Raw genomic sequence first — 72089 nt, 5'->3', positions numbered from 1 at the left:
AGTTCCTTGAAGTGTGACCTTAGAATGTCAGTTTGACCTCTTCCAGTCTTTTTGATGTAGGCATTTAGGGCTATGAACTTTCCTCCTAGCACCACCTTAGCTGTATCCCAGAGATTTTGATAGGTTGTGTCATCATTGTTATTCAGTTTGAATAATTTTTTAACTTCCATCTTGATTTCGTTTTTGACACAATGATCATTCAGGAGCAGGTTATTTAATTTTCATGTATTTGCATGGTTTTGAAGGTTTTTTTTTTTTTTTAGTGGATTTCCAGTTTTATTCCACTGTGGTCTGAGAGAGTGCTTGATATAATTTCAATTTCCTTAAATTTATTGAGGCTCATTTTGTGGCCTATCATATGGTCTATCTTGGAGAAAGTTCCATGTGCTGTTGAATAGAATGTGTATTCCACAGTGGTTGGATGAAATGTTCTGTATATACGTGTTAAGTCCATTTGTTCCAAGGTATAGTTTAAATTCATTGTTTCTTTGTTGACTTTCTGTCTTGATGACCTGTCTAGTGCTGTCAGCGGAGTATTGAAGTTCCCCACTATTATTGTGTTGCTGTCTATCTCATTTCTTAGGCCTATTAGTAATTGTTTTATAAATTTGGGAGCTTCAGTATTAGGTGCATATATGTTCAGAATTGTGATATTTTTTTGTTTGGCAAGGCCTTTTACCATTATATAATGTCCCTCTGTCTCTTTTTACTGCTGTTGTTTTAAAGTTTGTTTTGTCTGATATTGAAATACCTACTCCTGCTCACTTTTGATGTCCATTTGCATGAAATGCCTTTTTCCATCCCTTTACTTTATGTGAGTCTTTATGTGTTAGTTGGGTCTCCTGAAGGCAGAAGATAGTTGGTTGGTGAGATTTTATCCATTCTGCAGTTCTGTATCTTTTAAGTGGAGTATTTAGGCCACTTACATTCAATGTTAGTATTGAGATGTGAGGTACCATTCTGTTCATCCTGCTATCTGTTGCCTGTGTACCTTGGTTTTTTGGGGTTTTGTTTTTGCTTTTTAAATTGTACTTTTGTCTTACAGGTCCTGTGCAATTTATTCTTTAAAGAGGTTCTGTTTTGATGTGCTTCCAGGATTTCTTTCAAGATTTAGAGCTCCTTTTAGCAGTTCTTGTAGTGGTGGCTTGGTAGTAGCAAATTCTCTCAGCCATTGTTTGTCTGAAAAAGACTCTATGTTTCCTTCATATATGATGCTTAGTTTCACTGGATACAAAATTCTTGGCTGATAATTGTTTTGTTTGAGGAGGCTGAAGATAGGGTCCCTATTCCTTCTAGCTTGTAGGGTCTCTGCTGAGAAATCTGCTGTTAATCTGATAGGTTTTTCTTTACAGGTTACCTGGTGCTTTTGTCTCACAGCTCTTAAGATTCTGCCCTTTGTCTTGCCTTTAGATAACCTGATGACAATGTGCCTAGAGGTGTTCTTTGTGTTTTGTGTATTTGGATGTCTAGGTCTTTAGCAAGGCTAGGGAAGTTTTCCTCAATTATTCCCCCAAATATGTTTTCCAAACTTTTAAATTTCTATTCTTCCTCAGGAACACCGATTATTCTTAGGTTTGGTCGTTTAACACAATCCCAGACTTCTTGGATGCTTTGTTTGTATTTTCTTATTCTTTTTTCTTTGTCTTTATTGGATTGGGTTAATTCAAAGACCTTGTCTTATAGTTCTGAATTTCTTTCTTCTACTTGTTCACTTCTATTGCTGAGACTTTCCAGAGCATTTTGCATTTCTATAAGTGTGTCCGATGTTTCCTGAAGTTTGATTATTTTCTTTATGCTCTCTATTTCCTTGAATATTTCTCCCTTCACTTCTTGTATTGTTTTTTGGATTTCCTTGCATTGGGCTTTGCCTTTCTTTGGTGCCTCCCTGATTAGCTTAATAACTAACCTCCTGAATTCTTTTTCAGGTAAATCAGGGATTTCTTCTTGGTTTGGATCCATTGCTGGTGAGCTAGTGTGATTTTGGGGGTTTGTTAAAGAGCGTTGCCTTGTCATATTACCAGAGTTGATTTTCTGGTTCCTTCTCATTTGGGTAGGCTCTGTCAGAGGGAAGGTCTGGGGCTGAAGGCTGTTGTTCAGATTCTTTTTTCCCATGGGCTGTTCCCTTGATGCAGTACTCTCCTCCTTTGCCTATGGATGTGACTTCCTGAGAGCCATGCTGTGGTTATTGTTACCTCTCTTCTGGGTCTAGCCACCCAGCAGGTCTACCAGACTCCAGGCTGGTACTGGGGGTTGTCTGCACAGAGTCCTGTGATGGGAACTGTCTATGGGTCTCTCAGCCGTGGGTACCAGCGCCTGTTCCAGTGGAGGTGGCAATGGGGTGAAATGAACTCTGTGAGGGTCCTTAGCTTTGATGGTTTAATGTTCTATTTTTGTGCTGGTTGACCTCCTGCTGGGGGGTGTCGCTTTCCAGAGAGCATCAGCTATGGCAGTATGGAGTGGAACCAGTGTTGAGTGGAGCCCTAGAACTCCCAAGAGTATATGCCCTTTGTCTTCGGCTACCAGGGTAGGTAGGGAAGGACCATCAGGTGGGTCCAGGGCTAGGCATGTCTGAGCTCTGACTCTCCTTGGGTGTGTCTTGCTGCAGCTGCTGTTGGGGATGAGGGTGAGGTTCCCAGGTCAATGGCATTGTGTAGCTAGGAGGATTATGTCTACCTCTTCTGAGTTATACAGGTTGTCAGGGAAGTGGGGGAAAGCCAGCAGTCACAGGCCTCACCCAGCTCCCGTGCAATCTGAAGGGCCTGTCTCACTCCCACCGTGCCCCACCTAACAGCACCGAGTCTGTTTCCAGGCAGTGGGTGAGCAGGGCTTAAGGACTTGCCCCAGGATACCCGCCTACCAGCTATGAAAGAAAGGGGCTTTGGTTCTTCCCCTGCCTGTGGGGTCTGCACATGAGATTCACTCCCTCCCCCGAGTTCTGGCCAGGAGGCTTCTCGCTCAGTTCAAATTGTTGCAAATTTCAGCTGGAGACTTCCTTCTCCCTGTGGCATTTCTCCGTGCCTCTGGCCACCCTCCTGAAGGATCCCTGTGATTCCAGGCAGGAATGGTCTGCTTGGAGACCCAGCAAGCTTTCAGGGCCTTTCCCACTGCTTCCTCTACCCCCGTATTTCACTTGGCTCTCTAAATTGACTCAGCTCCAGGTAAGGTCAGAAGCTTCTCCCACAAACTAGACCTTCAGTTTCTCCAGTAGGGATGTATGTTCTGGAGCGGATGATCTCCCATTCCCGTTTCTGCAGTTTGGGCACTCATAGTATTTAGGGTGTCTCCCAGGTCCTGCAGGAGAAGTCTGCTTTTTTCATAGGGTCTGTGGGTCCTCTTGGGATTCCTGGTTTGTTCTTGGAGTCATTCTAGAGCTAAAATTCACGATTCCCCACAGTGCTCTGTCCATCCAAGTTGGAGCTGCAATCTAGTCCTGCCTCCTGTCTGCCATGATGATCCCTGATTCTCTCATTTTGTACTTCTGATTTCCAGAAGTGTAAAATAATTTTTTTTTTTTTTTGAGACGGAGTCTCGCTCTGTCGCCCAGGCTGGAGTGCAGTGGCACAATCTCGGCTCACTGCAAGCTCCGCCTCCAGGGTTCACGCCATTCTCCTGCCTCAGCCTCCTGATTAGCTAGGACTACAGGCGCCAGCCACAACGCCCAGCTAATTTTTTGTATTTTTTTTAGTAGAGACAAGGTCTCACCGTATTAGCCAGGATGGTCTCGATCTCCTGACCTCATGATCCGCTCGCCTCGGCCTCCCAAAGTGCTGGGATTACAGGCGTGAGCTACCGCGCCCAGCCCCAATAAATTTTTGTTTTAAGTCACTAATCCCTATACAACAATGGAAAACTAAGACACCATTTTATATCCAATACATAAATAAATAGCTAAAACAAAAAATGATCATATTAAGTGCTGGTAAGGATGTGGAACATCTAGAACTCTTACATGCTGCTAGTGGAAATGTGAACTGGTATAATCATTTTGGAAAACAGTTTGGTAGTTTCTTAGAAAGGTAAAACATATATCTACCATATGATCCAACCATTTCACTCCTAGATATTTACCTAATGGAACAGGAAGCATATGTTTATATAAAGACATATACATAAAGGTTTATAGCAGCATTATTAATAATAACCAGAAAGTAAAAACAATCCAAATGTCTGTTAACATATTCATGGATTAACAAAATGTGATATATGTATATAATGGAATACTACTTATGAATAAAAAGGAACAGACTATTTTTACACACTGAAACATAGATGAATCTCAAAGTAATTATGCTGAGCAAAACAAGCCAGGAAAACAGTACATAATGTTTGATTCCATTTATATAAAACTCTCAAAAATGTAAAATAATCTAAAATTTTGACAGTAGTTGCCTATGGACAGGGGATGTGGAGATGGGGATTGGAAATTAAAGAGGGTTGTGAGGTAGGAATTAAACAACAGTATGAGGAAACTTTGGAGTGATGGATATATTCCTTACCTTGATTTAGAGATTTTATGGAAGTATACTTATGTCAAAACTTTTTTTTCCAAAAAGCTCAACCTCAAGCATATGTCAAAACTTATCAAACTTTATATATATGTGTGTACATATATATAAAATATGTATTATTTATACCTGCTCATGGGTATATAGCAGCTTAATTAATGCATATAAAATTGATTTGTACAATATGAAGAAAACAAAATTGACAAGGGATTAATAACGAATATACAAGAAGCTCAAACAACTCTATAGCCAAAAATAATAATAATAATACAATCTGAAATGCTCAAAAGATCTGAATAGCCATTTCTCAAAAGAAGACGTGCAAATGGCCAACAGATATATGAAAAAATGCTTAATGTCTCTAATAATCAGGGAAATACAAGTCAAAACCACAGTGAGATATCATCTCACCACAGTTAAAAATGGCTTTTATCAAAAAGATATGCGGTAGCAGATGCAGGTAAGGATGTGGAGGAAGGGAAACACTGGTACACTGTTGCTGGGAATATAAATTAGTACAGCCACTATGAAGAACAGTATGGGTGTTCCTCAAAAAAACTAAAAATAGAACTGCCATATGATCTAGCAATTCCACTACTGGGTATATATCCAAAAGAAAGGAAATCAATATATTGAGGAGACATCTGCACTTCCCTCTTTATTGCAGCACTATTCACAAGAGCTAAAATATGGAATCAAACTAAGTGCCCATAAACAGATGAATGGATAAAGAAAATGAGGTATACGTACACAATGGGATATCATTTAGCCATAAAAAGATGAAATCCTGTCACTTGCAGCAACATAGATGGAACTGGAAGTCATTATATTAAGTGAAATAAGCCAAGCACAGAAAGACAAATATTGCATGCTCTTATTCATACTTGGGGGGTAAAAAAGTGGATCTCGTGAAGATAGAGAGTAGACTGGTGGTTACCAGAAGTGGTTCCAGGTTCCTGGTTAACCTTGTGGTTCCTGGTAACCACAGAGGTAAAGAGAAGTTGATTAATGGATACAAATATACAGTTAGATAGAAGGAATAAGATCTAGTGTTCAATAGATCAGTAGAGTGACTATAGTTTACAATAATCTATTGTACATTTCAAAATAGCTAGAAGAGAATAATTCAGATGTTTTTAACATAAAGGAAAGACAAATGTTTAAGGTAATGGCTCTCCCAAGTACACTGATTTTATGTTTACAAATTATATGAATATATTAAATTATCAAGTGTACCCTGTACTATTACACATGAATAAAAATATTTTAAAATAAAAGCTAAGTTCCTAAGAAAAAATTACATACAAACATGGACAACAGATGGATTAGAAAACTAAAAGTGAAAGGTAACTGCTTTGTGCTGCTGTAACAGAATACCCAAAACTGGGTAATTTATAAAGCACAGAGAATTCTTTCTTACATTTCTGGAGGCTATGAAGTCCAAGGTCAATGGGCCCCCATCTGGTGAGGGCCTTCTTGCTGCATCATCCCATGGCAGAAGGTGGAAGAGAAAGAGAGCACGCTTATGCAAGAGAGAAGAGAGAGAACAAGCAGAAGAGGAGGACAAACTCGCTTTTTTAACAAACTCACTCTTGCAATATGAACTCACTCTCATGATAACATGAATCCATTCACAAGGATAGAGCCTTCATGTCCTAATCACTTCTAAACGGTCCCACCTACCAACACTGCTGCACTGGGAATTAAGTTTCCAACACATGAACTTTGGGGACACATTTAAACCATAACGGTAATACTATAACTTTAATAAGAGATGGAGAAAAAAAAATTTGTGAGCTGGGAGTGGAGAGTGAATTGGGGGAAGAACTTTTTAAACAAGATCGCAAAAGTGAAATCATAAGGCAAATCTTTGATTCATTTGAATATGTTAAAATTAAGGATTTCTATTCAACAGAGAACATTACTACGAAGATGATAAAATTGAAGAAAATGTGCGCGGTGGCTCATGCCTGTAATCCCAGCACTTTGGGAGGCCGAGGCAGGCTGATCACGAGATCAGAAGTTTGAGACTAGCCTGGCAAACATGGTGAAACTCCGTCTCTACTAAAGATACAAAAAAAAAAAAAAAAAAAAAAGAAAAGAAAAGAAAAGAAAGAAAGAAAAATTAGCCGGGTGCGGTAGCGTGTGCCTGTAATCCCAGCTACTTGGGAGGCTGAGGCAGGAGAATCGTGTGAACCCAGGAGGCAGAGGTTGCAGTGAGCTGAGATTGTGCCATTGCACTCCAGCCTGGGTGACAGGGCAAAACTCTGTCTCAAAAAAAAAAAATTGAAGAAAATATTTTCAACGTCTAAAACTGACAAAGAATTGATACCTAAAATATATAAGAACTCTGGCAAATTAACAATAGCAAAAACTCAGCAACTTCAGTAGGAAAAATGGGCAAATTATATCGATAGGCAAATTACATAAAAGCAAACCCAAAAGACTGGTAAGCATATGTAGAGATGTTCAACTCATCCCTAATCACAGAAATGTAAATTTTTAAGAAACAATGAAATATAACTTTGTATCTATTAAGCTGACAAAATTTATTTTTTTATTTTTACAGAACCAAGGTCAGAAGAGATAAATTGACAAAATTTAGAAAGCAGGGGCCAAGTGCTGGTGGAGACTGGAAATATAGGAACTCTCATGCAGGTGAAAGTGTAGATTTGTACTATTATTCCAGAGAACTAACTGAAAGCAGTCCGTTAAACTTGAGTCATGCCCCATGCCCCAGCAATTTTGTTCCTGAGTTGGTATCCCAGAGAAATTCTCCCATGAATTCAGGTACGGGTATGTTCACTGCAGCATGGTTTGTGGTGGTGGAAAGTTGGAGATGCTGGGAGAGTGGATGCATATTGTGGAGTACCATGCAGCAGAAGAAAGCAATGAGCTAGATTGGACATATGAACATAGCAACATGGATGAAGCTTTTAAACACAGTACTGAGGGAGAAATGAGAAATACAACACAATGCCATTTACATACACTGAAAAATATTTATCCAAGATACTTAGTTTGCAAGAGTACCTAAAAATTAAAAGATATACATTAAACACATTAGAATAGCTGTATATGGAGTGAGAAAAGGAAATAGCTATTGAACATGGGGATGGAAAGGAATAACTAAACAAGGGATGGGCATAGCTCAGACCAGTAATAATGCAAAAATAAAATACCAGAATATAAAATAATTCATCCAGCCAGGCGCGGTGGTTCATGCCTGTAATCCCAGCACTTTGGGAGGCTGAGGCGGGTGAATCACAAGGTCAGGAGTTCAGAACTGCTTGAACCCAGGAGGCAGAGGTTGCAGTAAGCCAATATCGTGCCACTGCACTCCAGCCTGGGCGACAAAGTGAGACTTCGTCTCAAAAAAAAAAAAAAAATTCATCCAGAAGGCAATAAAAGTAGCCAATGTAAAGATTTCAAGAACTACAAAAGCCAAATTTCTAACTCTTCAAAAATTCGTAGGATAAGGAACAAAGAATGGCTATGTTAGTGGCTTAGCCTAGAAGCTGAGCTGCTAAAGAAAATATCTAGAACTAATATCCTAGAAAGAGCTAACACTGCCAAATTTCAGAGTGAAGATTCCTTTCTTTTTCATGATTTATCTATCTTTGCCACTTCTGTGTTTAGATATAGAAACTATTTTGAATCTAGAGTCATATATTTGTGGAGCTGGGACTACAGTCCCTGCCTCTTGAGCCCATGAGTTTTGGAACTTAGATGTAAGAAAGAATTTTACACTGGGCCAAATAATTGAGGGAGTTTGCATCTCTGAAATCTTAAAAAGCAGAAAACACTGTAAATTTTCCAGGTCAATTTAAAAGCTCTGGTCCATATGACATTTCCATGTCTCTAGCAATCCTGACCATCATTTACCTGACTTATCCCTTAAATGATCATTTTGTGTCTACTCCACTAAGTGCAATATGCAGAATGAGAAATAATGTAATTCCTTTTACTTTGAAGTTTTATGTAGATCAGAAAATAAAAGTAAGGAAGTATTCTTCCTTCATGGGTAATTTATCATTTTTATTTACAAGTAAGGAACAATAATAAACATGGCAAGCTGCTTGGGTAGATGATCAGATGCTCAGTGGTCATTTCTAGACAATCCCTTATTCAAGGATCTAGTCTCTATAGTTGGCCACACGTTTTAAGATGGACTACATTTGGAAAACTCACTTATATAGTACTCAGCTTAACACTAGCAGGCACTGAAAAAGACCATCTTTCTAGATTCAATTATTCATTCATCTAACAAATGAATATATATTTAGTGCCTAATATGCAAGGGTGAGACAGAGGATAAAGTCAATAGATTAGAGGCTCTGAGTATATTCCATAAGGGCACAGTCTTCACCAATAGCATAGGAAATTCACAGGACAAGGGTATAAGTGGAGCCACCAGCTTTTGGACCAGGAAAGTTATTTTTTAGTAACTGTATTGCTTAGAAATCCTATAATTCTCACTTACTCTTGTGCTTGTCCCCACATTTCCTTCATAATAGGGTAGCCCCTGCATCTCCCTAGAAAATGCAAAGTATAGGATTTTTAGCAGATAGCATTCCCAGTGTAAGATCTGATGTGGTTGAGAGGCCTCAAAGTAGGTTAGAGTTTTTAAGAGTTTTAATTATTTACAAACAACACTTTCTGGTTAATTTGATAAAGGAATAAATTTGAGTCACAAAAGACCTCACTAGTGCTCTATGCCATTAAATCTTTGCTGATATTGGGGATCTTGCTGCCAGGATTTTGGTGTGGAAGACTAACAGGGTTTGCTGATGAGCAAAGGGAATAGTAAGCCAAGGTTTGCTGCACAGCACTTTGGATTTTAATGGTGACATTTTATACCTCAACAGCTCAATAAATATGTAAGAAGACAGTGGCATTAGTGTGTCCCCAGATACAGCCTCCAATGGGTTAACATAATGAGGCAGTATAAATTCACAGTTGGTCAATCTGCCCAGATTTCTAAACTCCCCACTTTATTGTGTGAAAATTTCCTACAGGAGATTTCAGAATCAATAATTCTCTATCAGAGGCTTTAAGGAAGCAAAAGAAGCCCTAGCCAGTTACCTGCTGTGTCTCTGAGGGGAGTCATGATTAGGCCCCAACCCAACTCCTCAGCTCAGCTGCAGCTATAATTAAGGATAAGCCATAATCTGCCTTTAAAATATGTTCCACTTTTCATGCCTTCCTTTCACAACCATAACTATTTTAAAAAATCAAATCATCAAGGACTCAAATTGAGTCTTTAACCTGTCCTCCTATTTCAGTTATCAAATGTGTAAATCCTTGAGCTCTGCTGTCTGATTCTGAAGAGCCTGTTCAAGTGCTTTTTAATAATTTAGTGATTTGAGGGATTTTAACACTCATTCTCCCTTGGGCACCTGCTGATATTCTGAAGTGCAAACTTTGTACCCCAATCTCAGTTTTGATCAGAGTATAGAGTTCTGGAGTTGACAAATGAAATGTGACTAAAGACCTGCTAACCTGTCCTGCTTGCCAGACTCCCAACGGAACAAGGTTCTTGTTACTTCAGCTGATTTGACACTGACTGTGACAAGGAGCCCAGAGTAGGCAGAGACAGCACGTAGCCCAGTTGCAGTGGTATGGGACTTTTTATTTAAACACTTTCAGTACAGTGCCCAGACAGGCTAATCAGTAGAACCACAAAAAAGGTGGACCCAATCTCACCCAAAGGAGACAATCCAAGAAAATAATTGCTTGGGCTGAAATGGACAAACTTGACTGGTATGACCCCAAATATTTAATGATTACTCTGTACCCTTAGCCTTGGCAAGTACAGAGCACTGTTCCTTTCCCAACATATGGCAAAAGGCCCATGGCACTTTTCAAAACCCTGCCTTTCATTTTTTTTCTCATTACTGATGAGAAAGCCATTGGTATATTTAAATATGCATGCCCACATAGGTACATAGGCTTATATGTATGCATATGCACGAATGCAGTTAGTCAACATTTATTGAATGCAGAACACTATGTGGCAGGAAGTACCAGGGGAAATTAAAAAAAAAAAACACCTAATCTCTGCCCACATGATAGTTATGGTCTGATGGACAATTTGTGATGCATAGGAAGATGAACAAAAATTGATTACTCTAGAGATAAAAGCCGCTCTGTCTTTTGTAACACTTTTTTTTTCTTGTGAGTACAAAAGTAATGCATGTTTCTTACAAAAACTTTGGAAAATAATCACCTGCAATGCCAGTGCCCAGAAATATATACTGTATTAACGTTTAAATATACATCCTTCAGACTTGTTTTTTCTATGTTCATAAAACGTCTTTAAAACAAAATTGGACTCATACTATGCATACTATTTTACAAACTGACTTTTTCATTTGACAATGTGTCATAAACATTTTCCATGTCATTAAACTTATAAAGTACTTAATGATACTATAATATTTAATCATAAAATATGTGATAATTTATTAACAAATTCTCTAATACACAACAATGTGAATATACTTAATACTACCGAACTGTTCACTTAAAAATAGTTAAGGTGGTTTTTAAAAACTTTGGAAAACAGGGCTGGGTGCATTGTGGCTCATACCTGTAATCCCAGCACTTTGGGAAGCCGAGGAGGGAGGATAGCTTGAGCCCAGGAATTCCAGACCAGCCTGAGCAACAGAGAGAGACTGTCTCCACAAAAAAATTTAAAAATTAGCAGGGCATGGTTGTGGGTGCCTGTTGTCCCAGCTACTTGGGAGGCTGAGGTGGGAGGACTGCTTGAGCCAGGAAGGTCGAGGCTGCAATGAGCCATGTTAGCACCACTGCACTCCAGCCTGGGCAACAGAAGAAGACTCCATTACACACACACACACACACACACACACACACACACACACACACATAAAAACACATAATTATTGAAGAATGTTAGGGTGTTGTAGCTTTTTGCTATTATAAATAGTTCCACAATGAAAAATCCTTTAGTGTTATTTTTGTGCATGTGCGTATCCCTGATTCTTTCTTTAGGAAAAATTCCTAAAATTGGAACTGCTAAGCTAAAGGTATGAACAAAACTAGAAATGGCTTTTTAAATTTTTATTGACCTCTGTACAAACACAAAAAAATAAATGTTTTTATTGCTTATGATTATAAGAATAATTCATGCTTGTAATTTTTTCAGAAAACGGCAAAAAAATTTAGAAAAATGAATGTTACCTTTAAACCCACGTTTCAGAGATAAACACTATCAATATTTTGGTGAATATCTGTTCAGACTTTTTTCTCTTCATATGTATTATTATACATACTTAAAATAGGAGCGTACTATATTTGGTAATCTATATTTTCATATTACAACATATCATAAATATCTTTCCATATCAATAAATAATCAATAAATATAGGCAGATTTAGTCATATTTCATTCCTGTAATACATTTCACTGTACAATTGTGCCATAAATTATGTCAACAATACTGAACTTTTGAATATTTAGATTGTTTCTGGTTTTGCATTATTATTAACAACAATGTTTTGATGAGCAGTCTTATTACACAGCTTTGTGCATTTATGTGATTATTTTTCTTTTTTTATTTATGTGATTATTTTTCAAGATAAGTTCCCAAACGTAGAATTCCTAAGTAAAAGGGCATACACATTTATTTTATTTTATTTGTATTGATATATAATATTTGTACATTTTGACATGCACATTTTTAAGGTTTTTGGAATATGATGCCAAATTTTACTTCAAAATGGGTGAACCACTGTACATTTTCACAAATTGGAGGAGTTTTTTTTTTTATATATATACTTTAAGTTCTAGGGTACATGTGCACAATGTGCAGGTTTGTTACATAGGTATACATGTGCCATGTTGGTTGGCTGCACCCATTAACTGGTCATTAACATTAGGTATTTTTCCTAATGCTATCCCTCCCCCAGCCCCCCATCCCACGACAGACCCCAGTGTGTGATGTTCCCTGCCCTGTGTCCAAATGTTCTCATTGTTCGATTCCCACCTATGAGTGAGAACATGCGGTGTTTAGTTTTCTGTCCTTGTGATAGTTTGCTCAGAAGGATGGTTTCCAGCTTCATCCATGTCCCTGCAAAGGACATGAACTCATCCTTTTTTATGGCTGCATAGTATTCCATGGTGTATATGTGCCACATTTTCTTAATCCAGTCTATCATTGATGGACATTTCAGTTGGTTCCAAGTCTTTGCTATTGTGAATAGTGCCACAATAGACACATGTGTGCATGTGTCTTTATAGTAGCATGATTTATAATCCTTTGGGTATATATCCAGTAATGGGATCGCTAGGTAAAAAAATGGTATTTCTAGTTCTAGATCCCTGAGGAATTGCCACACTGTCTTCCACAATGGTTGAACTAGTTTATACTCCCACCAACAGTGTAAAAGCATTCCTATTTCTCCACATCCTCTCCAGCATCTGTTGTTTCCTGACTTTTTAATGATCGCCATTCTAACTGGTGTGATATGGTATCTCATTGTGGTTTTGATTTACATTTCTCTGATGACCAGTGATGAGCATTTTTTCATGTGTCTGTTGGCTGCATAAATGTCTTCTCTTGAGAAGTGTCTGTTCATATCCTGTGCCCACTTTTTGATGGGGTTGTTTGTTTTTTTCTTCTAAATTTGTTTCAGTTCTTCGTGGATTCTGGATATTAGCCCTTTGTCAGATGAGTAGATTGCAAAACTTTTCTCCCATTCTGTAGGTTGCCTGTTCACTCTGATGGTAGTTTCTTTTGCTGTGCAGAAGCTCTTTAGTTTAATTAGATCCCACTTGTCTATTTTGCCTTTTGTTGCCATTGCTTTTGCTGTTTTAGTCATGAAGTCCTTGCCCATGCCTATGTCCTGAACGGTATTGCCTAGGTTTTCTTCTAGGGTTTTTATGGTTTTAGGTCTAACATTTAAGTCTTTAGACCATCTTGAATTAATTGTTGTATAAGTCGCAAGGAAGGGATCCAGTTTCGGCTTTCTACATATGGCTAGCCAGTTTTCCCAGCACCATTTATTAACTAGGGACTCCTTTCCCCATTTCTTGTTTTTGTCAGGTTTGTCAAAGATCAGATGGTTGTAGATGTGTGGTGTTATTTCTGAGGTCTCTGTTCTGTTCCATTGATCTATATCTCTGTTTTGGGACCAGTACCATGCTGTTTTGGTTACTGTAGCCTTGTAGTATAGTTTGAAGTCAGGTAGTGTGATGCCTCCAGCTTTGTTCTTTTTGCTTAGGATTGACTTGGCGATGTGGGCTCTTTTTGGGTTCCATATGAAGTTTAAAGTAGTTTTTTCCAATTCTGTGAAGAAAGTCATTGGTAGCTTGATGGGGATGGCATTGAATCTATAAATTACCTTGGGCAGTATGGCCATTTTCACGATATTGATTCTTCCTATCCATGAGCATGGAATTTTCTTCCATTTGTTTGTGTCAGGAGGAGGTTTTTTAAAAGAGACATGGTCTGGCTCTGTCACTCAGGCTGGAGTGCAGTGGCATGATCATAGCTCACTGCAGCCTTGAACTCCTGGGCTCAAGCAATCCTCCTGCCTCAGCCTCTGAAATAGCTAAGACTACAGGCATACACCATCACGACCAACAAAGTTGTTTTAAAAAAAAAAAATTGTAGAGACAGAGGGTCTCGCCTTTTTGCCTAGGCTGGTCTGTAACTCCCAGGCTCAAGTGATCCTCCTACCTAGGCTCCCCAGAGTGCTGAAATTATAGGTATCAGCCACTGCACCCAGGACATTTTTTATATAACATGGCTTTATCCGTATGGATACTATTTTTGGACTTTTGTTGTTCAACGTTAATTAATTGCCTCAACATCACTGATTAAAAAGTAATCTATTATTCAGTTGATTTGAAATGCCATCTTTATCAGATATGTACTTGGAATATTTGTGTATGATTTGAGTTTCTATCCCCGCCCCACTATCTATTCATTCCTGTATCTAGAGCTACTTCTTTGACATTCTCTTAAAATAATAATAGTATATCATGTTTGCTCCCAATTAAGTTCTTCTTTATGCACTCAAGTTCACAGAACTAACCTTGCCTACAGTGTGTAACTGCCTAGAGTGTGATTTGATATCAAGCACTCCCACCAAAAAATGTCTTCCCTGCCAAACTGCTATGGCTCCCAGAAGGCCTCCCTTTAGGTTATACCGAAGTTCCCAAACAGGTTGCACATTCAAATTACTATTTTTTTTAAATACAGATATCTTGACTCCACCCCAGACCTACTGAATCAGACTTGCTGTGGTACCAGTGATTTGGAGCTTTGGAGGTCATTGGTTTCAAGAACAAAAGGCAGCAAGTATCTCAAGCATGCAAGAGTTAAAACCCATATGTATTACCTGCAGTCTCCTCCAATCTTCTCTCCTAAACTGGAAATTGGTTTATCCAATCTGTGCTAATGAACACTTTCGACTAGGCCACTAATGAGGCTTAAACCCTAAGAGGAAAAACTGTAGAACTAGCTTACTTTGGAAGGGAGGGAAGAAACATAATGTAGTAACTTCTGGACAGGAATGAGTTCCAGGCCAGGAAAGTCAATCCGAAAGGGTTTTCCTTGCTTGTTATTCAGCACGTCTTCGGTAATATTCAGATGAACATTCTGTAATTTTCCTCTGTTGCCCAGGCTGGAGTGCAATGGTGCGATCTTGGCTCACTGCAAGCTCCACCTCCTGGGTTCACACCATTCTCCTGTCTCAGGCTCCCAAGTAGCTGGGACTACAGGCGCCCACCACCACGCCTGGCTAATTTTTTGTATTTTTAGTAGAGACAGGGTTTCACCGTGTTAGTCAGGATGGTCTCAATCTCCTGCCGTGTGATCCATCCACCTCGGCCTCACAAAGTGCTGGGATTACAGGCGAAAGCCACCGCGCCCGGCCCAAACATTCTGTATTTTAATAATTATCTATTGATTTTTTGACTATCATCCACTTATGGCAAGTGATACTGGTTTTCCATTTGTAATAGTGATATAAAATATCACTTTAATTAATATATTTACATTTTAATAGGTAAGTCCTTTTCTAAAAATCAAGAACAGGATATAACAAAAGTCTTCAACGTAGCTAAGAATAATTAAAGTTGGGTAAACACTGACAATGAGATTCCTGGGGTAGATGCTTGAAAGTCTAGTTGGGGGAGGGATGCTGAAAAGACAACCAAAATAGGTTTTGTCTATCTGACAAATTTGTTTAGGGTCAGAGCTAATATTAACTATATTGGTGTCTCTTAGGTCCCCCACCTCGTTTTGTATTGGTTTATAATGCATTTGTTCAGTGGGCAGTGTGTCAAGCAGTACAATTTCAATTCCACATGAATGGAAAATGACCAATCTATCTATGCTGCTGCCTAAGTCTGATGTTCTATTTATGACTCTAGGCTTCTTGGTGAATCAAGTTCTAGAACAAAGAAAAGAGTAGGAGATTTAGTTATGTGCCTTACTATGATGATATTTTTATTACTGTGTATCTTTTTGTAGAAGATTTTGTTTAAAAAAATTGAACAGTAATCCAGGACTATGGCATTCTGAGTCAGAGAAACTCCTCACTCTTTGCTCTTTGAAAAATAGACCGAATTCTATCTAAAAAGAAGACTTTTTAGGTGTTCAAAGTCAGGCAGATTCAAGCAATAATCCTTCCTTCAAAAGTGCAAGTGTGCCTTCCAGTATGGGAGTAACTGAGAGACCATGATGGAGAAGATAGTGCATTGAGTGAAAAGGAGCATGAAGTATTTCTTTTTCTCTGTTCAGTGATCAGACCAATGCAGGTTAGCCACTATAAATATGAAAGGGCTATAAGGGAGATAGGCACTTAACATTTGAGAAACAAATGCATCTATTGGCCCAGTGCTCTGTGGGGAATACAAAAGCATCTAAAATAAAAATACTCAATTCCACTGCCTATTCTGGGTCATGTGGGTGGGTCTCTTTAATAAGCCACTTGAAGTTCTTTTTCTGACTAAGGTATGCTATTTTCCTGAGAGGCTGGTTTGTGGAAGTAGATAAAGTACTTAAACACATGGGCTGAACTCTAAAGTCAGACAGACTCAGTTTGAATCCCTGGGTCTTCCACTTACTAGCTGTATTACATTGCTAAAGTTACTTTAAACTTTAATTTTCCCAGCTGTAATATGGGTATAATAATACTTGTGCCACAGGTTTATCGTGAGCCTTAAGTAAGATACTTAGTACAGAGGCTGACACATTTTAAATGTACAATAAATACGATTTTTATTAACTACTTATTACCATTTATGTAGGTAGTAAGGTGTATTTTTAAATAGCATATTTTATCCTTGAACTGAGTTGTAGAAGATTGATAGTCATTTTCTCACAGCTGGATTATCTAGAGTGCTTGAAAATATGTAGTGCAGCACTGCCAGTGCTTTCCTGAAGTCAAACACTGCATCCTTTTTCTAAATATTTCCAAGTGCTCTTGTTTTGCCAAAAAGAAAAAAGTAATGAACCTAGCCAAATAAATAGGTGACTTTGGCCGATTTCTGCCATAAGGAGAGAGGAAGAGGGGGAAGAGGTGGAAGGGAGAAAGGAAGAAGGAGAGAGAACTTATATTTGAAAAGACCATGCCAGCCGGGAGTGGTGGCTCATGCCTGTAATCCCAGCACTTTGGGAGGCCAAGGCGGGTGGATCACCTGAGGTCAGAAGTTCGAGACCAGACTGGCCAACATAGTGAAACCCCATCTCTACTAAAAATAGAAAAATTAGCGGGGCGTGGTGGTGGGCAAGCAAGACTCTGTCTCAAAAAAAAAAAAAAAAAAAAAACCCAAAGCAATCAAACAAACAAAAAACCATGCCCATTCAAGATCATTAGTATAAGGTATACAGATAGAACTTCTGAGGAAAGAAATTGCCAGCAGAGCCAAGTTTTCCATCGATTAAATAATCTTTAAGAAAACATTTTTTAGATTTACAATTCACTTGAGACCTGGTTTAGGAGCTAGGAGACCTGGGTTGTTAGATGCAGCATGCACTTAGAGTCCAAACCTATCTCCTTTATTTACTAGTCGTGTGATCACAGATAAATTTTGTTTTTTCCTGTTTTCTTACTGCTTTAGGCTTCATTTTCCTCACCTATAAAATGTTCATAACATCTTACAAGGTTTATTGGTGAGAAGTAAATGAGATAGTGTGCCTATTTCTGGCACATAGTAGGGCCGTGATAAATGGTAGCTATTATTGATTTAAGTATATCCATCTTCCAAACACTTCTCTGCAGACAGCCTGCATCTGAATTTTCTGGGAAGTTTATTTAAAATGAAGATGCCTGAATTCCACCTGAAAATGTCTAAATCAGAATCCTAGAATAGGCCCTGGAATCCATATTTTAATTAAGCACCAGATGAGTTCTTGGGGGAGAGGAGGTTTTTTGGAAGCTGGCACTTTTCAGTCAAAGTGCTGAGAAGGAGAAGCTCTCTACCAAGGGACTAAGAAAGCTGGAGAATGTATTAGTATTGAATGCACTGTTCCAGAGGGCTCAGTGGAAATTGTTGAGAGGGTAAGGAACAGTGTAAGTGGAGATGAAAGTGGAAGCTAACCTCTATGAAAATGGAAGTTTAGGTGGGTGTGGGACCAGATGGACTTGCGGTTTTTATGGTGACTGAGGAGAATCAAGATAAGAAGCAGGGATGGAGTCATCTTGTCTTTGGCAAAGAGAAACTTGGTATGCAGTTGTTTGGTGTCAGAGGCAGTGCATAATCAACCGAGTCTACTGTAAACCTTTTATTCTTCACAATTTAAATAATTAAATAGCAAGGAACCGATTTATTAAAATGGATTACAAATTGGAGATAAAGTGAGTATTTATTATCTAAATCCAAGCCTTTTGTCTTCTCCCTATTATACTCCTCTTAATTTGTTCTAGAAAGCTTACCTTCTAGTTGCTTTGGCATGAGTTGGAAAACTACCCTGCGCTTTCTAAACCAGCGCATCTGAAACATTTATGTTTGGATATGTAAGGCACTTGATATTGCTTCACTGGGCAGGTTACTTTTATATTCCCGGAAAGCACAGAATGTAAAGAGAAGCCTTTCACTACTGCTTTAATAGCTGGAGGAAAAAAAGACATGACAGTAAATCTGCTCCGAGTTCCCCGATACTAACATAATTAACCAGGTATGGGTACATATTTTATTTCTACTATATTTGAATATTTGCAATAACATTTCCTATTTCTAGAATATACTTTAATGGGAAATAACAACCCCAGTTAATTAAGTTACAGGGCATTTGTGGGAGGAATAATATGCATCGTAATATACCTTTTCAAAGAGATACATTGAGCTCTAGAGAAACTAGAAGGTTTTCAATAGCAATGCCAGTATAAACAAGACATTGTGCTGCTAGAAACAAAGGCAATTGTAATCTTTTCTACTACCATAAAATGAATATATACGATGCTGTTTTAAGGCTTTTGGGTTAAAAATACCTTCTACAGATGTTAAGGAATAAAAGGGCTTTATTCTTAAGATTTGCATGCTATACTCTTTAAACTTTGATTTATTTTTAAGATCTCTGACATTCAACAAGTACAAACCTCCTAAAGTGACTTCCTAAAGTGTGATACGTGGGCCCCTGCAATGAAAGCAACACATCAACTTTAGCTTTCACATACGTTTACAAAATGACTAGATGAAATTACATCCTACTAGGATGCCACTCTTCTCCTGGTTTGTGAGCATGTTCAGGGCAGACATCACAACTCCAGAGCCTAGCACAGAGTATTGGGACAAAATAAGTATCTATTGAATGGGTGACTTAACTGAATGAATAAATTAATAAATCACTGATTATCTTTCACTTGTCTCTTTCCATCTTGCTATTCCCCTCCTCAGGGCAAACTGAAGCAAACGCTTAGAATTCATTCATATCTTGAATTTTATTGTGAACTCCTAAAGGTGCAAACTTTGGCAAAATGGAAGCACTAAGAGAAAGACATTGGTTTTCTTGTTAAATTGTTTTCCCAGTGATTCTTACTCAAAAGATTTAAAAAGCTCCCTAGCCATTAGAGGCAATACTTAAACTAAATAAATATTTTGCGGGTGTCTTTAAAAAAAGCCGAGTTGGCCGGGCGCAGTGGTTCATGCCTGTAATCCCAGAACTTTGGGAGGCCGAGGCAGGTGGATCACCTGAGGTCAGGAGTTTGAGACCAGCCTGGCCAACATGGCGAAACCCCGTCTCTACTCAAAATACAAAGATTAGCCGGGCGTGCTGGCACGCACCTGTAATCCCAGCTACTCAGGAAGCTAAGGCAGGAGAATGGCTTGAACCTGGGAGGCGGAGGTTGTGGTGAGCCGAGATCGTGCCAATGCACTCCAGCCTGGGTGATAGAGCAAGACTCCATCTAAAAAAAAAAAAAAAAAAAAAAAAAACTCGAGTTTCTTAAAGAAGTATTGTAATCTTAAAACAGTGACCATATTGACTACAAAGTAAAACAGTTTCAAACACATAGCAGCCAAGAAGATTTTTTATTTTAAAAACCAATCGAATCAGACATATGGGTTTTCTTTTAAAAACCCTTCAACAACTTCTCATTGCTCTTAGGATAAGATCCAAAATGTCTAATATGAACTACAAGCTAATTCGTTGATTCATTGAAGAAATATTGATTGAGTGCCTTTTAGGTATTTTAGGCTGGGAAAATACTGCTGAGAGGGGGTGGGGCAAAGCTTCAGTTCTCACGGAGCTTACGCTGGCCAGAAGTGGGGGCGGGCCAGCGGAAACACTGACAGACTATAAACATATAAATAAAATCAACAAACAAAATCAACAAATAACAAGACAAATTCCTTTCTGATGAGTGCTATAGAGAAAATAAAATAGAATATTTGCTAGAGAAACTAAGCTATTCTTTCAGTTCCCCAGGTTCCCTTCTCTCATCCCATGGAATCTGTACAAGTTATTCCCTCTCCCAGGGTTCATCTCTCATCTTCCTCTCATCCGGAACCATCATTCCGTCTTCAGGTCTCAGCTAAAAATGGCAGCTTCTTCTGGTTAAATGTTCCTTTTACATACTTGCCATTGTACCCTTATGTCTCCTTTGTAATGTTCATTACATTTAAAAGTATCTGTTCAATGTCTTTCTTGCCATAGGGAAGGGTCTTCTGGTGTATGGTATACTGATGGTGGTATGTCCCCAGCGACCAGAAGGTAGCAGATTATCAATACATTTTGTTAAAATGAACAGAAGGAAGATTGGGAAGATCTTTTCTTTTTTTCCTGTTAAGGGACACTTGACCAAGAATGGGTAAAAATCATTTGAAGGTCACACATACATAAAAAGAACATGGGGTTGGGCGCTGTGGTTCACGCCTGTAATCCCAACACTTTGGGAGGTCGAGGCAGGCAGATCACCTGAGGTCAGGAGTTGGAGACCAGCCTGGCCAACATGGCGAAGCCCCGTATCTACTAAAAACACAAAAATTATCCGGGAGTGGTGGGTGCCTGTAATCCCAGCTACTCAGGAGGCTGAGGCAGGAGAATCGCTTGAACCTGGGAAGCAGAGTTGCAGTTAGCTCAGATTGTGCCATTGCACCTCAGCCTGGGCGACAGAGCGAGACTCCATCTCAAAACAAACAAACAAACAAAACAACATGGGAGGGAAATGCAATTAGGCTAAATAGAAACCAAACGAGTGTTTAGTAGTTGCTTTGGTAGGTTCTAGAGTGGCACTGAATGCCACCATGAGATAAATTGTGTTGAGAAGTACTTTCCTTGATATTGTAAGTAAAGTAGCTCCATGCTTATAAAAGAACACGAATGAATAGTGGAAAAGGAAAAGAAAGAAAGTATATGTGAAGCATGGAAAGAATAAGTAGTAAGGGAGATATGTATTCTTCAAATTCAGGCAGATTTTTCTTTCAAAATAAAAAAGGTTCTACCTCTTTCCAATACCAAGTAATAATGCACAGTGTAAAATGTTGAAGACAATACTGAAACAGGTAAAGAACATAAAAATGGTCCCTCAGCAGTGGCTTATGCCTGTAATCCCAGCACTTTGGGAGACCGAGGCAGGTGGATCACCTGAGGTCAGGAGATCGAGACCAGCCTGGCCAACATGGTGAAACCCCCATCTCTACTAAAAATACAAAAATTAGTCGGGCATGGTGGCGGGCGCCTGTAATCCCAGCTACTCAGGAGGCTGAGGCATGAGAATCGCTTGAATCCGGGAGGCAGAGGTTGCAGTGAGTCGAGATCATGCCACTGCCCTCCAGCCTGGGTGACAGAGTGAGACTCCATCTCAAAAAAAAAAAAAAAGAACATAAAAATGACTAATAATCCCATTGCATTTTATTTGCATGCATGCTCATCCAGGCTTTTTTCTAGGCATATTTATACATATCTTTTAAATAAAAATGGAGTCACACATGCTCTATTGTAAATCGCTTTTTTCATTAAAAACGTAACCTGAGGCTGGACACGGTGGCTCATGCCCGGAATCCCAGCACTTTGGGAGGCAGAGGCGGGTGGATCACTCAAGGTCAAAAGCTGGAGACCAGCCAGGCCAACATGGTGAAACCTCGTCTCTACTCAAAATACAAAAATTAGCTGGGTGTGGTGGCACAAGCCTGTAGTCCCAGCTACTCGGGAGGCTGAGGCAGGAGAATCGCTTGAAACCAGGAGGTGGAGGTTGCAGTTAGCAAGATTGCGCCACTGCACTCCAGCCTGGGTGACAGAGTGAGATTCTGTCTCAAAAAAAAAAGAAAACTGATATCAGTTTGTCCCACTGGTGATACAAATGTGCCCATTTCATAGGATCTTCACCAACAATTAATATTATCGATTTTTTATCCTTGACATTCTGATAGGCAAAAAAAGGAATTTTAAAAAAAATTTTATAGTTCTTTAAATTTTTTTGTTTTGTTTTTTTGAGACAGAGTTTCACTCTTGTTGCCCAGGCTGGAGTGCAATGGCGCAATCTCGGCTCACTGCAACCTCTGCCTCCCGGGTTCAAGCGATTCTCCTGCCTCAGCCTCCTGAGTAGCTGGGATTATAGGTGCCCGCCACCACGCCCAACTAATTTTTTTTCTGAAGTCTTAGTAGATACGGGGTTTCACCATGTTGGCCAGGCTGGTCTCAAACTCCTGACCTCAGGCAATCCACCTGCCTCAGCCTCCCAAAGTGCTGGGATTACAGGCGTGAGCCACCGAACCCAGCAATTGTTTTTTAATTATTATGGATACATAATAGTTGTACTTCATTGTTTTTATTTTTGATTAATTACTAGTGAGGCTGAATATATTTTCAAGTACCAGGTTATTTACTAACAAGAAAAAAAGAATATATTGTCATATGCTTATCAGCCACGTGTTTTATCCTTTTATGAATTATCCATTCATGTTCTTTGCACATTTTGAAATGGAAGTATTTATCTTTTTTTTTTTTTTTTGAGATGCAGTCTTGCTGTTGCCCAGGCTGGAGTGTAGTGGCATGATCTCGGCTCACTCCAACCTCTGCCTCCCGGGTTCAATCAATTCTTCTGCCTCAGCCTCCCAAGTAGCTGGGACTACAGGAGTGAGTGCACCACCACGCTTAGCTAATTTTTGTATTTTTTTTAGTAGAGACAGGGTTTCACCATATTGGCCAGGCTGGTCTTGATCTCCTGACCTCGTGATCCGCCTGCCTCGGCCTCCCAAAGTGCTGGGATTACAGGCGTGAGCCACTGCGCCCGGCCGGTATTTATCTTTTTAAAAATCAATGTTTAACAACTCTTTATAGGCTGATATTAGCCATATGTGCTTATCACATATGTAACATTTTTGCTAGTGTTTCGTCTTTTTATTAAGTAAAGATATTACCCCTTGGCTGTAATATGTCATTTTGAAATGATTTTTTTCAATTTATCATTTGTCTTTTAACTTTACTAACCTTGTATTTTGACATTTAGAAGGTTTACTATTATTTATGAAGTTGTACTTATTAGTCTTTCTCATTATGGATTTTGTGTTGTATTTCAAAAGTGCTTCTGCATCCCCAAGGCTATAGAAATATTAACCTAGGCCTGGACAGTGGCTCACGCCTGTAATCCCAGCACTTTGGGAGGCCCAGGCAAGCGGATCATGAAGTCAGGAGTTCGAGACCAGGCTGCCCAACATGGTGAAACCCCGTCTCTACTAAAAATACAAAAATTAGCCAGGCGTGGTGGTGCATGCCTGTAATCCCAGCTACTGGGGAGGCTGAGGTAGGAGAATCGCTTGAACCCAGGAGACGGAGGTTGCAGTGAGCTGAGATCATGCCACTGCACTCCAGCCTGGGCAACAAAGCAAGACTCCATCAGAAAAAAAAAAAAGAAAGAAGAAAGGAAGGAAGGAAGGAAGGACAGAAATAGTAACCTATATTTTCTTCCACTTCTTTTGTGATTTTATATTTTACATTAAGCCACATAAGCCTCAAGAATACGTTAAGGAGTGGCTAATGTTATTGCCATAATCAGAATATCAGGTTTAATGGCAATTGCAGGCTACTGAAGAATTCATTTTACACGTTCTAGGTAATCGTTCTAGTACATGATTATGTAAAATAAGTACATGATTATGTAAAAAATCTGAGTAGAGACACAGCGCCTAAATCATGTATCCCTCTGCCAAAAATGACAATATCAATGAGTCTTCTAGGGAGTTGGGCAGGTAAGTATGAGGGATATTGTTTTAACTGCTTGGAGTGAAATACTTATATTCCAGGCTGATATAACATCCATCATGGTGAGGGGGTAATTCTCCCAAAGTATTTCGAGGGCTTACTATGTGGTCGCTGGGGACACAACAGTGAACAAAACAGAGAGGTTTACTGCTCAGAAAGGGTGAAGTAAACAAACAAATAAATAACATACTTTCAGATTAAGTGTTTTACAAGAAAAGTAAGCAGGTAAGGAGATGGGAGAAGTCGTTATTACTTTTTTCTTTTTTTTTTTCCTTAGACCTTTTTCCGCCTTCAGGAAGAAGTTATTTTAGGTAGGGTTGTCAGGGAAGTCTTCTCTAGGAAGGTAATAATTGTGAGGCTTGGATGATGAAAGCAAAGATACGAAAATAAAATATTCCAGAAAGGTAAAGTAGTTGAGGTAGGAAGAAGTTAGCTTTGTTGGAAAAACCGTAAGAAAGCCATCATAGCTGGCTTGCTATTGGAAAACAGAAAAATTGGGAAAAGGAAAAGAATCTAAAAACTTGGGTAAGGTTTTCCTTTAACTGTGACAATGGGAGTGGCATGCTGTGTGGCGAGTTCCCTCAATTCTTCCAGGCATTACTACCTAAAAAAGGCCTTCTTTAACTGTCCTTTTACAAATTCCAACGTTATCAGATTTTCCCACCCTTTTACAATCACCGCCCTTTCTCGAATACTTTAGAGTTAATGCCTCAAAGTTATCAGTCTTTTAAACATCACGAATCCGTTTGTCCCTACAAGGAACTCTTCCGTCCCCCTTCCTTGATTTTTCTCCTTGGCATTTATCACTAACATGATACATATTTATGTTTGATTTTTTCTAAATTATTGTCCCCGGCCCCCAGTAAATTATAAAGACTCAAGGGAACTGGGATTTTGATCTGTTTTCTCCTTTTTTTTTTTTTTTTTTTGAGACACAGCCTTGCTCTGTCACTGCTCAGTGCAGTGGCGAGATCCTGGCTCACTGCAACCTTCGCCTCCTGGGTTCAGCTATTCTCCTGCCTCAGCCTCCCGATTAGCAGGGATCACAAGCGCCCGCCACGCCCGGCTAATTTTCGTATTTTTAGTAGAGACTGGGTTTTGCCATGTTGGCCAGGCTGGTCTCGAACTCGTGACCTCAGGTGATCCGCCCGTTTCGGCTTCCCAAAATGCTGGGATTACAGGCGTGAGCCACCGAACCCGGCCTGTTTTCTTTCTTAATGTTGGTCTATTTTAATTTCCTAAGCAGCTACAATGGCGCTTGACATGCAGTTGGCACTGTGTAAATACATGTTGAATAAAACGCAGGCTACTTTTTGAACTGGTCTGGACGGATTGTGTGAACTGATGTGATGCCAGGTTAGACTAATATCACATTTCTCGCTCTCTGAAAATGTCTTCAAGCAGTCAGACCGTGACGTCCTTCAGTTTTCAAAATGGGAAACCGAAGGTTCCCACAATTCTCAGAACGCAAATTTCTCGCCACAGTTCAAAATGGCGGAGGAGGGTGGGGCCTGTCACATGGTAGGCGTCATAACAGCTTTCCTTTTCCAAACCGCCGCCCGCCTTGCCGCGTCGTCTGCCGTCCCCCTCCTCCTCCCGCGGAGCCTTTTCGAGGAATCGACTGGGATTGGCTAATAGGCTGGGAGTGGGGCTAAGGTGCCGGGACGCGGCATCATCACTTCCTGTTGTGGGCAGTCGTTTCCTGTCGCTGCTTGGTAACAATGGGGAAGATAATGGCTGCCTGAGCAACGTCTCCGAGCAGGCGCTGGGCTAGAGGCGGGTCTCAACCAGCTACTCATTGGAGGCGGGCTTGAGAACGGCGGCCAGGGAGGTGCGGAGCAGCCTCGGCGGCGGCGGTCGAACCAACCGAGTCGGATCCTGACCCTAAAACCTAGTAAGTGAAGACTTGGGAATCCAGTGAGAAATGGATGTAGAGGGAGAGGAAGACAGCGGAGCCGCGGCTGCCGCGTTCTCTCAAAATGGCCCGAGTGACGCGTCGTGGCAAAGGCTCAGCGCCGCCTCCGGACCCCAGGCCCGTTGCTGCGGGGGGCTCCGTGGCGTAGCCGCCGCTGCCATTTTAGTTGAGTGGTATAGTCGACAGGCTCTTTGAAGGGGAAGGAGGTGGGTAGTACTTCCTCTCGGTGGCCGCGCGAGCTGCAGCCCAGGCCCTCCGGAGCCTTAGGAAATCGGGGGAGGCAGTTTTTGAGTTTTGGCCTCAGGCGTCAGAATCTTAGAACGTCTCAAGCTTTTTCTTCTCTGTTCTCTGGAGGCTTCCCTGACCTCCCCGCGTTTTTCGTGGCGGGCTTGGGTTTGGGAAAAGGGAAGTAAAAAATCAGGCTGCCCCAAGTGAGATGCTGGGAACTCTTGGGCCTTTAGATTTCCCCAGATTTGCAAAACCTCGTTTTGAGCCCTTCTGCAGGGTATTGCCAATTAGGCGCCCCCTGGGGCCGCGATGACATCTTCCTTGAGGATCTGAGGCAAATGTGGTTTACTCCCTTGCTCGAATAACCCTGGAATATCCTTTGCCAGGTATCACTGGAAGGATCCCCCCGCAAAAGAGAGGGAAAAGCCGTTAGGTGTTTGTTGTTTTCTCCTGGGTAAGGGATGGAATTGGGCCAAATTATTTTCAAGTTAATTTGTGTTTAATCCACCAACAACCCAATCCCTCCCCCATTAAAAAAAAAAAAAAAGCCTAAGGGGTCTCTGCTTCTGCAGACGGTACCTGCCACGCACGCCATAGCTTAGTAACTAGTATTAACCGGTTGGGCTTCTGCTTCCTGAATACTCGGTCCCTTTTTCCCTTATGCTGATTAATTTCAAGATGGAGGAGACAGCCACGTTCCTTCCCTAGACAGTTTCACCATACTTATTCCACAGGTTAGTCTGGGAATCTGAGGCCTAGCAGTTTTGTTATTGAGGTCATTTTTTTTTCATTTTGGGGCAAGAGGAAACAGTTGTATCAGATTGTCATCTATCATTTGCAAGACCCCACAGTGATTTTTTGCCAGAAGTAAGGAGCCCGCATTTCCTGAATCAGAATTAACCGCAGTGCTTTGGACTGATTGAAAGGGGGAAGAAATAATAAACCTACTGCTACTAATCATTTCTTTCACTCTTCGTGATTATAGACAAAGTACTACTTATCACCCCATTAGGTACATTGTATCTTCCCTGGAGGACTGGCACAATTATAACCCCTCCCCCCCATGACTTTTCTAAACTGTAAAAATATAGCTTAGGTAGCTAGAAAGACCAATCCACTTTTTAAAACTTGATTTTTAGGACACACTCCACTTACTGAAAAATGTTACAAAGATTTTTTTAGTCCATGATGTTCTGATGAATTTTAATACTTTAGTTCCTACCTTAGGCTAGTGTAATGTGCCAAATAAGTCCTTGAAAGTGACTCTCAGAATCTGAAAATAATTACTGGTCTGATAAGGAAAGGCTTATTTTAAGCAAGCTTATAATAAAACGTAAATTGTCTCTCAGAAGACATCTTTTATCTAACTCCTGGTCCCCTCTGACCTTCTTGCTCTTCCCAAATGCCCTAATACTAATATTGACTTAGGTTGGGTTATGGTGTGTCTGTATTTTTTTTTTAGGTTGTGTCTAATTCGAAGAAAATGTGTATCTTTTAAAAGAGGAAGAATAATGGATTCTTTTTTTTCCTAGAGCAGAGTGAAGAAAACTAAAATCCAGTTTATTGTATTTCAATACTATGTCATAACAGTCAGGTAATTTATTTTTTGTTGCGTCTCCTGATGATTTATGTTTAGAATGCATGTTTACAAATATTTATTGTTCTATTTTGCAGGCCCTGTAATTGGATGGGCTCATTGATAGATGTTAGATGGTGTTGGGTATTCTTCATGATAAGAATGGGTACTTTTCACTGGGAATTAAAAGGGTAATGTTTCTGGATACCTGGAACTCACCAGTGCTTTATCTGTGAATTTGACTCTTTAAAATAATGTCTCAAGTTTACCAATACCTGTATGGAACAACAATAACAAAAAATTTGTTGTCTTATATCATTGTTGGAATGGCATGAGTATAAGTAAAATAACATTTAAATGTTCATTGGATAACTAAATGAAATATCAGTAGAATAGCTTACGAGAGTATAATTTTACATTACTTTGTGTGTGGTGATTTTTTTCCTTTAAGATTCAAAAATTCATAATTGATACATGATACTTTTAATTGATATTGACTCCTTTCATTATTATTATCGTCATCATTAGGGTAACCACATAATTTATTGCCCTAACCAAGACACTTTTAAGAACAAAAGGAACATTAATAATTCCTGGACAACAGGTGCAAACCTTGATTGTCCCAGACAAACTGGGATGGATACTTAGCCTAAATTCGTAACCAACTTCTGCTGAAGGCCTGTGGTGCTAGGCCATGTGCTTTACATGCATTATTTTATAATCCTCACAACGGAGCCTCATGAGAATGTTAACTTTTATAGAGGAAACCAAAAACCCAAAGAGGTTAAGTATAATTTGTCCTCAGTTAAATAGCTTTAAGTGATGGAGCCCTCATTTTATCCCAGGCCTGTCTGACGTTATGCTTCTAGGTTTGATTGCTGTCTAATTAGATAGGAAATGCAATGAAAATGAAAGGTTTTAGTAAAAAGTCTGTAGGTTATGTTGCATCAAAAACTTTTGTTAACACTTAAAGGTTATCCAGCAATCTCACCTTTTCGTCTGTTACATTCCTGTTTCAGCTATTATGCATGTTTACAAATATTTATTGTTGTATTTCACAGGCCCTGTAATTGGATGGGCTCATTGATAGATGTTAAATAGATAGCTCTTTGTATATCATTTGATAAACTTAATTTAAAATCAGAAATGATTTTAAGAAATAGCTTAATAATGAAATGATCTGGAAATATTAGGCTGGTTGGATATCTTTGAGGTTAGTGAACATGTAGTGAGCCTTAAATAATATAGTAGTAGGTCAAATGAGGCATCTGCATTTATGGAATTATATTATGTGTACATTAATTTTTCCATGGCCATGGTGGATTAGAAATAGAGCAAATCACCAGCCAGCCTTCTGTTCTCTTCATTTACCATAGAGTGGATGACAAATTAGAGAACAAAAAGTCTTTTGTCAATCCCAAACCAATGAGGTCCTAGAATTTTGTGCCACTGCCTGGAACTGGACAAGTTTTTCTTTAACACAAAGATTTCCAAAACCTATGGCCCATTGATTTCAGATAGTATCTAGTTTACATAATAAATTGAAGTTCTGATGTCCAATATAAGAAAGTAATAACACTTCTGTATCTATTTTTCTTTCATTTTTTTTCTCAACCTCAAACATGAAAGTTTCCCAGATAATCCAGCAATTCATTTCTCTTTTATCAATTGAGGTATTTTTATTTTTTTATTTTTTATTTTTTTATTTTTTGAGACGGAGTCTCACTCTGTCACCCAGGCTGGAATGCAGTGGTGCACTCTTGGCTCACTGCAACCTCTGCCTCCTGGTTTCAAGCAATTCTCCTACCTCAGCCTCCCAAGTAGCTGGGAGTACAGGTGCTCTCCACCACGCCCTGCTAATTTTTGTATTTTTAGTAGAGACGGGGTTTCACCATATTGGCCAGGCTGGTCTCAAACTCCTGACCTTGTGATCTGCCCGCCTCGGCCTCCCAAAGTGCTGGGATTACAGACGTAAGCCACCGCGCCCGGCCAATTGAGGTATTTTTAAAATATACCTCAATTGGGGGAATATATTTATGAACTTGTGGTTTTTCTCCTGACACATATAGTTGGTATTTTTGCTCTAGATTTTCTTAATATTTTAATGTTCCAACAAAAGGGTTTTTTTTTTTTTTTTTTTGGTTAGGAGGAGGGCAGGACGAGTTTTGTTCTGTCGCCCAGGCTGGAGTGCAGTGGTGTGATCTTGGGTCACTGCAACCTCCGCCTCCTGGGTTCAAGCGGTTCTCCTGCCTCAGCCTCCCGAGTGGCTGGGATTACAGGCGCCTGCCACCACGCCTGGCTAACTTTTGTATTTTTACTAGAGATGGAGTTTCACCATGTTGGCCAAGTTGGTCTGGAACCCCTGACCTCAGGTGATCCGCCCGCCTTGGCCTCCCAAAGTGCAGGGATTACAGGCCTAAGCCACCGCGCCTGGCCACCAACCCAAGAGTTTAATTTCGTTAGTCATAGTAGCACCTACATATTTGTGAGACATAATCTGTGGGCAGAGAGCACTTGGTGCATTATATAGATTCGTGGATTTCTTGCAGTAATTTTGCAACTACAGGTTGGTTTGCTTTTATAACATTTGACAGTCTAATGGTGTTTCCATGATGATGAACATGTTACTTCCTGGGAGAAAGGAGGTATTTGTGTTTGATGTTTTAAATTTTTTTCTGGAATGACAAAAGGTCCCTTCTGATCTCCCCATGACTATAGGAGGAAAGGTGTTAACTACAACTTTTGTTTTTTATTGACCAATGTTCCCTTTAGTGCCGATTATAACTAAGGAGACCATATGAATTATCTAAACTGAGACACTTTTGAGAGTGAAAGGGAGAGCCATATTACTAATTACTTCAGTACAAGTGTAAACCATTACTCTTCTGGACAAACCAAAGATATATTGTCACCCTCTTCACGTTATTTTTATGTAGATATACTAGTTCAGGAAGGACAATTGTCAGCATGGTTGGTCTTAAATACAAAATTATTTTCCTCAAATAATATAACTGATTGGTATAGATAATACTTTCTTTTTTAGTTAAGTGATTTTAATTTTTTTTTTTTTTTTTTGAGACGGAGCCTCGCTCTGTCGCCCAGGCTGGAGTGCAGTGGCGTGATCTCGGCTCACTGCAAGCTCTGCCTCCCGGGTTCACGCCATTCTCCTGCCTCAGCCTCCCGAGTAGCTGGGACTACAGGCGCCCACCACTACGCCTGGCTAATTTTTTTCTATTTTTAGTAGAGATGGGGTTTCACTGTGTTAGCCAGGATGGTCTTGATCTCCTGACCTTGTGATCTGCCCGTCTCGGCCTCCCAAAGTGCTGGGATTACAAGCGTGAGCCGCCGCGCCCGGCTAAGTGATTTTAATTTTAAAAATTGGCTTCACTCTTTAAAAACCTGATTTTTGATGGAAAAATCTTAGATCCTTAAAATAGTGCCTTAGTTACTGATGAACACCAACATTGTCAGTTATCAGTGATTTTTACATTAGTAACTTAAAATAAACACATGCACTCTTTGGGTTTTTGAGTCATTTTCCTTTTGACTTCTTAGGATTAATGAGAGAAGCAAGTCAAAATGAGGTTATGGATAAGACCAAATTCTAATTTAGTGGCATAGCTCGATAATAAAATAACATAAAATGGGTAATTGAAGATTAAATTCACTGTCTAGATTAAAGTATTTGACTGAGATGAAATGTCATAATGGTTTCCTTTTTTAACTAACTTGATCCTGTAGATCGACCGCATTTGGCATGGTCTTCAGTCCTGTGATTTACTGAAGTTCTTAACACTCTCTCAGTTTTAACTGTTTTAGAGCGTTTTAGTAAAAGTTGTTTGAGCTGCAAGTCGGTGGGTACATGAGGAACATTCCTGAGTCCTTTTAGTTTTTCTCTGCTGTCCTTTTCAATTGGTAAAGATAGAAGAATGTAAGTGGAGGCTAAGCTAACTGCCATTCAGATATTTTATAATCTCTTATTGCTATAGTAGCATGAGCAGTGGGGGATACCTTGGTAGCAATTTCTGATAGGCCACTCTTGGAAATTATCAACAAATTTTTTAGTTGGTGAGAGGTATCATGCAATAAGGAAAGTCAGTGAGACATTAACCCTGCCTGTTCTTTTTTTTTTTTTTTAAGAATGCTTTATATTTCTTTTCAAAAAGATAACTGCATGAGTGGAGATAAAAGTACATTGAGTGAAATGGTAGTGAGAAAAGGAGAGCTTATTTAATTTTTCTTAATAACGTAATGTGGCGTAGGTTATATCTTATTTACAGTCACAGATTCATAGAACTGGAAAGTACCTTGCAGATGGTTTAATCCAATACTCTAATATTGATGGAGACTCTCTGGCACAAGAGGTTAAATGAATTGGCCAAATCCACATAACCAAGTTACAGCCAAGACTAGATTTCAGTATCTCTTTTTTCCTTTCACAGAGCTGAATTTCACCCTGCTACCCATGTGTAGAATAAAAAAAGATACCTGGTTGTTATCAAATATTTTTCTGTTACAAATACCATAACATTTTAATTAAACATTCTATATATGAAGAATCCCCAACACTTTTGGTGCCTACATACATGATGATATGATGGTACTTTTGTTTTCTGGCCTTAAATTCAGCAGTTCTTTGTGATTTAACTTTATTTTTTAAAAGTATTTTTCATTTTGGTGATGGTATTTAACATTTTCTTCATTGACACAGATCACATGTTATTAGTTCTTATCTCCTTTATGAGGTTCTTTTTTGGTGTGTGTGTGTGTTTTTGGTGTGTGGTTTTTTGTTTGTTTTGTTTCGAGACGGAGTCTTGCTCTGTCACCCAGGCTGGAGTGCAATGGCACGATCTCTGCTCACTGCAACCTCCACCTCCCAGGTTCAAGCGATTCTCCCACCTCAGCCTCCTGAGTAGCTGGGATTACAGGCACCTGCCATCATGCCTGGCAAATTTTTATATTTTTGTAGAGACAGGGTTTCACCATGTTGGCCAGACTGCTTTTGAACTCCTGACCTCAGGTGATCCGCCCGCGTCGGCCTCCCAAAGTGCTGGGATTACAGGCGTGAGCCACTGTGCTCAGCCTCCTTTATGAGGTTCTTAATGAAGCTCTGTTGCAAACAAAATGGATTGCCCTTCTCTTGTCAGTGTGACACGTTTTTGTGTTCATACCCATAATTTTTTTAAAATTGGCATGTCCTGCTTTAGAACTTTATTGTAGAATTTGGAGCTTGAATGAACACATATGCACAAGGTGAAAATATTCAACATGATTTAGTAGTTAGTTGATGTTAGGTTACCTTAATTCCTCCCTCCCACCCACCCCACTTTTTTTAAAAAAAGAGGTAATTTCTTCCAGATGACTTTTTAAATTTTGATATGGAGTCTCTGTCACCCAGACTGGAGTGCTGTGACGTGATCTGAGTTCACTGCAACCTCTGCCCCCAAACTGAAGCGATCCTCCCACCTCAGCCACATCAGGTCCCAAGTAGCTAGGACCACAGATGAGCGTTACCATGCCCAGCTAAGTTTTTGTGTCTTTGGTAGAGACAGGGTTTCGCCATGTTGCCCAGGCTGGTTTCGAACTCCTGGGCTCAAGCGATCCACTGACTTCGACCTCCCAAAGTGTTGGGATTACAGATGTGGGCCACCACACTCGGCCAGCACCATGGCCAGCCAAGATGACTCACTTTTTAAAATTGGTTTTTACACAAGCATTTCACTTGGTGTTTCAGAATTTAGTTTTGTAAGGTCTGTTTTATTAACAGTATTTTTGGATGCCTTAAGTCTCCTTAATTGGGTACTATAACGTAGTGTGTCCATCAAATATAACATGCCTGTGTTTATACTTAGCACCAGGTCTCCTGACCTGTTAGTACTAAACAATATGTTTTAAATGACTTTTTGCCTTAACATTATAACAATTAAATTTTTTAAAAGTTTGGTGTGCATGGATTAGAAGAATTAAATGAGATGCTACATTTAGCAGTAATCAGAAACAGTCATTTGCATAATTTATATTACTATATAATAATGACTAGAAGAAGTTGAGATTATTAACAATACTTTAAAATTCTCAAAGTGAAAAAAATCTGTTTTAAATAAATCTCAGGGTTGGTGTTCTTGCTGGCCTTTCCTCCCCAGAATTAAACTTAGCGGATACAGTCCCATTCATTGACCAGATGAGTAGCTCTTTGAAACGATTGGGCAAAATTTCTAATTTGGTTTCTTGTTTCCAGGAATGGATTTGGATATATTGGCACACAGTACTCTAAAAGAAATAAGATTAATAAAATATGCTGTTTATCTAAGGAGCAACTGTATTTTTAAAAATTACTAAAAGTTGACTTACTTAAAAATAAGTCCATCTAGGTTTGTGCTGCTTATAAAAGGTGTTTTGTCATTTTGGAATTTTTCATACAGGGAGTGAACATGCTATAAAACGCTCATAGATTGAATAGTTTAGTCATACCTATTGGGATTGAAGGAAGGAATGTGTTTTAAAGTATAGAGTCTTGGGATATGTTGGGAGGCAGTTGTCTTAGTGAAAAGTTGACTGGATTTGGAATGCAGAGACCTGGATTTAATTACTGGCCCTTTCCCACTTACTAGCCACATGGTTTTTGGTAAGTCACTTTCTTTCTCTGTGCTTCTGTTTGTCACCTGTAGAGGTGGTGATTCCTAATTCATGGGATTATTGTGAAGATTAAATGAAATACAGGTATAAGGGCTATGTAAATACAGGGTGATGAGTATTGCTTATAGCCAGAGAGAGACCGAAGTGACTTCAAAACAGTTATATTTCATTGTTTAAATTACTGTATGTTTCACTGGTAATCTTTTCATAGAAAAACAGCTGATGCTAATCATATGCTGAAGTCAGAATTTCTGACTTATCTGAGATAACTAAAGAAATAGATTTATGACCTCTTTTACGATGATGTTGAAAGATCCCAGGGGTGTATAAGCATTCTTTTTTTTCTCTTGCTACTTAAACTACAAATGTACCACAATGTTACTCACTGCAAAGTACAATCTGGAGACCTGTTTTGTTAATATGTTATTCTTCACTAATATTTTCACACCCAAAATGGAGATAGAGCTGTATTTGATCATTTAGAGTATGGTTTTCTGGTATTTTTGGCATGCCCAAACTTTAAAATGTTTGTTTGCACTTAGTAAACAATAGTGGCAGATTATATCTACCTGGGGCAGAACTTGTGGTTTTTAGATTTATTCCATTTCTTTCTTTTATGCCACTTAGATAGTGAAGGACTGCTTAAAATAAGACCAGGCTCATTGGGTGTGTGAGAGTAAAATTAGATTACAAGGCATTTGAGAGCATTGCCTTGATTTCCATTTTCTTTGCAAATGTAATTATCTCTAGTCCAGGGGACCTCTGCAGGTATTGTAGCCATAGCTTACTCTTTAAATTCCCTTATAAAGGAGGGAGTGCCTTGCCAGTGCTGAAATCTCTTGACCCCCAATTCCAGCCCCGGGAAAATGCTAAGTTAAGGCAGAAAGGATGGAGGCTTTGAAATAAGTGTGTTGCAGGAATATCATGGGGGAAAATATTTTCCTTGATTGTCTCTGGCATATATATGGAAGGGTAGGGGGAAAGGAGACAGCAGCATATTATTATTATTGAAGAGGTAGTGATTTGGATTTGTTCACATGTTGCTTTATGAGTGTGTCTCATTAAAATTTTGAATTAAATAAAATTTAGAATTCCCTCTTTCATGGAATGGAATCCAAGCTCATCAAGCAGGAGCTGTTTAGGATTCAAAAATCTCTGAAATCACAGTGTCAGGAAAATTTTGAATGGAGGTAAAATGTTTTGTCTCTAGTTTCCATGTAGGAAATGGTAGAAATTCTAAAAGGTCAAGAATGAATCTTGAAGATTCATGAACATAGAAAAGACTTATCTATCCCATGAGTACTGAACATTGTAGAGTATTGAACCTTATTGTTTTATTTTTTGAAAACATAAAGGGGATGCAAATAGTGGGTTTGTAGAGCATGAAAAATATATTGGGGACATTTGAAACTCTCCCTATTTGGGATTTCTCTGTCTTACAAAGAAATACTTTAAAGCTGTGCTGCCCAATATGGTAGCCACTAACCACTATGTGACTGTTAGACACTTGAAATAAGACTAGTGAAACTGAAATTTTAAGTTTTTTTTTTTATTTTAAGTTTAAAAAACTGAAGTAGTGTAAAATGTTTTTCTGCTAAACACAACTGTATTGTTTTGGTGAACAACATTCCATTTTATCTGTTGAAAATTTAGCATCCAACTTGTAATAGGCTCTAAGTGTAAAACACACACCAGGTTTCAAAAACAGTATTTTTTAATGTAAAACATCTAAATGATTTTTTTTATGTTGAAATGATTTTTTTTTTTTTTTTTTGAGACAGAGTCTTACTCTGTTGCCCAGGCTGGAATGCAGTGGCTTGATCTCAGCTTAGTGCAACCTCCACCTCCCGGGTTCAAGCAGTTCTCCTGCCTCAACCTCCCGACTAGGAGTAGCTGGGACTATGGGCGCCTGCTATGACGTCTGGCTAATTTTTGTATTTTTAGTAGAGACGGGGTTTCACTATATTGGCCAGGCTGGTCTCAGAACTCCTGACCTTGTGATCCGCCCGCCTCGGCCTCCCAGAGTGCTGGGATTACAGGCATGAGCCACTGCGGTCAGTCGGCTGAAATGCTTTTTTTTTGGTTATGTTGAGTCAATAAGATACATTACTAAGATTAATTTCACATGTTTTTACTCTTAATGCAGCTGCTTGGCATTTTGAAAAATTACATGGTTCAAGTTGTATCTCTTTTGGACCATGCTGTTTCAGACAGATTACTAAGGGAAATGAACTCAGTGTTCACATTGGATTTCTTTCAGTCATTTAAATATCCACAATGTGCAAGGCATTGTGCTAGTGGCATTTGGCAGAAGTTTTAAAGGGACTGTAATTCTGGTTCGTTCCCTAAAAGAAATTATTTGGGAAGAGAAGACACATACACTTCAAAAATATAAAACATTATGGAAGGCAGGAAGTGCCACTGTAGTAGCATAGACAAGTGCTATATGCAGAGATGGATGGAAAAATTGCTATCTGAGATAGTAATAGCTCCTTAGGAGGGAAGATCTTGTTGGATCTTTAAGGGTAGGTGAAATAGGGAGAGGCTAAGAGGGGGCTGAGGAGAATAGCAGTACATGGTGACGGTAGTAAAGCACAAGGTATGTTGGGGGAGGGGAGTATGGGGTAGAGGCAACCTAAGTGGATTGGTGTTGCCAAGAAAATGTTGTAATTTTGTGTCACTGGAGTATGTAGATTACTATGACCCTAAGCCCAGAATAGAAGACCAAGAGACTTCACTACTCTTAATAGCATTTTAGTCCAAATGGTCTTTTGGAATCAGTCTCTTCTGGCTCTCACCTAATAAGGAATCCTCTTTTTAATATCCAGCTTCTGCTTGATTATCTCTGGAGACAGGAATTTTGCTTGCTTCAAGAGACTGCTAGCATCTCTATTTTTTTGACAATTTTGTTAGATTGTTTTACTAAAAGGAAGAATTATTTGCTTTTGCATGTCTTTAACTATTGACCTTAATTTAACCCTATGGTTGTGCTCTCTTTCATGTTATTCCTCTCTAAATATTTGAAGATGGTAATTGTGTCCATTTTTAGTCTTTCTCCAGGCTAACTACCTCCAGGTAATTCATCCATTTCTTTTATGATGCTCCCAGGCTTCTCACTCGTGTTTCACTTACTCTACATGTAGTCTGCTTTTGTTTTTGAGATGGGATCTCGCTGTCACCCAGGCTGGAGTGCAGTTATGCAATCTTGGCTCACAGCAACCTCTGCCTCCCAGGTTCAAGCGATTCTCCTGCCTCAACCTCCCAAGTAGCTGGGACTACAGGCATGCGCCACCACGCCCAGATAATTTTTTTGTATTTTTTTTTTTAGTAGAGACGGGGTTTTGCCATGTTGGTCAGGCTAGTCTCAAACTTCTGACCTCAAATGATCCGCCCAACTCGGTACCCCAAAGTGCTGGGATTACAGGTGTGAGCCACCATGTCCGGCCTTCTACGTATACTCTGAACAGCAGGTTTCAGTGGGGCTGTTGCCTGCTTTTATTTGAACACCATGGTCTATGAAGGCAACTTGTGATTCTTGTAGGTTTCATAGCCAGGTCAAACAGGGTTTTTATTGAGCTTGTGTTAGCCAAAAACTTGAGGTATCTTTCATGTGAACTGCCAAGACAGGTTCTTCCCCGACTGTGTACTTTTACTATGGGTTATTTTAGCTTGATAGCCCTTCATAAAGTGTCCGAGGTAGGATATTTACCATTGTTTTTATTTCAGCCCATCCTAGGAATCTACTGATAATTCAGAATAATATTTATTATATACATCTTCTGTGTTAACTCACAGTTTCGAGTTGTTTATGGATTTGTTTACCATGTCTTGGGCGGATTCATCCAACTGGTTCATTTAAAAATGCTAAAGTTTACAGGGCTGTTTGCAAGTTAACATTGCTTTGTAATCTTTGAGGGTGGTGTTCAACAACTGTGAATCTGTTTAACTGTATTGTCATCAAGCTCCTTACTACTCAGTATGATTCCAGGTTCAGCATCAACATCACCTGGGGGCTTAATAAAAATGCAGAATCTCAGGCCCTACCCCAATCTACTGAATCAGAATCTGTATTTTAACAGGATTTCCAGATAATTCCTTTTACACTGATCTATATTTCTTCTTAATAGGAAGAAAAACCTCAGATCCTGTGCAGAAATCAAGTCAGTAAGTCAGCAGTGTTATCCTGATGTCCCTATCAAAGAGGTTCTCAACCCTGACTTTCAAAATAGAATTACCTGTGGAATTTAAAAAGTATCCATGTCTGACCAACCCCAGAGAAAGCTCCCCAAGTAATTCTAATGTGCAAGCCAAGGTTTAGAACCATCCCTATGTGAAGCAAATAAGGTTAAATAAGGTTAATCTTTTTGGGGTTTTTTTGTATTTTTTTACGTTCACCAGCAGTGAACTCCACTTCTTGTGAACATACTGTCTTCTACATGTTTGCAGTTTATCTGATAATGTATTTGCAGAATTTTCCCCTAGATGTATTGTCAGATTTTACTGCTCTGTAGTTTGTAGATCTCACTTTTCTTGAAGATTGGATCATTTAGCATCTCTCCTGTTCTCTATGACATCTCAAAAAGATTGTCGTTAGAAATTATGCATTCTTGGCTTTTGATTTTCTTTGAAAAGTTGTTTTTTCCACTCTTTCCAGTTAGAAGATGATTCTCATTGTTGAATAAAATAGAAACAAAATGGAAGTTGAGTGACTCTTCCGTCTTCTGTTAACATACCTGATACACCTCCCTCGATACTCAGTACAAGACCCCTTTCTTGCTTCACATTCAATGTTTTAAATCTTTCCCATGTTTTTGCAAGTTTCTGTTCCTTCTGGGCTTTTACCTCCCTGAAAACTTTTTTTTTTTCCTTTGAGATGGAGTTTCGTTCTTGTCACCCAGGCTGGAGTGCAGTGGCATGATCTTGGCTCATTGCAACCCCCGTCTCCCAGGTTCAAGTGATTCTCCTGCCTCAGCCTCCCTCCCAGGTAGCTGGGATTACACCCATGGGCCACCACGCCAAGCTCTTTTTTTTTTTTTTTTTTTTTTTTTTTTTTTTAAAAAGTAGAGATGGGGTTTCACCATGTTGACCAGGCTGGTCTCAAACTCCTGACCTTAGGTGATCCACCTGCCTCCGCCTCCCAGAGTGCTGGGATTACAGGTGTGAGCCACTGCGCCCAGCCCGCGATACTATTGTTAAAGAGTTTGTGCCACTGCTGTAAATGTCCTTGGCATGTGAGTTTTCTCTTTTCTTTGGTTCGTGTCCTTCAAATGTCAGAACTTAACCAGATATCTTTGCCTTCTTTGGAAGATTTATATTTTTCAAGCCTTTTAACCCTGCCGTTATTTTCAGAACAATTTACCTATCCTACACAAGTGAATTTTGTCTTAACTTTCATGCATTAGCATTCAAACTACTAACTGCTTTATGAAGAACATTAGTTAAATGTTCTTAGCAAATTTGAGAAATTATGGCTGACTTTTTTTCCCTTTGTGCTTTTCTATATTTTTAAAAATCGGCTGCCTTTACCACTTCTAATACCAAATTGTATTACTTGAGATTGATGTGGGAAAACTTGGCTTCCTTTTCAGGGTTTTTTGTTTTGTTTTGTTTTGCATTTTTTTAGTGCCTGTTTTTTGTGCGTGTTTTATTTAAGCTGCTGATTTCTAGTGTCAAAGTTTCAATTGTAAAGTAAGCATTTGTCAGAAGTTTATATAGTATAATCTTATTACAATTAAGCAATCTCAGTTATGAGATTAAGAAACTCCAAAAATATTATGATCTCCTCCCCCACCACATTTCTTGACATGCTCATCTTAATTAAACAAGATAGGATAGTTCTAAGAATAATGATCTAAGGAAAACTGGAGATCTAGGTATGCCTATGTCTACACTAAAATTTATTTAGGCTTAGCAAGCAGGCAGGGTTTGACAAGACAGGCTTCTTTGTGTTTTTATATCTGGAGTAAGACTTGACTTATTTTTCTCTTTAGGATTGAATTGTGAACATTCCGGCACTTCAGGTGTTGTGTGTGGGTGTATGTGGGATTAAGTCATAGTACCAATATAGACTACCCTTTTTCCGTAAATCAAATTTTTCATATTGTCCTAGTCTGTTCAGGCTGCTGTAATAGAATATCATAAACTGGGTGGCTTATAAACAACAAAAATATATCTTTCACAGTTCTGGAGACTAGAAAATCCAAGATCAGGGTGCCAGCAGGTTTGATATATGTTGAGGGCCCAATTCCTCATACACAGCTGTCTTCTCACTTTAACCTCACATGGCAAAAGGACAAAGGAACTCTCTGGGGACTATTTTATAAAAGCGTTAATCTCATTCATGAGGGCCCTATCCTTATGACCAAAGGCCCTACCTCCTAATATATTCACCTTGGGATTTAGGATTTCAGCATGTGAATTTGAGGGGGACAAACATTCGGTCAGTAGCTCATATGTTCATGGAATTTAGTTGTGTTTGTGGGGAACATAAAGGGAATCTGGGGTTGTAAGGGAAAGAATCAGAGGGTAAACATTTTTGTTTGTAGTCTGCCTGTATTTTAGATTGTTCACTACCATTGTTTTTTATTAGTGTGCAGTTAATTGATGAGTATGTGTGGAATGTCTGCCAATATTCTGGTTTCCTTAAACTCGTACAAATAGTGAATGACAAATAAGAATTTTTGGCTAAGTTTATGTATTACCTAGAACAGGAGTTGGCATACTTTTTCTTTGAAAGGCCAGATAGTATAATATTTTAGGCTTTGCAGATCAAAAAGCAAAATTGAGCATATTGTCACACAAAAGAGAGAAACCAAATTCTCACAGTTTTTCTTGATAAAACTCAAAATGTAATAACAATAATTGAGTACAGTGTTTTGTGAGATAGGTTTACTAATGAGAAGAATGACACTCTTTTGAGGGTAACATTTTGCTTAATTGGGATTCATAGCTAGTCTTCCTTATTAATCATTTGCAAATGTCCATTTATTGCTGACTTTATATTTAATCTTTGAAAATATCTTTCCATACATACAGGTATTACTATCTTAAGCAATCCACAAGCGTATGATTTTAGTGAAGCATATTCATCTTTTAGAAGGTATCTATAGAATTTTGTTAGATTTTTATCTTTTTTTTTTTTTTTTTTTTTTTTTTTTTGAGACAGTCTCGCTCTGTCGCCCAGGCTGGAGTGCAATGGCACGATCTCTGCTCACTGCAAGCTCCGCCTCCCAGGTTCACACCATTCTCCCGCCTCAGCCTCCCGAGTAGCTGGGACTACAGGCGCCCGCCACCACACCCAGCTAATTTTTTTGTATTTTGAGTAGAGGCAGGGTTTCGCCATGTTAGCCAGGATGATCTCAATCTCCTGACCTCGTGATCCGCCCACCTCGGCCTCCCAGAGTGCTGGGATTACAGGCGTGAGCCACCGCGCCCAGCAGTTTTTTATCTTTTAATTTAATTTTTTATGAAGATGGGGTCTCAGTGTGTTGCCCAAGCTGGTCTTGAACTTCTGGGCTCAAGTGATCCTCCCACCTCGGCCTCCCAAAGTGCTGAGATTACAGGTGTGAGCCACCACACCCAGCCAGATGATTTTAATATTTACCTTTTGGCATATTACCACTGCAGAGATATCACTTCCAGTTGAGGGTTAGATGGAAGCTCCTCAGTTGCACAGTTAAATGGATTTTGAAATAAGGAAATTTATTTTGTGCTTACACTGGGGTCTGCAAAACACTTCTGGAACTGTAGTTTGAGCTCAGAAAATGTATGTGCTACAAATTTGTGTGGGAATGGAGCTCTCATTACTTCGTCAGCACGTGAAGTATATAAAACAGCTTGACATTACATGTGATACCAATGTTGTTGTTGAAATGGCTTTACCACAGTATAAGTTTCATATATAAGTATTTTTTGCTTTGTTGTTTTAGGATGGATTCATTAAGAAACATTATCAAGTCTGCAGGAAACACTAATTTTCCAAGCTATTTATTGTTTGATAATAGTAATTGAGAGCAGTTCTCGCAGAAAGGAAATCATCTTTGCCTTGAGCACAACAAATCACAATAAAACTTTACCAATATTAGCCCATCAAATGTTGTGTTGTAGAGCAAGACAAAATTTCTGACAAAAATTCATGGAACTTGAACTTAAACCAGAGTTCAAAAGAGAGAAGTTTATCATTAGTGCTACTGGTTCAGTAATATGATAGATTGAAATTTTCTTCAGATCACTTGCTGATGAGTAATAAAATATATAACCATAAATGTTAAATACCTTACATTTTCATAAACTTTGTAAATTTGTCCAACTAGGTCTTTTTCCATTCCATATATAGTTTTACCATTCCAGTAGTAACATATCTTATTATGAGATTCTGCTTCAGGTTGTGCTGAATTAGAGTTTTCTCAACTTTGAAAATATTCTCACCTATGATTATTTCATGTAGACTACACATAGAGGCTACTTCTGCAGTTCAAACTCCTTGAATAATCAACACTTGGCTCTTTGAATAAACAATAACTTAAGTAGTATCAGTTAGGTTTGTCAACAAATCAAGAGCCAAAGAGAAAACCACTCCATCATTTACTTTATTTTTCAGTTGATTAGTGACGTTGCTTTCAATATTCCCAACTTTTTGGACCACTATACTTACCAAAGTCCAATATTATGTTTATTTTATCTGGACACATTTCTTCAGCTTCTGCACTCAAACATAATTTCACTAACTGACCATCAATAAACAGCTTTCCTTGTTTAGCCAATAAATGAGCCACTTGGAAATTTACTTTGATTGATGCCTCATTTTTATTTTTGTGAAGAAATATTTTGTGATGAGATTTCACTTTAAATTTTCTAACTTTTTAAACTATAGCTTTCCTGTGAATTGGGAATATTGTCACTAGTGTTTAATGTCCAGTATGAAGGCACTTGAAATGCTGTCGTTATAACTACATCACTGCAACTTAGAGTGCACAGAGCAGCAGTCCAAAGCAATGAGAGTGCCACATACAGTCTGTCACAACTGCTCAACTCTGCCATTGTAGCACAGAAGCAGCTATAGATAACATGTAAATGAACGTGTATGGCTGTGTTCCAATAAAACTTTATGAACACTAAAATGTGAATTTCATTGCATTTTCATATGTCACAAGATAGTTTCTAAAAACCGTTCTTAGATTGCAAGGAGAATAAAAATATGCAGCATGAGGCTGGGTGCGGTGGCTCATGCCTGTAATCCCAGCACTTTGGGAGGCTGAGGAGGACAGGTCACTTGAGCTCAGGAGGTCGAGACCAGATTGGCCAACATGGTGAAACCCTGTCTCTACTAAAAATACAAAAATTAGCTGGGCGTGGTAGCAGGTGCCTGTCGTCTCAGCTACTTCGGGAGGCTGAGGCAGAGAATCACTTGAACCCCGGAGGTGGAGGTTGCAGTGAGCTGAGATCGCACCACTGCACTGTAGCCTGGTTGAGAGAGTGAGACTCCATCTCAAAAAACAAAAAAATACCACAGTATGGCTGTATTTGGCCCAAGGGCTTTAGTTCACCAACCCTGTCTGGCTCAAGGGCTGTAGTTTGCCAACCCTTGACCTACTCTTAATATAACAGTGCTTTTCAGGAGTTTTTGTTAGGAAATTTCATTTGAGGTCTGAAAATCCATGTCTAGACCTACGTTCTGGATTTTCACATAATTAAAACTTGTATAGAATACATAGTGACCTTTATTTTCAAGATTAGTCTCCTTTCTCTTTTCAGGTAATTTTCCACTTGTTCATCAATATGGAAAACTCAGATTCCAATGACAAAGGAAGTGGTGATCAGTCTGCAGCACAGCGCAGAAGTCAGATGGACCGATTGGATCGGGAAGAAGCTTTCTATCAATTTGTAAATAACCTGAGTGAAGAAGATTATAGGCTTATGAGAGATAACAATTTGCTAGGCACCCCAGGTATGCTTACATATATTTAAGGATTTATAAGTGTAAATTGCTGGTTTAAAAAAAAATGCTTGAACCTGTTTTAAAAATCCATTTCTTTAGCCCTTATGAAATATTATTTAATATAGGGGATATGGAATGACATTTATTGCTGTATTTATTACCTGATTATATTTACTGATGTTTGGAATTACACTATATCAGAGAGATTTTTAACTTATGAATTATGAATTTTTAGCAAACTGAATTGAAAAGAACGGAGCTAAATCTTTTTTTTCTTAGTTAGCTTTATCTAACTTACTAGATAAGAATCCGAGTGTGGAATAGCTAATGGGAACTTAGTTTTTAGGAAAGACTTATTCTATTTTGTTATCTCTGATTTTCTGAATATGTCCCAGTTGTAATCCTCCAGAGCTAGCCTTGGGTAACATAGCAATTAGAAGTTTGTGCTTAATTATCTTTTACCCCACCAAGTCCCATTTGATCCTAGTTAAAACTCAGTATCTGTCTTCCTCTTCATTTCTGTTTAATTCTACTTACCTTTGAGTAATTGCTTAAATTTTAAAAGGTAAAGTTTTAGCATGACTTTTAAGAGAGGGAGTGTGTTTTTAGCCAACAATACCAGGCTTGAATCAGAATGCTTTAGGTGGAGTTCTGGCCCTGCTGTTTGGTGTGGCTCCTGGCAAGCCAGTCTGTCACTCAGTCATTTTAAAATGCAGATAACAATATCTTCCTCTCAAAGCTGCAATTCTTAAAAATTACTTACTTATTTAGTTTCGAGACAGGGTCTCATGTTGCCCAGGCTGGACTCAAGGGATTCTTCTGCCTGAGTCTCCCAACGAGCTGGCACTACAGATGCGGTACCACTGTACACCCAACATAGAGTTGCCCTTGCCTTTTTTTTTTTTTTTTTTTTTTTTTAAGCGGAGTCTTGCACTTTCGCCCAGGCTGGAGTGCAGTGGTGCAGTCTCTGCTCACTGCAACCTCCGCCTCCCGGGCTCAAGCGATTCTCCTGCCTCAGTCTTCTAAGCAGCTGGGATTACAGGCACCTACCACCATGCCTGGCTGATTTTTGTATTTTTAGTAGAGATGGGGTTTCATCATGTTGGCCAGGCTGGTCTCGAACTCCTGACCTCCGGTGATCCACCCGCCTTGGCCTCCCAAAGTGCTGGGAGTACAGGCGTGAGCCAAAGTTAGATGTTAAATGCAAAAGAACTTTGTAAATTGCTTTTAATATGTTTCCAAAGAAGTGAATTTTTCCCAGGTCCTACCTACTCCTTGGTTTTTCTTTTTGGTTTGAAAAAGTTTTCTCTTTTAAAAATATGATTTTTTTTTCTAATCATCTTGTGTCAGATTACTGTGAGTCACTGATAGAGTATTTGATTGTCATACCCTTAATGTCATCTTTGCCCTGTGGTGTTAAATTTCAGGTGAAAGTACTGAGGAAGAGTTGCTGAGAAGACTACAGCAAATTAAAGAAGGCCCACCACCGCAAAACTCAGATGAAAATAGAGGTATGTTTTGGTTTTGGTGGGGAGGTGGATAGACGATGGGATGATAGGAACTTTGTGATAGTAAATGTCAGCCAAAGATTATCCAGATTTGGCACAAATTAATTTGGTGCTAAGTAGCTGCTCATAAAAAGAAAACTGACATTTTCTTGATACTTAGTGAGAATGTCAGCATTTTTTTTTCTGCCTCACCTGTGGGATGTTTATGTTAATTGGAACACAGTGAGAAATGGCCTATTTAAATGTGATTTTGTTTTTTTGTTTGTTTTTCACCACCATTGAAATTTATTCCTACTTAATTCCTTCTTTATAAACATGCGACTTCTTCACCAGCAAAAAGAAATGTCTAAACCCAGTGGTTCCTAATGAGATATAATTTTGCCCCATGTGGGACATTAGCAACGTCTGGAGACATTTGTGTAGAGGGCAGGAATGCTGCCAAACGTCCTGACATGCCATAATGCACAACACAGCCCCCATGACACAGAATTAACTGGCTTAAAATGTCAGTAGTACCACTGTTGAGAAATCCTGCTCTAACCTCAGGTCAGGTGTTTCCCTCCCAGTGTCAAGTAGGGATTTTGATTGTGTAACCTGAGAGGCTACGATAATAATTTGGTTCTTGAACATGCCATTATATGTGCTATGCAAGGTTCAGACTGCTTATTTGATCTGATCTTTAACTTCATGTCCATTGAAAACCTTGATAACATTAAGAAATATTCAAATGCTTTTAAACCTATAAATCTTGTTTGTGTTTTTCTTATGGCTACAATAAATAGTCCTGTATTTTAAAACGACCTCAAATGTTATCAAAGGCGCAGTATGTAGACTAATAAAAATTTGACAGAAATGTAGCTTGAACGAAATGTGACTGTTTGTTAAACACTATTTCCTTATCTAGTTTTATTACATTGGTATTTTGGCAGAGGACTGAAAAAATGTCTTCTGACCATCCCACAGTGGTATGCTTGGCTCTGTATATGATAAAATACTGAAAATAGACTTCCTCCGGATTCCCTTTAAAAATCAAATAATTCTCTAAATTTCTCTAGTATAGCTTGCTCTTTTCAAATGGAGTTAGAATTTTCTTGCCTTATAAATTTATGCAGTGTAGTTTGTAAAACTCTGTAATTATGAAATGTGTTCCATATTTTTAAGTTATTTAATGCAGAGTTTCAGAGCACTTATTATATGATTGTCCTCATTTTAGTAGTTCCTTTTTCTCCCTCTCCCCCTCCTTTGTTTTGAACAGGAGGAGACTCTTCAGATGATGTGTCTAATGGTGACTCTATAATAGACTGGCTTAACTCTGTCAGACAAACTGGAAATACAACAAGAAGTGGGCAAAGAGGAAACCAATCTTGGAGAGCAGTGAGTCGGACTAATCCAAACAGTGGTGATTTCAGATTCAGTTTAGAGATAAATGTTAACCGTAATAATGGGAGCCAAAATTCAGAGAATGAAAATGAGCCATCTGCAAGACGTTCTAGTGGAGAAAATGTGGAAAACAACAGCCAAAGGCAAGTGGAAAACCCACGATCTGAATCAACATCTGCAAGGCCATCTAGATCAGAACGAAATTCAACTGAAGCATTAACAGAGGTCCCACCTACCAGAGGTCAGAGGAGGGCAAGAAGCAGGAGCCCAGACCATCGGAGAACCAGAGCAAGAGCTGAGAGAAGTAGGTCACCTCTGCATCCAATGAGTGAAATTCCACGAAGATCTCATCATAGTATCTCATCTCAGACTTTTGAACATCCTTTGGTAAATGAGACGGAGGGAAGTTCTAGAACCCGGCACCATGTGACATTGAGGCAGCAAATATCTGGGCCTGAGTTGCTAAGTAGAGGTCTTTTTGCAGCTTCTGGAACAAGAAATGCTTCTCAAGGAACAGGTTCTTCAGACACAGCTGCCAATGGTGAATCTACAGGATCAGGACAGAGACCTCCAACCATAGTCCTTGATCTTCAAGTAAGAAGAGTTCGTCCTGGAGAATATCGGCAGAGAGATAGCATAGCCAGCAGAACTCGGTCTAGGTCTCAGACGCCAAACAACACTGTCACCTACGAAAGTGAACGAGGAGGTTTTAGGCGTACATTTTCACGTTCTGAGCGGGCAGGTGTGAGAACCTATGTCAGTACCATCAGAATTCCCATTCGTAGAATCTTAAATACTGGTTTAAGTGAGACTACATCTGTTGCAATTCAGACCATGTTAAGGCAGATAATGACAGGTTTTGGTGAGTTAAGCTATTTTATGTACAGTGATAGCGACTCAGAGCCTACTGGCTCAGTCTCAAATCGAAATATGGAAAGGGCAGAGTCACGGAGTGGAAGAGGAGGTTCTGGTGGTGGTAGTAGTTCTGGTTCCAGTTCGAGTTCCAGTTCGAGTTCAAGTTCCAGTTCCAGTTCAAGTTCCAGTTCCAGTCCTAGTTCCAGTTCCGGTGGTGAAAGTTCAGAAACTAGCTCAGATTTATTTGAAGGCAGTAATGAAGGAAGCTCATCATCAGGCTCATCAGGTGCCAGGCGAGAGGGTCGACATAGGGCCCCAGTCACATTTGATGAAAGTGGCTCTTTGCCCTTCCTTAGCCTGGCTCAGTTTTTCCTCTTAAATGAGGATGATGATGACCAACCTAGAGGACTCACCAAAGAACAGATTGACAACTTGGCAATGAGAAGTTTTGGTGAAAATGATGCATTAAAAACCTGTAGTGTTTGCATTACAGAATATACAGAAGGCAACAAACTTCGTAAACTACCTTGTTCCCATGAGTACCATGTCCACTGCATCGATCGCTGGTTATCTGAGAATTCTACCTGTCCTATTTGTCGCAGAGCAGTCTTAGCTTCTGGTAACAGAGAAAGTGTTGTGTAACTAAGATCTGAACTCTCAGCTATGTAGCTGATATAGTGATGGGCAAACAGGAATCACTTGCTTTTATGTCCACTTTTTGAGTGGTACTTAAATGTAAAGTAACAACCTGAATTGAGTCATTGCTTTCTGAAGGAATCATTGTCCTTTCTCCAGTTTTTGTTCCAGAATAAAAGGAAATATTTTAAAAGCCACGTTTTAGAACCTAAAAATCTGATTTCCGTACCAGTTAAATTGGTAGCATCACTGTTACTGATAATTTATCATATACACTTGTCAATTTTTCCTTTGTTATCTTAAAAGATCTGCCTTAGCAATGGCTCCTTTTTCATGTTGATCTTTAAATTTTCCCATGCCATAAGAGAGGAGCAAAGGAAATTACCAGTTTAGACTAAGTTACAGTATGTGTTTCATAAGTGATTAAAGCTATATCATTCCCAGTTATTAGTTGACACAAATTCAGCCACATTCTGAGTATTGTTTGTTCACCTTTCAGACTTGGTGATACTGGACATGTCAGTGTAAATAACACTAAGGTTAGGATCTTCTAAGTGTATAACTGTCTCCTAAGCCCATCACTGTGGCACACTGTAGAGTGAGCTTATAGTTTAATTGAGATATTTATCTTGTGGAAATATTAAAAAGCCTATGCTTGTGTAAGTGAAAAAAAATCACATTCATTTGTTTAAAAATGTAAAGCTATTTTGTAGAGGCTCAGTACTTTTCCAATGCACTGTTGTATGAATGCGTTAAAAATTGTAAAGTACCATGCTTAGAACTGAGAAAACTGCTTTTCGTGAGCCAACATAGTAACAAACACACCAAACAAAGTACAAAGCTGCTTTTGTAAGTGTGTAGATGTCAAGAGCAGAACATATCTATAATATTTAATGTGTGTGAACAGCTACTGTGACATGCAAAGGAAAGGACAGTGCAGAATCAAACCGTGTTGAAGACCAGTGGAAATTGTATAATTTAACTTGGATTTAGGCAGGAAGTGAAATATGGGAGGAGTAAAGAAAACTGCTCTGAAGAATTTAAAGTTTTCCTGAAGACAGTAATAATGCAGATACAAACTGGTTTCGTATGGTGAGAGCAGCCACAGCAGCAGCTTGACCTGGTATTCTACCTGAGTAGATGAAGCAGAAGACCAGCAAGTTTGGCAGAGTTTTGGTTTAAGAAAAACAAACCACTACTACCTAGCACAAGTTAAATTGATGTTTTTACAAGTCTGCTCCTCAAAAATGAAAAGATGGAGGAAAGAGACTATAAAACCACTTTTAGCATATGAATTGCAGTTGGTACACATGTGTGTGTTAATAGGAAAGTCTCGAATTTGTGTTGTTTTTGAGATTTGTCATTTTAGGTACCAGTGCACACTTGATAATATTTCATTACCATCTCTAACACAAACCTAACATCTCGAATTTAAAGACCAGTTGAAGATTAAGGGATTTTTATCCTTTGTTGAAAGTGAGTCATGTTGGTTTATTTGAAATTCAAATTTTAATTGTGCTGCCCATATATGAAAATGAGACTGCTGACTCGCTATCTATGGACATGCACTTTATGTTGGTTTCTTCGTAGTAAGAGTAACTTCATGATAACCCCAGTCCTCTTGCCTAATTTCTTTTTTGAGGCTAGCTGGGGTTAGGATTAGAATGACTATGGAGCAGATATTTGTTCTTCTGGGAAAAGCTTTAACAGGCCAAAATAGGGATTGAGCTTGTCCTTGGCCTTTATCAAAGCAAGCTAGCTACCCAGACATAGTCAAATACTCTACAAAATAAACAAGTCTGCTTTAGGAATTGTCTGGCTACCTTCACTGTTATCAACTTAGCTGTAAAGATTATTTCAAAGCTCACTCTTTCATGATTTCTTCTGGCTTTCAATCCTACCTAAGTATCAAGGAAATTAACTTGTAAATATGGTAGTTGTTTACTAAGGATATGTACTGCTCTTGCAAGGAAATAATGTCCAAACAAAGCTTCACTTATTTTTTTTAATATAAGCAGATTTCACTGTTTATGGCGCTTATGTAATACATTTTATCTTTTTAAAAATTTGTCCGTGTAAAAGTCAGGATTCCTTTATATTTGTGAGCCTCCTTTTCTCCTTTCCTAAGGATGTAATCTACGGTTTTCAGATCTGCAGGGTAGTCTTGATTGGCTAAAAACAAATCAATTTTCTTCTTGGCATAAAGTGTTTCATTATTATAGGGGTGTTCATTTTAAATAGTTTAAAAACAATTGCAGCACATTCTAAGCATAAGAGAAAGTTATTGACAACAGGTACCTTCCTAATCTCCCAAGACGTACTACTCATTTGTGAAGTATTAAAGTAAGAGGTAACTCAAGCAGAATGCTGGCTATGAATGTAGATATTGAAGCTATTCATAAACACTGGAAATAGAATTTTAAGCTTTTAGCCTTGAGTGGAATGCACATATTGGACATGTGCATGTGAACACCTTTTTCAATAGCACTCACGGATTTCCATTCGATTGTATAGAATGAATACAAGTGTTTTAGTGGAATTTGCTACTTAATTTTTAATCTTGCGATGTCCGTGATTATTACATGCTTAACTAGTGTTGTGGACATTGAAGACAAGGTCATTCGTAGGTGTCAGATTACAATGGAGAACAAAAATCGTTTTCCCCCCACCCACATCCAAACACCATTCTCGAGGGAGCATTTCTTGCAAAACACCTTACATTTCATTTTCTATCTTTGCACTTTTTCTTAAGTACAGAAAAGTTGTCTTTAAGACCTAGTTTGAACTTCATGCAGTAAGAGGAACAAGGATAAACAATGTTGGGAGTTAACATTGTTAAAAGCATAAGGAAAAATACCAAAACCGATTTTCTTGAATATTTCAGATGTTTTTAAAAACTCAATTTCTAGTCTGAAACATTTGAAGTGTTTTAACTCTGAGCAGCTGACAAAGTTGAGGTTTTTTTTGTTTTGTTTTGTTTTTTGAGACAGAGTCTCACTCGGTCGCCCAGGATGAAGTGCAATGGAGCGATCTCAGCTCACTGCAACCTCCGCCTCCTGGGTTCAAGCAATTCTCCTGCCTCAGCCTCTTGAGTAGCTGGGATTACAGGCGCATGCCACCACACCTGGCTAGTTTTTTAATTTTTAGTAGAGATGGGGATTTCACCATGTTGGCCAGGCTGGTCTTGAACTCCTGACCTCAAGTGATGTGCCTGCCTCAGCCTCAAAAAATGCTGGGATTACAGGTGTGAGCCACCATGCCCAGCCAAAGTTGAGGTTTATTAGTACTATTAGAAACAAAATTGAGCAAGTTAAGTTAAAAGTTTGCAGACTTTGTATCAACACTATAGAAGATGAGCCACCTTGTTAATTTGGAATATTTGCTCTGAAAAGAACATGTTAGTTACACCTTAATGGTGTTAATGGAGGTGGGGATTAAGAAAAGTGTTCACATTAGTGTTGGAATGTAGGTAATTGTACAGTTCATAAGAAGACCTTTAGCACCAGGAAATAAAATATGTGTGTGTACACACACACACACAGTTTTTAAAAACGATTATTGGAATTCATCCAAACCTTAAGATTAGGAAACTGGTTGGCTGTGTTTCCTCAAGTAATGTGTCCCCCCCACGAATAACATGTCTTTTCTGTGCCAAGTATCCTCTCCTAGTGTCAGTGTCTCAAATTATATTTATGAAGGGTTATCACATAATATGCTTTGTATTTAACTACCTGCTTCCCAAGCCTCCATGACATGAAATGGGTGAACCATCAGCCATGATTTTCAGTCAGTTCCCAAAATACCCAAATGATAGGGAGGTAAAGATTGCAAAATTCCTCTTAAAAGGCCATTTTTACAGCTTGCTAAAATACAGTGGCACCTTGTGGTTGTTAATATTTTTTCTTTTAAAGATGGAGAATGTTTTTATTCTTCCCCTTTTCTCCTTTGTTCTTTTGCGAACAAAAAAATTTATAATCTGCCTTATTTGATTTTTTTTTTTTAAGTTTTACCTTACAGGCTTCCCTGTTACATGTTTTACCATATTAAGTACATAGAAGCCATGTTTGCAGGGCACTTTTATTTTCCTAGTCTTATAAGACTATGCTGATTGTTACTTTCTGAAGTATTCTGTACGTTAGTATGCAAGATTATTAAGGCACATGTTAAAGTGTCAGGTGTGTTTTTTTTCCCTTTAATTCTTCAGTATGTTTATATTCAATAGCAGTATTGTAATTCATTGAGTTAACTAGTAAATTGTGTGCTTTTGAAAAAACATGAAAAATGTAAATTGACAGCATACTTCATTTGGAAAAAAGTAAAAGATCTGAGAAACTAGTATGTCACTTATTTATTTTTATTTTATTTTATTTTTTACTTTTTGAGACAGGATCTTGCTCTGTCACCCAGGCTGGAGTGCAGTGGCATGGTCACGGCTCACTGCAGCCTTGACTTCATGGGCTCAGGTGATTCTCCCACCTCAGCCTTCCAAGTAGCTGGGACTACAGGCATGCACCACATTGCCTGGCTAATTTTTTGTGGAGATGGGGTTTCGCCATGTTGTCCAGGCTGTTCTTGAACTCCTGGGCTCAAGCAATTCGCCTGCCTCATTCTCCCAAAGTGCTGGGATTATAGGCATGAGCCACTGCGCCCAGCCTCACTTATTTTTAAATCAGATTTTTTAATCAACTAAAACAGCTATGAGTTAAGTACCTGCCCTGCAAAAATTTTTTTAAAATTCTTAGGATTATGAAATTAAGAATTATTTTCCTTAACTGGAACAGTTCTAAAATTTATCTGATACTTCTCTAACAAGTGAGTGATCTCATTTAACCCCAGTTTGTATCTTAAAGGCTACAGCATAGAATTGAGCTGTTTAACAGTGTTAGAACTGTCAAGTGATAATCACAGAACAGTTTGTATTGGTTTTATAATTCTCATGTCTTGATCAGATCTGAAGGAAATAGGCATACCCTCCAACATTCTAAAAATTAGTGAGATATTTATTTTTATTAGGATTTGTTTATTAAAGTTCCACAAGCTGCTTTATGGTCAGTTGGGCTGAGTAGTAGATATCTTAAAGACATGCAGTGAAAGTGAACCCTGTCATACCATGGTGCCTCTTTCAAGGTTCCTCTGTAAGTTCCTCATCTTGCAGAATTATTTCAATACCAAGGTATGGTTGAACCAGCTGTCCAGCCTTAACTCTATTTAGTGCCCCATTACTAATGTTCTTTTAACTGGTTTGTATGTGTTTTAACTGTCCAGTGTTTGGATTTTACCTCTTGATAGCTCCATTTGTCCCTGGTGCTGCTTTTAAGGATGTAGGGCCATGTGATCAGGTATCAAGTTGAGTAGGTACGCAGTTGGCCTGGTGATGTATCTGTGCCTGTTTTATCTTCTCCCAGGAAGAGCTGCTTTGGTATAGTTGTTTACTTGGATTCATACAAAGAACAGGGCAGCAATCTTGGAAAGATTTCTGAAGCTTATAAGAACCTGAAGGGGTTTGGAGGGGGAACAGTAACAAAGGCTGCCTTTATGTCTTTGGACACAAAGCACATAGATAGATGTATGTTCTGTAAAGACTAAAGTGATTGTTATACCAGGGCTTCCTGACCTTCGGGAGAGACTCAAAAAAGCAGAGAGGAGCACAAAGTGAAGTTAATTTGGTTGGCTTGCTTTATCTGGTTTCTCATTTTCTTTCAATTTAAACCTGAACATAACACCCTTCTCCGATATCTATCCAGCAGACTCCTGGTTGGGAAGCCCTGTATTAAATTTTGAGAATGTACACAGTTTTCTTTTGTACAGTGCTTTACACCTGCTAAAAGTTAACTTGTTTAAAGCAAAACAAGACCTTGAAAGGTCAATCATATTAAAGCTGGTTTGATTATTAATAGTTATCTTTTAGGAAGAAGCTTTTTTCCCTATGTAAGATGTCATAATGCAGATTTAAAATATAGACTATCAATAAAATGCATGAAGTGATCATTTGTGCTTGATCATCTCTCCTTGGGTTTTTCTTTAAAAAGGGGAATCTGCTATAAAGGTTCTGTTGCTTCAAACCAATGTCAAATAGACTTGATTTTTAGAATCAAATGGAATTACAGTGCAACCTTGATTTTTATTCCCCTCACTGCTATGAGTGTGGGCAGGTACTGGTTTATATGTTATAACTTCCGTTTTATCTGTGTTGTGTAGTTGAATGGCTTAATCGTTGAGTGGTAAAATAAAAGATTATATTCCAATACAAGAATCCTGGAAAGATTTATGTGAATGACATTTTAAGTAGGCGCATCTTTGCTGTTTCTTGTATTCTCGCCATTGCTCTGACCACTCCCTTGTTTGCCCTGTATATATACAAAAACTTGTAGGTGTGCACATGTGCTTGTACTTCTGTCTTGCATTTCTATCTTAATCTCCTAAACATATTGCTTAAGCCATTAAGATGTCCTTGTTTCAAGTAAATCATCACATTGTGACACCTGGTGTATTTTATTATAGTTTCATTTCCTCTGGTGCCTGCAGAGCTATCTGTCATTGGCATCATAACTCAGTTTCTCAGGATAGTTTGGATGTAGTCAGCTCTTCAACTCATGACCTTCCCAAGGTTTTAAGTTTAGTGTCATTCATGATTTTATTATTTGAAGCTCAATACCACCACCAAAAAGTTAGTGCTCTAGACAATGAAGCCAAAGCACAGGCATCTTAGGTCAGTGAAAAGGATCCAGACACAAATTAGCCAGGCGTGGTAGTACACAGCTGTGGTCCCAGCTACTTGGGAGGCTGAGGTGGTAGAATCACTTGAGCCCGGGAGGTCAAGGCCGCAGTGAGCCGTGGTCATGCTGATGCACTCCAGCCTGGGTTACAGAGCAAAACCTTGTCTCAAAAAAAGCCCCAGATACCTAGAAGAAAGGATTCGATAAATCTGGGTGGATTATAAACTGAACTCTTAATGGTCATTTTAAAAAATAAGAAAGCAAGGGTCCAGTTTCTTTGAGGTCTTTGAATTTAGACAAGATTAACTATAAGGCCTTGCATGGATTACTAACTATATTTAAATTAACTAAACTTTTCTGGTTGCTGTCAGGCATTGTATTAAGTACTCTATATAAATTATTTAATTATCACAGTGACTGTGAGGTGAAAGTATGCCACCCATTTTATAGGTAATGCAGGTGAGATACAGATGTTTGGTAATTCACCCAGGTCACATAGTAAGTAGCAGATTATTTGCAGTCATCTTTGATGCAGTTATCTCCTTTGTGCTCTTAATCCCACTACTATATGACTTCTAATTTGTTTCTTAGTATTTATCCCAAGCCCTAGACTAGATTGCTTATGAGGTGTGATTTCTTAGAATAAACATCAGTTTTGGCTGGTTTGCCAAGAAAAAAAAAGGCCAAATCGGCTTTTGTTTGTTTTTTTGTTCTCACCCTGTCGCCCAGGCTGGAGTGCAATGGTGGGATCTTGGCTCACTGCAACCTCTGCCTCTGGGTTCAAATGATTCTCCTGCCTCAGCCTGCCAAGTAGCTGGGATTACAGGCGCCCGCCACCACGCCCAGCTAATTTTTGTATTTTTAGTAGAGACGGTTTCATCATGGTGGCCAGGCTGGTCTCGAACCCCTGATCCCGTGATCTGCCCATCTCGGCCTCCCAAAGTGGTGGTATTACAGGTGTGAGCCACCGCGCCCGGCCGCAAATTGTTTTTTATTTTTTGGAGGATTAATGGTAATATACTGTAAATTCAGTAAAGCACTGGGCATTACCAAATACACACACCTTAGCACTATGAATAACATGAACTATCATTTTAGCAGTTTAAGTGTACCACCTTGTAATCAGCCCTAGGGCAAATGGTATCAAGGTGTTTTATTTCCAGAAGTCTCGAAATAGGCTGGAATAAAAATTTGGGGAATTCATCAACACAGACAGTGGGTCCACGTCCTGCAGCTGCAGCTGCTGCAGCTACTCCTGCTGTCTGCACCGTTCCATAGTATAAATATGCTGCAGGAGTTTGCAATCCTCAGCAACATCTTAATGCACAGCCACAAGTTACAATGCAACAGCCTGCTATTCATGTACAAGGTCAGGAACCTTTGACTGCTTCCATGTTGGCATCTGCCCCTCGAGCAAAAGCAAATGTTGGGTGAACGGCTGTTTCCTCTTATTCAAGCCACGCACCCTACTCTTGCCTGTAAAATCACTGGCATGTTGTTGGAGATTGATAATTCAGAACTTTTCATATGCTCAAGTCTCCAGAGTCACTCCATTCTAAGGTTGATGAAGCTGTAGCTGTACTACAAGCCCACCAAGCTAAAGAGACTGCCCAGAAAGCAGTTAACAGTGCCACCGGTGTTCCAACTGTTTAAAATTGATCAGGTACCACGAAAAGAAACTTGTGCTTCACCAAAGAAAAATATCTAAACATCGAAAAACTTAAACATGGAAAAAAATTGCAAAATATAAATAAAAGAAGGAAACTGAACCTTATGTACCGAGCAAATGCCAGGTCTAGCAAACATAATGCTAGTCCTAGATTAATTGATTTAAAAACAAAAAACAAAAAAATAGTAAAATATAGAAACAAATTAATGTTTTATAGACCCTGGGAAAAAGAATTTTCAGCAAAGTACAAAAATTTAAAACATTCCTTTCTTTAATTTTCTAATTCTTTACTGTGGAATAGCTCAAAATGTTACTTCTGTTTTAAGTAACAGAATTGATAACTGAGCAAGGAAACGTAATTTGGATTATAAAATTCTTGCTTTAATAAAAATTCCTTAAACAGTGAAAACAAAAACAAAAATTGGGGAATTGTTAAATGGTCATCTCAGCCCCTTATTACATGTGCTCTTGGCCCCAATTATGACAATTTGAAATATGAAATGACTAGAAAGATTCAAATTGCAGCTTTTTAAAAACTATGCCCTGCTGGGTGCAGTGGCTCACATCTGTAATCCCATCACTTTGGGAGGCCGAGGCAGGCAGACCACGAGGTCAAGAGATTGAGACCATCCTGGCCAGCATGGTGAAACCCCGCCTCTACTAAAAATACAAAAATTAGCCGGATGTGGTGGCACACGCCTGTAGTCCCAGCTACTCGGGAGGCTGAAGCAGGAAAATCGCTTGAACCTGGGAGGTGGAGGTTGCAGTGAGCCGAGATAGCGCCACTGCACTCCAGCCTGGTGACAGAGTGAGACTCCGTCTCAAACAAAAAATATATATAGATGTGTATATATATATGTATACGTGTGTATATATATACGTGTGTGTATATGTATATATATTCCAGCCAGCTTATTGGTATGCAAGAAAATGCACTTTAAGTTGCCTGGGGCAGCCATCAGCATTCCAAGAACTTTATTGCTGAGAAGATATTTGAAACTTGTTTAAATAGCTTTTAGAAACAACTTTATGAACCACTGCGAAAAGCAACCCTATTCGATTTGTTCACTTTATTTGCTACCCTTGAGATGAATCTGCTGTTTCCAAGAATTATCTTTTTTTTCCTGGATGGATGGAGATTTGCCATCCTTAAGCATATTCAGGAATGTACTGTGCACTCTAAAAGCAATAGCAAACAAAGCATTTCCAAATAATCGGTTTAGTCGTATTTAGAGTAAGTAAATGGCTGCTGAGGGTAATACTTTGAAAAGATTATTACAGCTTATTCAATATTTGAAGCACAGGGAGAAAGACAATCCCCACCCACAAGGAACCAACATTTAGCGAGGAGACATGTAAATAGATAAAATAGGCTGGGCACGGTGGCTCACGACTGTAATCCCAGCACTTTGGGAGGCTAAGGTGGGCAGATCACCAGAGATCAGGCGTTTGAGACCAGCCTCGCTAACATGGTGAAATCCCATTTCTACTAAAAATTCAAAAAAATTAGCCAGGCGAGGTGATGTGCGCCTGGAGTCCCAGCTACTCAGGAGGCTGAGGCAGGAGAATCGCTTGAACCCAGGAGGCGGAGGTTGCAGTGAGCTGAGATCATGCCACAGCACCCCAGCCTGGAAAACAGAGCAAGACTCTGTCTCAAAAACAAAAAATAGATAAAATAGTACCAAAGCCTTAAGAAATGTACATGCTGTAATTATCCATCTCCATTCAAATATGTTGTAACTGCTAGATCTAGTAGGTGTTTGAGGAGTAAAAGTTCATGGGTGAATAAGGGCTCATCTGAATCTCGTTTGTTTCCTCAGGAGATAAATGTGTATTCTGCTCCTACTATTAATATGTCCTTGGCATTCTGCTGGTCTGTGGTTTCTCTTCCCTGTGTCTTAGGTAGGGTGGGGACCTGAAGTCTAAAATATCGCTGAGTTTCTCAGTGGACAGTGTTGGTGACTGTGGTGTACCTACTTTTTAAAATTCACAATTTGTCTTCTGTATGCACCAAATGCTCTAGAATAGCACTGTCCAGTAGAAATATAATGCATCACCACATATAATGTTAAATTTTCTAGCAGCCACATTACAAAAGGTAATGTGTAAAGATACTAATTTTAATAATGTTTTCATTTAACCCAGTAAATATTTAAACATGTAATCAATATAAAAATTATTAGTGGGATATTTACATCTTTTCATACTGAGTTTTCAAATTCTGGCGTGTATTTTACACTTATAATACATTTCAGTTTGGACAAGGCACATTCCAAATGCTTAATAACCACAAGTGGCTAGTGACTACCATATTGAACAGTGTAGCTCTAGAACAATATGGAGGAATGTGATTAGGTAGGATGCAAATAGGGTTGACTTTTAAAAGTTCGCTTATGAATGTGCATAGGCACATCTTATCTGCTCAACTGCACCACACCAGAACTAAAGCCTCATTCTTTTAATTGTGCATCAAAGCTGTCCAAGCTTACAAAACTACCGCCTTTCTCCTTCCCTTAAAAAAAATTTATATTTTTTTGAGACAGAGTCTCACTCTTGCCCAGGCTGGCATGCAATGGTGTGATCTTGGCTCACTGCAACCTCCACCTCCTGGATTCAAGCGATCCTCCTGCTTCAGCCTCCCTAGTAGCTGGGACTACAGGCGTGTGCCACCACACTGGGCTAATTTTTGTATTTTTAGTAGAGACAGGGTGTCACCATGTTGGCCAGGCTGGTCTCGGACTCCTGACCTCACGTAATCAGCCCACCTCGGCTTCCTAAAGTGCTGGGATCACAGGTGTGAGCCACTGTGCCTGGTCCCCTTCCCTTTTGCGGTTAAAAGAATACACTCCCAGCCTGGCGCGGTGGCTCATGCCTGTAATCCCAGTACTTTGGGAGGCCGAGGCGGGTAGATCATCTGAGGTCAGGAGTTTGAGACCAGCCTGGCCAACATGGTGAAAATTCATCTCTACTAAAGATACAAAAAAAAAAAATTAGCCAGGTGTGGTGGCGTGCACCTGTAATCCCGACTACTCGGAAAGCTGAGGCAGGATAATTGCTTGAACCTGGGAGGCGGAGGGTGCAGCAAGCAGAGACTGCGCCACTGTCCTCAAGCCTGGACAACAGAGTGAGACTCCATCTCAAAAAAATAAATACATACATACATACACTCCCTACCAAAGTTTGAAATCTATTAAGAATTAGCAAAAGCGAAAGAACTTGGCTGGCTGAGGATCCTGTGATTAGAAGTTAGGAAAGCCCACCCAACTGCAGCATTATATAGCAGCCGATAAATAGCAGTTATATTTATTTATTGCAGGAATGAGCACCCAAACTTTTACATAGAGCTTCTCTTAGTTCAGTTCATAATATATGTTAAAATAATACAAATAAATAACTTTCAAGCAGTTCATCTGAAATAGCTGTATTTGAATATTCCTGGCATTTGTTAGGAAGAGCTAACCTGGGTTTACCATCTGTTTCCACTTTGTAGTTAAGTATTAAGTGATAGCATATGTTTAAGTGAGTTTTAAGTTAGTTTTCTGGGGTGGAAGGAGAAAAGTTGACAATATGAGAGTAAAGGCTACCAGATCAGAACGAAAGCAAGTATTTTCCAACACCAAGTCTCTAATGTCATTTCTGAAAGTGTGTTTTGTTTTGTTTTGTTTGGCAACATGGAGTTAAATATTAACAGTCCTCTGAAGAAAGAGCCTTTGGAGTTGAGGTTTTGGAGAAAGCTGATTCGTTTGACTTGGTTTGTACTTTCTGTGTGAGTGTAACATAACACTTTCTGTGGCCTTTTTATTTAAGAATCTGAAAACCAGCTGGGCATGGTGGCTCATACCTATAATCCCAGCAATCTGGGAGGCCAAAACAGGAGGATCACTTGAGGCCAGGAGTTTGAGACCATCCTGGGCAACATAGTGAGACCCTATCTCTATATAAAACAAACAAAATAATCTGAAAACCTACTTGGTAGTAGAGGACAGATGCTGATTTCTAGCGTGGGTGACTCCAACCTATCTGTAGTACGTGAATCCAGCTGCTAACTTGGAAGATGCCAGAGAAGCACATCACTCAGCCTTTCTTTTTTCTTTTTATTTATTTATTTATTTTTTAATAATCTTGGGTGTAACCCCATCTAGATTGAAGGCAAGAAGTCAGGAAAATTCATTCATTCTGTTTTGCCTTGGCCCTCCCCTTTCCTGGAAGAAAGAAAATAATGGAACAATGTCTGTTGGCACGAAGGTACAAGATTGTTCCTAAAACAAGAGACCAACTCAGCAAGCAACTAAGCCCAAATTCTGCCCAATCGCTCTGATGGAAAAGAAACCTTCCCCTAATAATGAAGCTATCTTTTTTTTGCCTTGCTGCAGTAGGCACTGAGAAGTTATCTTCTTCAGCATCTGAATTAGTCCCCTTTCCCCACTTTTGGGGACGAGAAGCATCTATATATTTAAACAGGAACATCACTCAGTCTAATCTGCTAAATAGAAATTACATTCCAAGCTTCATTTTAGTATAGGTGCTGTTTAATAGCCCTTGTATAGACATGGGCCCTGACTGAACCCTTTCTCTGTCTTTTAAAGACAGGTCAAAACCACCTGCAAAGAAAAAAAAGCTGGCGAGGACATTTTGTTCTTTGCTTCTATCCCACCCCAAGGTGTTCCCTTCAGTATTGTTATTGGTATGTTTGATTTTTTTTTTTTTTTTTTTTTGAGAGAGTCTCACTCTGTTGCCCAGGCTGGAGTGCAGTTTTGCGATCTTGGCTCACTGCAACCTCCACCTCTTGGGTTCAAGCGATTCTCATGCCTCAGCCTCGCAAATCGCTGGGATTACAGGCCCACACCACCACACCAGGGTAATTTTTGTATTTTTAGTAGAGACGGGGTTTCGCCATGTTGGCCAGGCTGGTCTCGAACTCCTGACATCAGGTGATCCACCAGCCTCAGCCTCCCAAAGTGCTGGGATTACAGGCATGAGCCACCGCACCTGGCTGGTATGTTTGATTTTGAACACCTTATAGGTTAACTGCCCAGCATATATAAACTAGACCTGGCTTAGGCCTTATTTCCTGTTCAAAAATACCAGCTTATAAACCAAAGCCTAGAAATGAGTGGGCTAGATTCCTGACTCTGACATCTTTGTGGATGACTCAAATATCTACCTATAACTGTTCCAAAGAGGTACCATGAGACTCACAAGAAAGTATACTGCAATTTATACCACCCACCCTCTCCAATCACCACCACTCTACTACACACTCTTTGCTCCCACTGAAAGGTTAACATGAACTGCCAGTGTGGCCTTGAAAGGGAGGGGGAGATAGAGAGATGGTTACATATTGATGAGTAGGTCATATACGAAAACATGTTGAATACTTATTAGCTGCCAGGCCTTTTTACATTTGTCCTCTTAATATGTTATTCGTAACAATTTGGGGACAATTGGATATTTGCATTTTATAACAGAATCAGAGATTAAGTGACATGCTCCGGGTCCCACTGCCAGTATTGATCATTCAAGAAAATATTTTAGCTGGGCACAGTGGCTCATGCCTGTAATACCAACACTTTGGGGGGGCTAAAGTGGGAGAATTGCTTGAGGCCAGGAGTTCAAGACCAGCCTACGCCACATAGCGAGAGCCTGTCTTTACAAAAAAAAATACTAGGAATCTATGTCTCAAGCACTGTTCCAAGTACAAGGGGTACTGTGGTCAACAAGACCAAGACCCCTGCCATCATGGAGGTTACATTCTTTTTTTGTTTGTTTGTTTGTTTGTTTGTTTGTTTTTCGAGGCGGAGTCTTGCTCTGTCGCCCAGGCTGGAGTGCAATGGCGCTATCTCAGCTCACTGCAAGCTCTGCCTCCTGGGTTCACGCCATTCTCCTGCCTCAGCCTCCCGAGTAGCTGGGACTACAGGTGCCCGCCACCACACCCGGCTAATTTTTTGTATTTTTAGTAGAGACGGGGTTTCACTGTGTTAGCCAGGATGGTCTCGATCTCCTGACCTTGTGATCCGCCCGCCTCAGCCTCCCAAAGCACTAGGATTACAGGCGTGAGCCACCGCGCCCGGCAGAAGGTTACATTCTAATAGGGATAGGCAGATAATATTTTTGTAAATACAAATTCAGATAGTGCTTTAATGCTGGGAAGAAAAGAAGATGGTGTGATGTGATTGTGACTGAGATGTGATAGGGTGGTTGGAGAAGACCTGAGGAGGTGATCACAAGCTGAGACCTGAATGAATAGATGGAGGCAGAACCTTCCAACTCCAGGGAATGGACTCAGCTCATTATCTGGAAGGAGGAAAAGGGGCAGTGTTGAAGTGGGGAAGCAGTACAAGTTAAGGCAGGGCCAGTTCCTAAGGGTTGTATAGTCCAAGGAAGGGAGATAAAATTTCATTCTGAGATGAGAAGCTGTTGGAGAGTCTTAATTGTAGGAGTGAAGTGCTCTTACTTAAATACTAAGTGGCAAAATCAGGGCTAGAAGACAGATCTGACTCTAGGGCCACTGCATGACACCACAGCAGAAGACTTTCCCATACCTATCCTTTCCTTCCCCAGGTGGAAGTGCAGGGAAGCTGGGTACCCAGTACCCTGGAGACAGCTCTGCCTTGCTGTAGGCTTTTGACTTCTCCTTCCAGGTTTCCTTCCTTTCCTAAGAAACTCAGCTTGTGAGATTCATATAAACAGTGATGTGGCTCTTTGTGTTATTTTAGTCTAATCTGGTTTGAATGACCTTTTTTAAAAAAAAATTAAGACGAGGTCTTGCCCTTTTGCCCAGGCTGCTCTCAAACTCCTGAACTCAAGCAGTCCTTCCACCTTGGCACCCCAAAGTGCTAGGATTACAGGCGTGAGCGCTGACCTGAATTACCTTTTTCTGCCATCACTGAGAAAATTAGCAGCTGGGACCCAATATCACAAATGAGACAAAACAAGCTTCTCCCTGATAACTGGGCCAGCATTGTTGTTTTGTTTCTTCGCTAATAACTGTAGGGATAAGGGTTGCCCAGATAATGAAGAAAAGGGACAGCTGAGTTCTTAATTTTTTAAAGAGCTGATTACACAGATCCTTTTCATTAGATGCCTCTTGGTGATTTCTTTACTTGTTAGTGATTTTACTGATGGGTAACCTAAATTCAACAAGTAAATTTAACATATATTTTGGAACAGCTAATATGCCCAGTCACCCAATCCAGCGGCCTAGATCCAGACAGGTCTACATTATAAGTCATCCTGAGACAATTGGTGGAAGAAAAATGGGAGACTGGATTAGCTGTTTCCAGTTATTGTGGGGATATGGGGTCCCAATCTTGGTGTCCAGGTTCTTAGTTCTGGGTTTCAGACATAGGTGCACAAGTTCTGGGGCAGCTGTGGGAGCTAAAGGAAAGACAATTACTAACTACAGCATAGGAGGCCAAGCTACATGGAAATTAGCTCCTTTTCTGCTTGTTTTGATAGCATACATTGCTTCTGTAGTCTAGATAATTAGGTCCATCTTACAGTCCTACTTCATCTCTCTTTCATGCCACTAATTGTTGGGGTGGATCTGATGGTGATTTCATAGCCACATTCCCTCTGGATCCCAGCAAAGTCTAGGGATTTTTAGGGCTGCAGGTGAGTGTCCATGGAGCCTGACTCATCTGCAGAGGTGTCTTCTCAGCCTAAACAATAAGTTTTGGGAAGAGGCCCTAGTTCAATTGGTGTGAAAAGAGCTACTGGTTTTAACTTGGCCTCTTGAGTTGCTATGATATGGACTTTAGTCCTATTTAGGACACTCACTTAGGAAAGTTAACTCCTGGGGGCTTCCCTGCTCAACCCCCCTCAAACTTCCCTCTATCTTTGTTCCTTCAAACAATCTATTCACCTGGAGATCCAACTGAATTATTAGAATGTGTCTGGATAAGGACACATGGCCCCAGGAACTTGTTTAAGAGGCAATATAAGGGTCCAAGACCTTTACAGAAATGAGCAATAATCTATTCAGCAAATGGTCCATGGAGAGTTGAAATGGGGACCTAAATTTGTAGTGAAAAGAATAAAGGTTTAAGAGCCAGTCAGGCTTAGATTCATAGTCCTTTTACAAGCTGTATCGTTTTAGATAACACACTTACCTTCTCTGAGTCTCAGTTACTCCCAGTTCTGCAAAGTGGGAGTAATGATGCCTACTTTGTTGGGATGCTTAGAGATCACATATGTAAATTTCCTAACACTTTAATGGTAGAGACATTTTATTGAACTATAATTAATAAGGTAGAAAATTAGTACTACCCAGCATGGGAGGAGGTGGCTGGGCCAACCTCCAGTGGCTGTGTGGTCGTGATTTTCAGACATTTTTCAAAGACTGAGTGTGTAAACTGGGACACCAGCTTCAATAAAGATGAAAACAAGCTGGACACAGTAGCTCACACCTGTAATTCCAGTGCTTCAGGAGGCCAAGGAAGAAGGATCACTTGAGGCCAGGAGTTCAAGACTAGCCTGGGCAGCATAGAAAGACCTTGTCTCTACAGAAAAATAAATAGCTGGGTGTGGTTGCACATCACATGTCTGTAATCCCAGCTACCTGGGAGGCTGAGGCAGAGGATCACTTGAGCCTAGAAGTTTGAGGCTGTAGTGAGCTATGATCACACCACTGTACTCCAGCCTGGGCAACAAAGCAAGACCCTATCTCTTAAAAAAAAAAAAAAAAATGAATACATTGGCCAATGATCTTTGGATACCCAAGAAATTCTACCAGGTTTGTGTGAAGATGACAGGCAAGGAGACAGACACAGTTGCTCTAGAATAATGTTTGTCCATTGTGAGACAGTACGAAGTAAACAAAAAAGCCCATATAACAGGTCCTTGCTTTGTTAGGTAGGTATACTAGGATTACACCTAATTGCCTGCGAAGCAACAAATCAATGGCTGAACATTTGTTACTATGGCAACCTTTTTTGCTCAACATCTAGCTGCTGTTTAGAGGCTACAACAGGAACTAGATAGGCAAATAATTAGATATATCAGGCATAAAACCAAAGAAAAAAAAATGCTGGTGAAATAAAATAATTGGCATACACACACACAAAATCTTACAAAGGTTCTTTAAAAATGTGCATGTGTCTCAACAAAGATTCAATACATGTTGAGTGACGCTATAAAAGAAATCTTGGATACAGCTAGAAAAGATTGAGAAGGGAAAGAAATGTGAAAAGTGTAGATTTTAGGCCCAAGGAAAACTCTTGTCAGAAACCAGGGACTCTGGCCGGGCGCGGTGGCTCACGCCTGTAATCCCAGCACTTTGGGAGGCCGAGGTGGGCAGATCGCCTGAGGTTGGGAGTTCGAGACCAGCCTGACTAACATGGAGAAACCTCATCTCTACTAAAAATACAAAATTAGCTCGGCGTGGTGGTGCGTGCCTGTAATCCCAGCTACTCGGGGGGCTGAGGGAGGAGAATCGCTTGAACTCGGGAGGCGGAGGTTGCAGTGAGCCGAGATCATGTCATTGCACTCCAGCCTGGGCAACAAGAGCAAAACTCCGTCTCAAAAAAAAAAAAAAGAAACCAGGGACTCTCAGAATCTTACCTAGAATTTCTCCTGTAATTGGAGGTCCTTTAATTTGGAGGTCCTCTTTGTTAGGAATGGCAGCTCTCAGGTATACTTTATCAACCTTTTGAAAAATTTTTATTGAGGCAGTGTCTTGTTGTGTTGCCCAGGCTGGAGTGCAATGATGAGATCATAGCTCACTGCAGCCTTGACCTCCTGGGCTCAAGCAATCCTCCTGCCTCAGCCTCCCAAGTAGCTGGGACTACAGGCACACACCACCATGCCTGGCTATTTTTTATTTTTTAATTTTTAGTAGAGACAAGGGCTCGCTATGTTGTCCAGGCTGGTCTCTTAACTCTTGGCCTCAAGCAGTCCTCCTGCCTCAGCCTCCCAAAGTGTTGGGATTACAGGCATGAGCCATCATGCCCAGCCTCTCAACCTTTTAGACACTGTTTCTAGGAACCTTCTATTTTTAATCAGCATTTCAAGGTCTGAGTTAAACTGAGATTTTCCTTTGTTCTGAAAGGAGTGAAGCTACTCTTAGGTCAGAGATACCCTGCAAAAAAACCACTGAGGCAATTCATCCAGAGGAAACCCCTCCTCGTATTACGTCATCCACCACACAAAGCCCTGCTAACTTTTCCTCAACATGCACAGGATGTTTCAAGACCTCAGCCATCAGAGATTATAGCTGAGAAAAAAAGCAGTATTAGACCCTTCATTCTTCTCCAACACTGTTCAACTTTACCAACCCCATAGTATTGTTCCTTTAAGTAAATTTGTTCTTCTTTTGATTACAGAAGAAATTTCCCCATGGTTTACACCAGTGACTCATAAATCTATATCTCTAGAAGTGATCCCTCCCTGGAACTTTAGTTTTTTTCCTAGTCGTTTGTTGAATATCTCAACCAGAGTATTCTCCAGGCACTTTAGACACATGGAATATCTTCCTTCTATCTCAATAGGTGTCACTATGTAGTGTTCAGCAGTGGACTTGAACTGCTAGGCCTAGCTAATAAGTGGGCCATTTCTCAACAGAGAAGATCATGAAATAGGCAAGAAGCTTCTATGAAATCTTGAACATGACTGAGCCAAAACTGAAGGCTTCCTGTAAAGAGTTAGGAGTGGAGGCTGAGCTTGGTGTCTCACGCCTGTAATCCCAATACTTTGGGAGGCCCAGGGGGGCAAATCACTTGAGGTCAGGAGTTCAAGACCAGTAGAGATGGTGAAACCCCATCTCTACTAAAAACACAAAAATTAGCCAGTGGCGGGTGCCTGTAATCCCAGCTACTCGGGAGGCTGAGGCAGAAGAATTGCTTGAACCTGGGAGGTAAGGATTGTAGTGAGTGGAGATCGGGCCACTATACTCCAGCCTGGGGGACAGAGCAAGACTCCATCTCAAAAAATAAAAAAAGTTAGGAGGGGAGGTTAGAAAATCTACCCTAGGGCCAGACGCAGTGGCTCATGCCTGTAATCCCACCAGTTTGGGAGGCCAAGGCGGGCAGATCACCTGAGGTCAGGAGTTCAAGACCAGCCTGGCCAACATGGTGAAACCCCATCTCTACTGAAGATACAAAAATTAGCCGGGCATGATGGCAGGTGCCTGTAATCCCAGCTACTCGGGAGGCTGAGGCAGGAGAATCGCTTGAACCTGGGAGGCAGAGGTTGCAGTGAGCCGAGATCGCGCCATTGCACTCCAGCCTGAGCAACAGAACGAGACTCCGTCTAAAAAAAACAAAAAACAAAGAAAAGAAAAGAACATCTACCTTAGGCCGGGCGCGGTGGCTCAAAACTTTGGGAGGCCGAGATGGGTGGATCACTTGAGGTCAGGAGTTTGAGACTAGCCTGGCCGACGTGGTGAAACCCCGCCTCTACTAAAAATACAAAAGTTATCCTGGCGTAGTGGTGGGTGCCTGTAGTCCCAGCTACTCGAGAGGCTGAGGCAGGAGAATCACTTGAACCTGGGAGGTGGAGGTTGCAGTAAGCCGAGATCACGCCACTGCACTCCGGTCTGGGCGACAGAGCGAGACTGTCTCAAAAAAAAAAAGAAAAGAAAGAAAATCTACCCTAGTAATATATATTTAAGTGTATGACTGCTAAAAAAATGTTGAGCTATCTAGAAGTGGAAAATCCAGTAGGAACATGGAACTCTCAAGGGAAATCTGACCAACAAGAAGAGCTAGAAGAATTTTGGTGTAAGGGAATGTGATGGAAGTGTGGGCAAGTTGATGCTGGAAAGCACATTGGTGAAAGTTGTTGAGTTTTGAGAGCTCCAAAGAAGAAGGTTAGGTCTTAGGACAGTAATAAAGGTTGCAAAGTCTCAGTACTGCCCTAATAGTTGTGTAACATTGGGCCAGTCATTTGCCCTTTTGGCATCCCAGTGACCCTGTTTGTGAAATAAGGGATTTGGCCTAATTATTTTCCAGCTAATTCAATTTTTTATTTTTATTTTTTTACTTTGAAATATTTATAAATTCTTTTTTTTTTTAATTGAGATAAGAGTCTCGCTCTGTCACCCAGGCTGGAGTACAATGGCGTGATCTCGGCTCACCACAACCACCTCCTCCCAGGTTCAAGCGATTCTCCTGTCTCAGCCTCCCGAGTAGCTGGGATTACAGGCACACCACTACGCCCAGCTAATTTTTGTATTTTTAGTAGAGATGGGGTTTCACCATATTGATCAGGCTGGTCTCGAACTCCTGACCTCATGATCTGCCTGCCTTGGCCTCCCAAAGTGCTGGTATTACAGGCGTGAGCCACCGCGCTGGACTGAAATAATTATAAATTCACAGGAATTTGGAGAGATAGTAGAGAGGTACTGTATGCCCTCCACCCAGTTTCCCCCAATGGCTACATCTTACGTAACTATAATACAATATCATAACCAGGAAACTGATATTGGTACAATGTGTGTGTGGTAGTTCTATGCCGTTTTATCGTGTTTAAATCCTTACAGCCACCATAGCTATGAAGATGCAGAACTATTCCATCACCCTCACCTACCAATTTATATTCATACTCATACCTGCTTCATCCCCACCACTTCCCAACCCCTGGCAATCACAAATTCCTCCATCTCTATCATTTTGTCATTCTGAGAATGTTATATAAAAGGAATCATACACTCTGTGACTTGTTAAGACTGGCTTTTTGTCATTAGCCTAATGCCCTTGAGACCCATCCAAGTTGTATGTATCAATAGTCTGTTCCTTTTTATTGCTGAGTAGTGTTTCATTGTGTGTATGTACCACAATGTTTAACCATTCACCTATTACAGGACTTTATGGTTGCTTCCAGATTTTTGATATTACAAATAATTCCATGAATAATCATGTAGAGGTTTTGTGTGGACGTATGTTTTTACTCCTCAGAGATAAATGCCCAGGAGTACAATTTTGGGTTGTGTGGTAATACATAATTAGCTTTTTAAAAATCTGTCAAACTATTTTCTACAGTGGCTGTAACATTTTACATTCCCACAGCAATGTATGAAAGAGACAATTTCTCCATGATCTCACCAGCATTTGGTATTATTTGGTAATATTTTATAACCATTATTTAGCTGTTCTAATGAATGTGTAGTAACCTTCATTTGCATTTCCCTAATGCAAGTAATGTTGAACTTTCTCTTTTCTTTTTTCTTTCTTTTCTTTTTCTGTTCTGTTCTTTTCTTTTCTTTTATTGAGATCCATCACCCAGGCTGGAGTGCAGTGGCACGATTATGGATCACTGCAGCCTTGAGTTCCCAGGCTCAAGTGATCCTCTTGAGAGGGGGTTTTGCCACGTTGTCCAGGCTGGTCTTGAATTCCCGGGCTCAAACAATCCTCCCATCTCAGCTTCCCAAAGTGCTGGTATTACAGGTGTGAGCCACTGTGCCCAGCCTTGAACATCTTTTCATGTGATTATGTGCCATACATATATTGTCTTTAATGAAATGTCTCTTTATGTCTTTTGCCCACTTTTAAATTGGGTTGTTTGAGGTTTTTCCATTTTTTTTTTAATATTCTGGATGGATATGAGTTTTTTGTTAGGTATGTGATTTGCAAATATTTTCTCCCAGTGTAGCTTGTCTTTTTATCATCTTAACAAATTTCTTTGCAAAACAAAAGTTTTTACTTTTGGTGAAGTCCAATTTATTATTTTTACTGTGAATTGTGCTTTTGGTGTCATGTCTAAGAAGCTCTTCTCCAAGCTCTAGGTCCTGAAGATTTTCTCCTGTTTTCTTTTAAAAGTGTTGTAGTTTTACATTTTACATTTAAGTCTATGATCCATTTTGAATTTATTTTTGTGTCTTTTTGCCTATGGATAGCCAATTACTCCAGCACCATTTGTTAAAAAGTTTATCATTTCTCAATCTAATTGATTTTGCACATTTGTGAAAAATCAGTTGGTCATAATTGTGTGCCATACTGTGTCAAGCTTCTCTATTCTATTCCATTGTTCTATATATTTATTCCTCTACTAATACCACACAGTCTTAATTACTATAACAATAATAAGTCTTAAAATCAGGTGGAGCTGGGCACAGTGTTGAATGCCTGTAATCCCAGCTATTTGGGAGGCTGAGGCAAGAGGATGCCTTGAGCCCAGGAGTTCAAGGCCAACCTGGGCAACATGGCAAGACTTTGTCTCTAAAAAGAAAAAAAAAATCAGATGGATTGATTCCTCCCACTTTATTCTTCTGCAAAATCAATGTAACTATTCTAGTATTGTTACCTTTCCATATAAATTTTAGAATAATCTCATTTATGCTTATCAAAAAAATATAATGCTAGTATTTTGATAGCGTATGTCAGTTTTTCCCAAATTGACATCTTTGTTGAGTCTTTCAGTCTATGAACACAGAATATCTTTCCAGTTATTTATGTCTTCCTTGATTTCTTTCATCAGTATTTTGAAATTTTCAGCAGAGATCCACTGTACATTTTGTTAAGTTTGCATCTAAGTATTTCATTTTCGTTGTAGTGATTAGAGATGCTATTGCATTTTCAACTTCAGTTTCTGCATATTCATTGATAGTTTATGTGATTGATTTTTGTATGTTGGTGTGTTGATATTGTATACTGAGGCTGAACTTATTAGTTCTGTAAGGTTTTGGTATATTTCCGGGCATTTTCTATATAGACCATCATGTCACCACCAAATAGTTTTATTTACTCCTTTCCAATCTATATACAACTTATTTATATTCCTTGCCTTCTTGTTTTGGCTAGAACTTCCAATACTGTGTAAATAAGAGTGGTGAGAGTGGATTTGTATTTGTAGATGCTCTTTATCATATTGAAGTAGTCCCCCTTCATTCCTAACTTGCTGCAAGTTGTTTGGTT

The 72089-nt window shown here is 39.5% G+C and overlaps 1 protein-coding gene across 2 annotated transcripts; it reads left to right on the top strand.

Annotated features, from left to right (window-relative positions):
* The first annotated feature begins 25822 nt into the window (after positions 1-25822).
* RLIM (ring finger protein, LIM domain interacting) lies at positions 25823-55105 on the top strand. Of its 2 annotated transcripts, XM_054471502.2 has the most exons (5): positions 25823-26078; positions 27860-27921; positions 44293-44485; positions 45904-45987; positions 47240-55105. In XM_054471502.2, exons 3-5 carry the CDS (start codon positions 44317-44319, stop codon positions 48859-48861), a joined length of 1875 nt encoding a protein of 624 aa, XP_054327477.1. In that variant the 5' UTR covers positions 25823-26078; positions 27860-27921; positions 44293-44316; the 3' UTR covers positions 48862-55105. The 2 variants fall into 2 exon arrangements, with proteins under 2 accessions (XP_054327477.1, XP_054327476.1); XM_054471501.2 differs by lacking the exon at positions 27860-27921 and having other exon boundaries at positions 25854-26078.
* The last annotated feature ends 16984 nt before the right edge of the window (positions 55106-72089 follow it).

This window comes from Pongo pygmaeus, chromosome X, assembly GCF_028885625.2.
Source record: "Pongo pygmaeus isolate AG05252 chromosome X, NHGRI_mPonPyg2-v2.0_pri, whole genome shotgun sequence".
NCBI classification, from domain to species: domain Eukaryota; kingdom Metazoa; phylum Chordata; class Mammalia; order Primates; family Hominidae; genus Pongo; species Pongo pygmaeus.
Note: the sequence above shows the minus strand (reverse complement) of the source record. Positions and strands in the feature narration are given on the sequence as shown.

Bases quoted from the DNA above. Each gene is read 5' to 3' on its own strand.
- RLIM (XM_054471502.2), top strand. From the start codon at position 44,317: ATGGAAAACTCAGATTCCAATGACAAAGGAAGTGGTGATCAGTCTGCA. The intron at 44,486-45,903 runs GTATGCTTACAT...GTTAAATTTCAG, and splicing joins CAATTTGCTAGGCACCCCAG to GTGAAAGTACTGAGGAAGAG. The intron at 45,988-47,239 runs GTATGTTTTGGT...TGTTTTGAACAG, and splicing joins AAACTCAGATGAAAATAGAG to GAGGAGACTCTTCAGATGAT.